This window comes from Emys orbicularis, chromosome 14, assembly GCF_028017835.1.
Source record: "Emys orbicularis isolate rEmyOrb1 chromosome 14, rEmyOrb1.hap1, whole genome shotgun sequence".
Classification (NCBI taxonomy): Eukaryota; Metazoa; Chordata; order Testudines; family Emydidae; genus Emys; species Emys orbicularis.
This window is the reverse complement of record NC_088696.1, coordinates 25,208,320-25,278,280: the sequence shown is the minus strand read 5'-3', so window position 1 is coordinate 25,278,280 and position 69,961 is coordinate 25,208,320. Positions and strand designations below refer to the sequence as shown.

At 41.7% G+C, this 69,961-nt stretch overlaps 1 protein-coding gene across 1 annotated transcript; it reads left to right on the top strand.

Moving 5' to 3' along the window:
• The first annotated feature begins 9,490 nt into the window (after positions 1 to 9,490).
• NETO2 (neuropilin and tolloid like 2) lies at positions 9,491 to 36,263 on the top strand. Its single transcript, XM_065416676.1, has 8 exons — positions 9,491 to 9,668; positions 11,311 to 11,451; positions 14,667 to 14,915; positions 18,739 to 18,783; positions 18,873 to 19,000; positions 23,907 to 24,135; positions 33,711 to 33,824; positions 35,683 to 36,263. The coding sequence occupies exons 1-8, from the start codon at positions 9,491 to 9,493 to the stop codon at positions 36,261 to 36,263; spliced, it is 1,665 nt and encodes a 554-aa protein (XP_065272748.1).
• The last annotated feature ends 33,698 nt before the right edge of the window (positions 36,264 to 69,961 follow it).

The following is a 69,961-nucleotide window of genomic DNA, read 5'->3' as shown; positions in this document are numbered from 1 at the left end:
TTACATGTTCTTGAGTTTCACAATTTAAAAAGATATCAAAAAAAGACCCAAGGAATATGAAAATAGAATGGAATTTGTCCTGTACAAGAGATCATAAATATCATTAAATCAACAACTTAGACTCTGAAAACAAAGATGTCAAAAATATAGCTTTTTTTGTGAGAGAGTTTAATTTTTTTTAAATAATTAACTAGTGGAAAAACTTGGCTCTGGGGACCAGTAATGGGCTCTAGACTCTTTCTTCCCTGTAATGCCTCTTCCAAGTCTAAGGCAGATGAGTTGTGATCAAGGGCTGTTACCATCTGTAACAGATGGGATACCGTCTGTTGGGAAATTATATTTGTTATAGATTCGTATTAATGAAAATATGGTATCACTGTACACATGGGGATTTGAAGGCTATGGACGAGTCTGTCCTGTTGTCTGAACTAATCCAGGGGAGGCAGAGATGCCTCTAGGAATGTTACCCTCGTTTGAAAGATTCATAAATCAATTGGGACACAAAAGGCTACACAGTAACGATCCAGCCCAGCAGGGGAGAAAACTGTTGTCTGTGAGGAAAGGCAGATACCTGTATATGTAAGTTATTATGGGAAGTGAAAGGAGATGGAGAGCAGAGATGCATATAACCCTGAATAAAGTCAGAACCTATAATCAGGCTTGGGGACAGATTACAGTGATGCCCAAGATAATGCACCTCTGCAAACATTATAGTGGTATCTGTGTGAATACGATCTAGGACCCCCTAGCTCACATGCCAATGCAAGCCCACCCCTGACCATGTCTAAGAGCTCAAAGCTTATAACTGGCAGCTGTGTAGAAAACAATGTGGGGGGAATCACAAAGGGGGAAAAGGCTGATTCAGTGTGAGCCACTGAGCTGCTGGTATGCTGACAGGAAGGTGGTGGGGAGAGCCTCATGAAAGATGACAGACTTCGGAGTAAATGCAATTCACTGTTCTTCAATGGCGAGATTATGCCTCGGTTGGCTGAGCTACTACACAGGGTTAGGACTGAGGCCTGGTCTGTGCTACAAAGGTAGTTTGACATAAGCTGCTTTGCGTCGACCTAGTTGTGCACATGTCTGTGCTTAAATTTGTCTCCCACTGATGTAAGTGCCCCATTACAGCGACACAGTAACACCACCTCTTCAAGCGGCATTGAGCCATGGTTGATGTACTGAGGTTGATGTAGCGCAAGGGTAGACTCTGCGTTACCTACTTTGACCCTAACAGTCCTCCAGCAGCTGTCCCACAGTGCTTGACTCTGACTGCTCTGGTCACAGTTGTGAACTCTACTGCCGAGGGGTCATGGATACTGGAAGCCCTCCTCTCCCCCCTTTAAAACCCTGTGAATTTTTGAAATGCCTTTTCCAGATTGCCAAGCTTGGAGAGCACATCTTAGAAGCCTTCCATTGTTGCGCAAAACTGCCCAGCTGACCATGCCAGCTACATGCGCCAGACGTGCTCTGGTCTGGAGTAGATATTAGATCTCCTGGGCCTGTGGGGAGAAGAGGCTGTGCCGGCACGGCTACGGGCCAGCCACAGAAATGTGGATATCTACGAGCAAATTGCATAGGGGATACGGGGAAGGATGCAACGCATGGAAGTGAAGGAACTGTGGCATGCATATCAGAAGGCCAGGGACACCAAGTAGATATGGTGCCGAGCTGCTGACTTGTCACTTTTTACAAAGATCTGCATGCCATATTCAGTGTGTGGATACCTCTGAGGAGCCCGAGTCACAGGCCCCTGCTGTGAACAGTGAGCACGAAGATGGGGGTGCATGAAACGGGGGTCCAAGTATGCTGCAAGCCAGGAGTCAGTCCCAGCAGTTGAGCCATGGGTGAGCCTGATGTAGGTAAGCATGTAAAGGTATTTCCTGTTACAATGATACTGATGGAACCCCCAACTTAACAGGACACAGCTATCGACTTTTCATTAATTTACTCATACTAGAAGAGGTAGCAGCACAACAAAGAGAGAGAGAGGCTTTTATCTGCTTCTCAATCCCCTCTACAGTTAGAGGGGAGAGCCATGCGGAGCTGTTTGTTTATGTACACAGGGATGTCTCTTGAATCCTCCTGAGAGATCTCGATGAAACTTTCATGGAGGTACTCTGCAATCCTCTCCCTTAGGCTTCTATGGATGGCTACCTTATTCTCTCTCCACAGTGGGATGCTTTCCCATGCCAGTTGGTGATAAGTTTGGCGGGCAACATTGCAGTAAACAGGCTAGCAATGTATGGACCCAAGTGCCTTCTGGAAGCCAGTAGTAGCTGTGCTCTCTGTGCCTTTGTCATCCTCGAGTAAGATATCAGCTAAAATCTCTATCGCCTGTGGAAAATGGTGCCAGTATTCAGTACCATTGCCCTATAGTCATAGAAGTGTCGATGAACATGTCTTATTTAAAACTTTAGGGAGCAAGGGAATGAAGTTCTAAATCTTAAGTTTTACTTTTTGTTGTGACTATACTGACTTCACATACCACAACCATGGCTCTCACAGATCTGTGTGTATGTGTCTAAAATGGACATGAATGTTCCTTCACCACCTTTAGCTCTGTTCCATACATTTATTATTAAGTGTTTTTTTTAATGTATTTGCTTTTAACTTGCACAGAATATTTTTGCAGTGTTTTTGTTACTCAATAAAATTGTATTGTTTGGAAAATAATTAATCTTTATTCATTCCCAACATATGCTGCAGAATGCCTAGCAGTACTGAAAGCACCCTCTGATTAATTATTATAGGATCTGTAACAAATACAATATAAATGTACATAATAAAAATTAATAGATGCCTTGATACTGTTATATTCATAGATATGCACCACGAACCACACAATTCCTAACAAGTCATCAAACCGCAGGGACAGGTAGAGCACAATCCACCACAATGAATTACTGTAACTCACTGTTAAAGGGCTCTTTCAAAGCCTCCCCAACCAAATATAGCTCTCCTAGTAGCCCTTGTATCTGGCTGCTCAAACTCAGCAGACAGCCACTCCACCTCCACCCAGGTGGCACTTTTCCCCTTTGCGTCACAGATATTATGCAGGACACAGCAGGCAGCTAGAACCATTGGGATGTTTTTTTTCACTGAGATTCAATCTTAAACAATGTAAGGATTTCTTCAGTTTGCTGAAAGTGCATTTAACTGTCATTCTGCATTTGCTGAGCCAGTAGTTAAATCTTTACTTGATGCTGTCAGGGTGGCTGTGGTACTGCTTCGTGAGCCAGGGCACCGAGGGGTAGGCTGGCTCCCCCAGGTTTGCTATTAACATTTCAACATTGCCAATGGTAATCCACTGGTCGGGAAAGCGAGTCCTTGCTTGGTAGCTTTCTGAGCAGTCCTGTGTTCTTAAACATGTGAGCGTCATGCACCATCCCATACCGACCAATATTGATGCTGGTGAAGCATCCCTGGTGATCCACCAGCGCTTGCATAACCATAGAAAAGTAGCCCTTCCTGTTGATGGCACTCTGTGGCAAGGTGGTGTGGTGTCAAAATAAGGATATGAGTGCCATTTATTGCCCTGTTGCAATTCAGGAACTCCACTGCTGCAAAGCCATCCACTCTGTCCTGCATGTTGCTGAGAATCTCAATCCTATGGATCAGGAGACGAATTCTGGCCCTGCACACTTGCATGACACTGACCCCCATGTGGATTTTCCAACTCCAAAACGATTTCCCACTGACTGGTAGCAATCCAGTGTTGCGAGTTTCAACAGTGGGATTTTCAGTCGCTTCTCCACTGTCACTCTCATTCTGATGTCCTTGTGCGGGAGGGCTGGAGTGAGCTTGGCACATGCATCCAGGAGTGTGGCTTTACACATCGGAAAGTTCAAAGCCTGTATTATGATGCAATCCCACCAGTCAGTGCTTGCTTCTTGGGCCCAGAAGCAGCACTCTACCACCTGCTGTTGCTCCAGAAACACCACTGCCAACTTTGAATTGATTGGTTCTCCCTATGTCCCACAGCCATCTGTCTTCCATGAAATTGTCATGTTCCCCCCCCCACCCCCCAGTTCTGTTGTTCTTGCAGCTCTGCAAATACTAGAGGATCATGCATCTTGTGCTTGCAATGCTCGTGACATTAACGCAGAGCTGTGCAGGCTCTACGCTTCCATCATAGATGGCCAACAGCAAGCATGGTCATGCAGGTGTTTGGGATTTTTAAAAAAGAGGGAAAAATCATGAGATATAGATGACGTTTTGGGATGGTGAAAGTTACATGCTGTGAAACTGACCCCTTGCTCCCGGTCACCGTGTGACTCGTTTCTGCCCCACCATGCATTGCCAAAACTTCCCAAAAGACAGTGTGCTGAATTGCATGCTTAGATACGTATCCATGCACTGCACTGTTCATCGACACAAGCACTCCTGGTGAGTGCGCACAGTGCTGACACGAGGAGTTAAGTATGCACATGCACAAGTGATATACTAACGGCAGCGATTTTAAGCTGATGTAACTTGTGATGGCAAAAATTTCTATTGTATGCATGCCCAAAGATTATTCTACTTTTTTTTTAAACATTTTAATTGGTTGGCATAGTTTCCCCTCACTTTTTCTAATATACTTGGTTTTACTTAAGGTTCTTGCGGCCCATGAATATGTTTCGGAATATTCCACTATGAGTTGTCCCAGGTGAGGTAAATGATCATTAAGCTCCAGACCGCCCCCCAACTCTGAGGCCAAAGCCCCATTCAGGCCTCAGTCAGAGGCCTGGATTAGAATCCTTTCTCCATAGGTGCTGTTGATGCTCATACTGCAACTCACATGATGCATGGGAAAAGCCTAAAGACCACAGGCAAGCAATTTGAGGAGCAAAGGTGACCTCATCTGATAGTTGTATTTGTGGGAGGGGGCTATACAAATAGAGAACATCGAACAAGCCTATACTTGAAAAGGCTGATGGTGCAAGCATCTGCCACACTAGTAACACAACTTATTAGCATACATGAGTGCTTGCAGTGGCGCATAAAGGTTGGGAGCTCTAGCAATTGCACCCATCCAGAGTAAGATTCTGTACCACTGTATTGTGCATCATTACTGTAATGCTAGTTTAGACAGAAATGGCTGCCCTTATAGTGGCATCATTGCAATCAGTCCTCCAAACACAGTGACACAATGCTGCTCGAGTCCCTTCAGTTACCAGTCTGTGCAATTTCTTGTACATTGCTGATTACTTTCTTGGGAGCTACTGCTGTCTCTTAATTGTCCATACATGGAGTTTTCTGATGTACAAAGTGCAATGCTGAAATAGTAAGGCTCCTGTTTCAGAAACAAAAATGTCATGCAATGCAAAGACCATTTAATTTTACAAAATATCTCTTGTACATTAAAAACGTATACTGTTCCCATTTTCAAAAAGAAATTGGTAGGGCACTACTCCAGAGGTGATTGCTGCTCCCATAAAGACCTGTTCAAGGACCTGTGGTATTAGTATCAGCAATGCAATAGTACTGCAGTGACTAGAGAGAGAAATGTATGTGGGCATGTTAAATAGGTTTATATAAACCAGGTCAGTAAGTATCAGAGGGGTAGCCGTGTTAGTCTGAATCTGTAAAAAGCAACAGAGGGTCCTGTGGCACCTTTAAGACTAAGGGAAGTATTGGGAGCATAAGCTTTCGTGGGTAAGAACCTCACTTCTTCAGATGCAAGTAATGGAAATCTCCAGAGGCAGGTATAAATCAGTATGGAGATAACGAGGTTAGTTCAATCAGGGAGGGTGAGGTGCTCTGCTAGCAGTTGAGGTGTGAACACCAAGGGAGGAGAAACTGCTTCTGTAGTTGGATAGCCATTCACAGTCTTTGTTTAATCCTGATCTGATGGTGTCAAATTTGCAAATGAACTGGAGCTCAGCAGTTTCTCTTTGGAGTCTGGTCCTGAAGTTTTTTTGCTGTAATATGGCTACCTTTACATCTGCTATCCACCCAGCAATATCGTCAATTTATCCAGCTACACACTCAACCCAGCAGAAGAGTCTGTCCTATCTTGGGGACTCTCTTTTTGCCCCAGCACCCCCACGAACATGATACAGTTCTGCGGTGATCTGGAAGCCTACTTTCGCCGCCTCCGACTCAAAGAATACTTTCAAGATAACACTGAACAGCGCACTGATACACAGATACCCTCCCACCAACAACACAGGAAGAAGAACTCCACATGGACTCCTCCTGAGGGTCGAAATGACAGTCTGGACCTATACATAGAATGCTTCCGCCGACGTGCACAGGCAGAAATTGTGGAAAAACAACATCACTTGCCTCATAACCTAAGTCGTGCAGAACGCAATGCCATCCACAGCCTCAGAAACCACCCTGACATTATCATCAAAGAGGCTGATAAAGGAGGTGCTGTTGTCATCATGAACAGGTCTGACTACCAGAAGGAGGCGGCCAGACAACTCTCCAATACCAAATTCTACAGGCCACTTTCCTCAGATCCCACTGAGGAATACACTAAGAAACTGCACCATCTACTCAGGACACTCCCTACACTAACACAGGAACAAATCAACACACCCTTAGAGCCCCGACCGGGGTTATTCTATCTACTACCCAAGATCCACAATCCTGGACGCCCCATCATCTCGGGCATTGGCACTCTCACTGAAGGACTGTCTGGATATGTGGACTCCCTACTCAGACCCTACGCCACCAGCACTCCCAGCTATCTCCGTGACACCACAGATTTCCTGAGAAAACTACAATGCATTGGTGACCTCCCAGAAAACACCATCCTAGCCACCATGGATGTAGAGGCTCTCTACACAAACATCCCACACACAGATGGAATACAAGCTGTCAGGAACAGTATCGCTGATGATGACACAGCACAACTTATTGCTGAGCTCTGTGACTTTATCCTCACGCACAATTATTTCAAATTGGGTGACAATATATACCTCCAGACCAGTGGCACCGCTATGGGCACCCGCATGGCCCCACAATATGCCAACATTTTTATGGCTGACCTGGAACAACGCTTCCTCAGCTCTCGTCCACTCACGCCCCTTCTCTACCTACGCTACATTGATGACATCTTAATCATCTGGACCCATGGGAAGGAGACCCTGGAAGAATTCCACCATGATTTCAACAGCTTCCACCCCACCATCAACCTCAGCCTGGACCAATCTACACGGGAGGTCCACTTCCTAGACACCACTGTACAAATAAGCGATGGCCACGTTAACACCACCCTATACCGAAAACCCACCGACCGCTACGCCTACCTTCATGCCTCCAGCTTCCACCCCAGACACACCACACGATCCATTGTCTACAGCCAAGCACTGAGGTACAATCGCATCTGCTCCAACCCCTCAGACAGAGACCAACACCTACAAGATCTTCACCAAGCATTCTCAAAACTACGATACCCACACAAGGAAATAAAGAACCAAATCAACAGAGCCAGACGTGTACCCAGAAGCCTCCTGCTACAAGACAGGCCCCAAAAAGAAACCAACAGAACTCCACTGGCCATCACCTACAGTCCTCAGCTTAAACCTCTCCAACGCATCGTCAGTGATCTACAACCCATCCTGGACAATGATCCCTCACTTTCACAGACCTTGGGAGGCAGGCCAGTCCTCGCCCACAGACAACCCGCCAACCTTAAGCATATTCTCACCAGCAACCACGCACCGCACCATAACAACTCTAACTCAGGAACCAACCCATGCAACAAACCTCGATGCCAACTCTGCCCACATATCTACACCAGCAACACCATCACAGGACCTAACCAGATCAGCTACAACATCACCGGCTCATTCACCTGCATGTCCACCAATGTTATATATGCCAGCAATGCCCCTCTGCTATGTACATTGGCCAAACTGGACAGTCACTACGCAAGAGGATAAATGGACACAAATCAGATATCAGGAATGGCAATATACAAAAACCTGTAGGAGAACACTTCAATCTCCCTGGCCACACAATAGCAGATGTAAAGGTAGCCATATTACAGCAAAAAAACTTCAGGACCAGACTCCAAAGAGAAACTGCTGAGCTCCAGTTCATTTGCAAATTTGACACCATCAGATCAGGATTAAACAAAGACTCTGAATGGCTATCCAACTACAGAAGCAGTTTCTCCTCCCTTGGTGTTCACACCTCAACTGCTAGCAGAGCACCTCACCCTCCCTGATTGAACTAACCTCGTTATCTCCATACTGATTTATACCTGCCTCTGGAGATTTCCATTACTTGCATCTGAAGAAGTGAGGTTCTTACCCACGAAAGCTTATGCTCCCAATACTTCCCTTAGTCTTAAAGGTGCCACAGGACCCTCTGTTGCTTTTTACAGGTCAGTAAGTGTGTATCTGAGGCACTGCTGCGAGTTACAATAATTCCTTGTAAAAGTACAATTCTGTAACACAATCAGGATGTACGATTTGATAGGCTTTGTCCAATTCCTAAAGGACTCGTCAGTCTGCCACCACAACTGATACCCGTATTGGAAGTCTCAGCAAGAAGTGAGGTTTGAATGGACATAGAAACTAAGCTACCCTCTCGCTCCTAAAGGTGGTTCTCTAGCTTCGTAATGAGATACATTGGCAAAGCCACATGGAGAAGCCTAAACTACTGTTAGCTGGGCTGTAACTATTGTTATGAACTGTGTAAAACCTTGTTCAAACTGTGAATGAGCAAATGAGCACTTAATTTAAGATAATTGTAAGAGACAGGTAGGGGGCCACATCTGAAAAAAGGCCTATTAGGCTATGTGTACACATCAAAGAAAAACTGGGGCACTGAATCTTGGAGCCAGGGTCAATTGACTTGGGCTCATGAGCTGCAGGGCTAAAAAAAGCAATGTAGACGTTCCCACTCAGGCTGAAGCCTGGGCTCTGAAATCTGCTGAGGGTGATGGGTGTCTGAGCCCAAGCGCCAACCTGAGTGGGAATATCTACATGGCTGTGGGGCTAAAAACAGCAAAGCCCAGTTCAATTGAGCTGGGCTCTGAGAGTTGGTGCTACAGGTTTTTCTTTGCAATGTAGACATGCCCTTAGAGTCTGCCCGGAAACTCGCCCATAGCCACAGGGCATTGTGAATAGCGGGCGTGTGGAGGGGCAGGGTTTGAGAAAACACAAACTCAGAACAGAGATAGGCAAGAAGGCCAAGCAGTAGCCTGTATGCACAGTGACCCTGGGAAAGCTAGACAGCACTTTGGGTCTGATGTTGGCAACAGAGGCTTGGGGTTTGTGAGCTAAGAAACTGCTTCTTTTGTTCTTGATTCCTCCTGCATTCGGAGGAGCAGGATTTTTTTGCATTCCTTGTAAATAAGATTTTGTCAAAGAAAATACCAGATGCTTTCAATTTCTACTTCTATCTAGAACATACCTAGGGCCCTGAATGTTGAGTAGCTTCTTTGGGTCAAAAAGTCCTCTATCTTCAGGACTGTAAATCCAGCACTTTTCACAAGCACTAAGTATCCTAGGAATTAAAATAACTGATTTGCTTTTAATATACCGGTATGTGTATTTTGACTGGTGATTTGGATTCATTTAGGTGTTGCCTGAGTAAGGGCTGCAGAAAAAGACCTCTGGTTTCTGCTTCCATTATTGATGTCTTACCTGTTCTGTTTCTCTCACCAGTGTTGTTAATAACAATACTTGTAGTGGAAGGGATTGCTGTGGCACAGAAGACACAAGGTACAGTATTGACAAGATTTTCTTTAAAAGAAATTTGGTTTTTTGTAATTTTAAATAAAGTAAGCTGGGTAGATATGGTAAATCAGAAATGCTTTCTTGTTAGGATATTTCACTTACACTAATAGTACTTTGTAAGATTTACTTCTGTTTTTATATATATTTTTCCTTATTTATTGCATTTCATTTTGCCAAATGAATACAATTCTTATTGCAAATAAAAAATAGTTAACTGTAAATAACCAACTGTCTTTTTCATATCCAGATCAGTTCAGTCCTTATAGGTAGAACAAAACAGTAGAGAGCCCTCCATTTTCTGTGTATGTCAGCAAGCCTTTCAAATTTTTTTAATATGCCAGCATTCCCCCAGAATGTTAGGAGACAGTCCCCATTTGGGGATAGGGAAGAGGCAAATGGCTTTACAAGCCAGTTTCTCCCTTAGGTTGGAATAACCTGCATAGGAGAGAGAGAATTCCTTGAGTTGACACTTGCAGAATTTCTTTTGACTTCTTCTGCAGATGAGACTAAGGGTCCCAACCTTCAGGCTCCAGAATTCTCCCAAGATTCTTGTGTATTTTGGAGGGACCCATTAGAGGCTGCTAGGAACTCCTTTCACCATGGAATCCCTCAAAAGCCCAGTTCTCCAGTGTATAAGGGAAAGTTGCATAAGTACATTATGGTTGCTTCCCCTGTGAGAATGGGAGAATCTAGCAGAAACCCAGTTGTCCTGCACTCCCCTTTCAAAGCCTGCAGATCTTAAACTCCACCAAGGGATATCCAGTGTTAAGATGGTAGAGAGGTGGCAGGGAAATCTGTGCCTGGAGGGGCCCCCTCTGCATAGCTCCAGGGAGTGATCTGGTATGGTATCTTAATTTATCAAACCAATTAACCTCAGGGCAGGGATCATAGTTTTCTCTGTCTATACAGATCCCTGTTCCAGACTAGGGCCTCTCGACACTAGTGCAATATTACTTCTTCTTGTAATTATTAATTTATTATTAACACTGCCATGTTTAGCAATAACTATTTTCGACATTGTAAATATTGTAATGAACCACATACTATAAATGAAGGTCTTAATTCAAGTGAATGTGCTTGAGTGCATTCCTGAATCAGGCCAACAGCAGTAACGTGAACAGAGAAATCAAGTGTCCAGTCCTGCCAAGCCTTGCCCTTGAACTTCAATGGGTCAAACTTGCATATGAATGGGGAAGAAAACTGAGCGGTAATGTTGAGTGGTTTTTTTTTGTTGTTTTTTTCTGTAGCAGTTTAGTGCACTGTAAAGGGGTATAGCAGTATTGCATGCCACAATGACTGACTTGAAAAGAACAACGTACTCAAGATTCTAACTCGCATCACAGGTTCCCTGCTACTCCTCAGTAGTAACTATGCAGATTTGAATTTCCAAAATAGTGGGCAGGATATGTCATGCTATTAAACTATAATGTGCTTTTTACAGAAATAAAATCCCTTTGCTAAATAGGGACAGCTGGCTAGTATGATAAGAGGATCTGCAGGTAGCACCAGCTGTCTCTTCCGTCTGACAGTTAGTGCCACACCCTAAGATATACTGTTCCAAGTGGATGGTTTTTGTTGTTAAATTCTCTCTACTTGTAGTATACAAGTGTGATTTTTCTTTTTAAAGGTGGTCAGAATATTGGAGTGAACCACGTACCATCTACCCAGTGTGACAACTGGGTTCGGACAAGCAATGGAGGCCATTTTGCTTCACCAAACTATCCTAATTTGTACCCACCAAACCAGGAGTGTATCTACATTTTAGAAGGTACTAACATCCTCTTTCTCCTTTGGTGTATTGTATTCTTACTGTTGACAGTGTAGGAAGTGGAACTGTTCTGCCATTCTGTTTATATTAAGTAAAGTCACTTGGGCGATATTGGTAATATATTGATTCGCTTCTGCAGATGTTAGGCTGAGTAAGGAGGGGACACGTTTGGGCTGCAAAACAGTAACTACAAATTCCTGGAATACTTAAACATTTATGAATTAACACAAAAAAAACCTTATTTAGTGACCGTTAGGGATATATCAGGTCCCACCCGAATCCTTGAAAGCATAGAAATAACAAGTTTAAAGAAGTCTTCAGCTTTCCTCACCACTGTCCCATCATTTACAGTACTAATGCACTCCAAAAGGGGGACACTGCCATCTCCACCACTTCAAAAAGATCGTATCTATCCCCATCTTCGTCCAACTCCATGTCACACAGAACCTCAGAGATGACCTCATGCTCGCCTGTATCAGCAGGTAGACACGCATCTGACTGTCATGTAGCCTGTTCATTTGCAAACGTAGGGTGCTTCAGCGTGGCTGAGCTCACCATTAAGGTTATGTGTGACGGGCAAAAAAATCCCATTAACTAAAAAAATTTACTGCAGTAAGAGTTTGCTGAGTAAGGACTGCAGGACTTTAGCCACACTGAACACATTCCTCTCCTAGGGATTCATATAAAACCAGTTAAGTCCATAGAAGGACCCCCACACACCCTCACACTGACTTCAGTGGGATTGTCCTCAGGCCTCCAGTGATGAAACTAAGTATTCAGGTGTCACTGCAAGTCTCCTTTACAATATCCTGTGGTGAGTTTTCAGTTTCAGTGGTGTCTTATCCGTGTATGCTTGCTATATAGTGTTTGGTTTTCTCTTGTATGCATTTATGGTCCTTTGTGTCTTATTTATGACTGAATATACTTTGAGGCAGATATTCTGCCATGCTCTGATCCCTTTGCCCTGTGCAGGCCACGTGGAATGTGCTGAGACTGGCCACACACTCCTACCTGGAAATTTCCCTGGCATGAGGTAGTTCCCAACAGGCAGGGAGCTGGTTCCTCTGCCTCCCTCCCTACAGCCCCCAGTGCAAGGATGTGGAGGGGGCATGGCCGAGTACAATGCCCTCTAGCAATTTCCAGATGGTATATAGTCCCTTAGGTGTCACTGCGAGCTGGTAGATGTTAGAGCAGCTCCATGCTTCTCTACTCCACAAGTCAAAGTCCAAAAGATTAATTTGGTACAGTATATACCTGGTGTGACTTGAGGTGCCTAGGGTAGTTCACAATGAAAATGCCCAGGGCAGGCTGCAAAAAGGAGAGTAGATTCTCCCAAAATTGGTGAATCTAACTACAATGTTAACCACCAACCAGTGTCACACTGTGCTCTTGATAACCAGCGTGATGGATCAGGAAGCTTTAATAAAAAAAAAAAAGGAAATCACACAACCACCTTTATTGCATCCCAGTCTCTGGCTTCCAGCCAGCAAATAGGTCCGGTAAACTGAGAAGTTATTTAAAACTCTACTTACTATACAGAATGTTCTTCAGATCCCCAAAGGATCAGCCACAGTGCCAGGTCACTACTAGTTTGGATCTTATCCAAAATACCACACTGCTAGCCAGTCCTTTACTATCTAAAACTAAAGGTTTATTATAAAAGAAAGGAAAGAGGAGAGTTGTTAAATGATGATGAAAGCAATCAGATACATACATATGACTTCAGAGTCCATATATAAGGTTTTTAGCAGCATTGGTGAGTTGGCTGGCTTGTGAAGTCCCTCTGGAACACATCCAAAGCTTGGATGGGTCATTCAGTCTCTTCTTCAAAGTTTCAGTTTGTAGAGAAGTTACTCCAGAGGTGAGAAGCAGGATTGAAGACAAAAAGACAGCTGCATCTTCTCCATTTTATGTCCTTTGCCATGTGGCTTGTACATCCTTTGTCCCAAACACAAGCTCACAGCACGTGGGTATGGAAAAGAACTTGTCCCCTGTCCACAGGCATGTTCTTACATGTCCTGCTGACTCATAGGTGTAGCCACCTCCCCCCCACTTCTTTCAGTGGGCTCATTGCACAGTTGATTGCCCTCGATGAGCCATGAAGCAGGCTGGATACTGCTGATTCCAAACTGTTTGGGGGTGTCACCCAGAAACATAGCACAAGTTTGAGATTCAAATATATCTCACATATTAATAAGTTATAACTCAAGATACAAAGATGATACATACATATAAACAAGATGATCATATTTAGCAAATAACTTTTCCACTGATACCTTACATGGTGTAAGATTCATTGCAACTTTGTAATATTGGCATCAATAATTTTATAAATGGTCACCCATATTCCATACAGTGTTGTTGCTAGAACAAAGAATTTTCAAACTATACACAGAGTAGGTGAGTGCCACAAGAAAGGCACAAAAAAGAACATTGGGTACTTGCACTTCATGCCTGATGAAGGGCCTGATTCAAAGTCCACTGAAGTCAGAGACTCCCATTGCCTCCAGTGGGGTTTAGATCAAGTTCCTGGGTGTCAAACTTTAGACACCCATGTTTGAATAATGAATATGTATATGCATCTTGGTGTATATTGTAGGTGCTATTTAAACTCTCAGTTAAGATTCAGTTATGAAAAGCCTATTGAGAGTTACCTTCCACTCGTATAGTTGAAGAGTTTGAAAAACAGTGAATTTGAAGAAATCTGGACTTCATTTTTAGAAACATTTGACTAATGAACACCAAGAACTCAGCCATCAGTCAAGACCTCCTTTCTCTCCCCCCCCATCTTTTTCCCCTTTCTCTCCCTGCCTTGTCTGTGTTATCTCCCCATTAGTTGTAAAGTACTGACTTGTTTGATTTTTGTAGCTTAATACTAAGGCTGTTACATATGCAAAAACATTTTATGTTAGAGGTGGTAATTTTAAGCTTTTTTGGGGGGTAGAGGTCTTTGTGATGTTTGTATTCAAATAAATTAATAAAAACCTTACAGCCTACTGAAAAATGCAAAGGTTACCTGATTATGCAGAAGGCATTCTAATTATACAGGGTGTCTGAGTTACTGCAGTAAGCTTACTAGACTTCTTTTGAGAAGTGTCACATGCCTCTGAGTTTTACACTTTTCGGGTTTTGTTGCTTCATTATTTCACTGCCTAGTGTCAGTGTTTTACACATCTATTAACTTATACCATGTTGAAACTTTTATTGTGTTGTAGCTGCTCCACGCCAAAGAATTGAGTTGACCTTTGATGAACCTTATTACATAGAGCCCTCATTTGAATGTCGATTTGATCACCTTGAAGTTCGAGATGGACCTTTTGGTTTTTCCCCTCTCATCGATCGTTACTGTGGTCTGAAAAGTCCTGCACTAATTAGATCAACAGGGAGGTTTATGTGGATAAAGTTTACTTCGGATGAGGAGCTAGAAGGAGAGGGATTTCAAGCAAAATACTCATTTATACCAGGTAAAGATACTTTATTAAAAAGCTTCTTACATTGTCTAGTTGTTGTTTTGCTCATACAGAATTTCAAACTAATATAAAGGTACAAATTCAAGATTTGAAAATATCATTTTGCAAACAGTTAGGGCTCAGTTCTGTGAGAGGCACAGTTCGTTCCCTCTACTCCCATGAACTCAGTAGCTGTGTCTATACTGGCAATTTGGAGCTGCATTTCATGATTAGTATAGTTGTGAGCAGGGTTAGATAACATGGTGGCTAAAAAATCTGAGCACTGTCAACCCTACAGCTTCCTCTGTTGCTAAAGCTGGGGGAGCTAAACTGGTGGAAAATTACAGGCCCTAATTTTCAGAGTAAAGAGGTCAATGCTGAAGATTTTAGGGAATTCTCCCACAGTTGTTCTACAACAGCACAGCTCTGTGGGTGCTGTAGTAGGAATGTTAGTGAAAACTAGCCGCTGGCAATTTCCCCAACATATTGTCTATGTTAGCGTGACATGATGTCAAAAATGTTAGCAGCCAGTCTACACTACCATTCCAACCTTTTTAGCACTGGTGCTAGAATAGCACTGAAGGAATGCGGAAGAATCCTCAGCACAGCCAGTCTGGGGGTGGAGGGTGCTCAACAACTCAGAGTGGTTGCACAGCACCTGACGGTTTTAGTCCTTTAGTCTGTGATGTGGACTACGCCTGTCTCGTGTCTTCTTTTTTAAAGCGATACTAAATTGACTGAACTACTACTGTTTGAAAACTGGTTACTGAGAATATGTGGTAACTCTTTAAACATATTAAAATTGGCATCCATCAAATCACTATTGATTATTTCAGAGCTTCATAATAAGGACTGACACATTTTCATATTGACTCGAGTTATTAATATTTATTTGATCAAAAATCCGCATTTATAAGGATGCCTAAGTCGGTCCATTCGTGGTCCTTTCCAGAGCCGCCTTAATCTGTGAAGAAGAGCATATATGTATAATAGTGTAAATATGTATTTTTTTCCAAAGAGGGCAACATGCCTGAGGAAGGCATTAGTCTGTAGCCCTGTCTACACAAGCAATTGTAAATCATGGTAAGAACCTGGAAACAACAGAGCATAATTGCTGATTCACAGCTTGTACAGAGCCTATACTAACAACTCTAAGAATGGTAAGAGTTTTATTTACCACACAATCACTTTCCATACTAGCATAAAGCTAACCCAGTCTTGAGAACAGCCTCACAAACGTAGTTTAAGAAACTGAACACGATAAAGACATTTAAGATGGCTTAAAAGAGGGTAGCAAGGCTTGTATTTAAACTGGGTTGCTTTCTCCAATATGCATCGTATTAGTCAAAAGCTAGGCTTCTAAGCCAACATTTACATGGGGCGGGAATAGCAGGGAGGATATCGCATGGAAGGGCTGCCTCAGCAGCTGTAATGAGGCAGACAGACCATCTCTGAAGGTGCTAGGAGAAGCATGTTCCTACTTGTTGCCTCCTTTAATGTGTAGCATATATTCCCTCTGCAGGCATCAGACCAGTAGCTCAATCTGTGTGCAGTGGGCCATAGTCCCCTCCCCTTCCCTACGTATGTAAAGTGATAGGATCAGTGCAGCTTGCACTCAAGGAGCTCAAGGATATGGATTCTGCCGTCTCCCTGTGCCAATGCATTTTCCCTACACCCTCTTTGATTCTGAGCTGTGTGCCCCTGACTAGAGGCAAACAGAATCTGGTTCTAAATGTATCAACTAGGGTATAATCTCAAGCATGCAAAGCTGGAGGAAATGGCTTAATGGGCTTAAGCATCAGCTTTTGAAATACCTAGATTCTCTGGAACCATGGTTTCAAATCCTAAGAGTGTTGACTCAGCTCTTTGTGACGCTGAGGCAGATTGAACACTGAGCAAGTTATGAAGCAGGGGAGGAATATTTTGGTTGCAAGCTCATTTAAAAAAAAAAAAAAACTGAGGTTATGTCTGCTCTGTGTGGATATTCAAAGTTCCTATGGCACTTTTGGTGAGAGAGGATTTGATCCAATGTCCTTGTGCAGAATGTTCTGCTCCAGGTGGCTGTATTTTAGATACTGCACATATATAGTTATAAACACTTTAGAATCCTTTGGGACCAAAAGCAATATATAAATGTCAGCTATTACTATAAATGTTGTATACACAGGTATAACTGCTTTATGTTCCCTCTCTTTCCCAGACATGCCCTTCATCTCCAGAATCATAGGAAAATATTGTACATTAGTACAAGTGTTTTAACAGAACTGTTTTCACTCTGCTATGGATTTGGTTTCTCATGCTGTTCCGATTCGCATGGGTCACTAACCCTTTGGGAACCATGTGGGATGTGCTAAAATGTTCCCGCAGGGGTTATATGGATGTGTGCGCCAAGCTACATTCCAAAGCAATTTAACCAATATGTCATTCTCAAAACCAAGTTAGCTTAGTGCTAGCAAGGCTCGGGCTTGTATTCTAAATCTGCCACGCATACATTTATTTTTGTGGTGGACTGTACTGACTGTGGAAGAACCATTATATTTTGTCGTCATTCTTTTACATTTTCACAAGATGTTTAAATATTTTTAAGTACCAGTGACAATGAACAAAAATCAGAAAAAGAAATTAAGCCTCACAGAACACTTAAATGACACTAAGTACTTGACTTAAATTCAAAAGGAAGAGCAAATTCAGAAAGGAGGTTGAAACTCTGACTTGCAGAGGTTTCCGTACAGTGAACATGTGTGCCAGACTATATAGCTCAATGGGAGTGGGCTAAGGATGCAATTTTCTGAACTGTCTTGAGTATTTAAGTCAATCAGGATTTATGCATTTTTTTTGTTTAACTGTAAATCCCTTTTATAGATAAAGGCCCACACAAATTCTGCGCCTTGAGCTCAGTGGGACTAGGATTTGGTCCAAAATGGACATGCAGCCATTGGTGTTTGTGTATTGGAACACTGGTGTACAAAAAATCAGGTTTTGCCTGTGTAACACATGCACATGTAACTTGCAAGGCTCACTTGTTGAGTTGTGTGTGGGGAAAAATACTAAACTGCTCATGAAAATGTGAGTGCTTGCGCATGCAATGGCTGCATGCTCACTTTGGACCAAATGCTGGAGCTTTCTGTTGCTCCTCTGCTGTGGACCTCTTCAGAAAAATCTGCTCTGAACTCATTAGCAGTACCATTTCCAGACATGTACGATAGAACACCGTTCAAGAGAAAACTAGAGCTAAATTATGCCTTTAGATGCATGTCTGTGGCTATCAGTGACATCAATGGGAGGCATGTGTGTATCCAAGGGAAAATCTTGGTCCTTGTTGCTTGTTTACCCTTTATTGTAATGTTCATGAGTACTCTACTAATTCCAAAACTCTGATCTTGCTGCATCAAATTGCACTAGTAAACCTCTTCCACCTGATGCAGTACAGAGCTACTTATATACCCCTTGATCCTGCAATCTGATGTGCACTGGTTGATCTCTGTGCCCTTGTGGAGTTCTGTTGATTTTAGTGCAAGCCAGCACAGGTGCAGGGAACCATCAGTGCAGATCAGGTTGCAGGATTAGGTGGGAATAAAAAACTGAAAGGAAATTCTAGTGTGGTGGTAACCACCTCCATTATATTACAAATATTCAACCATCTTAGTGAGGTACAGTCACTTATCATGGAATCAAGCATCAGGGTAACAAAAGGATCACCTCTCTCCCATTGATTCAATATCTGTTCTAGCACTTCGTATTTTGTGGTGTGTTAGGAAATAGATTGTCTCTAGATTGTGTTAAACCTTGAAGTGACTCAACTGCCAGTCCCAATGATTTGTGATTTCTTCTGTTGCAGATCCAGACTTCACTTACCTAGGAGGTATTTTAAATCCCATCCCAGGTCTAGTATTACAATACCAATTTATTTGTACATGAAATTTTTAATCAATCTCATCTTGCATTTGACAGCGAGTTGTATGTTCTTTCCAGACTGCCAATTTGAGCTTTCAGGAGCTGATGGAATAGTACGTTCCAGTCAAGTAGAACAAGAAGAGAAAACAAAACCTGGACAAGCAATTGACTGCATATGGACAATTAAGGCTACTCCAAATGCTAAGGCAAGTCCATTTGTATCATTCAATATATAATGGGCTTCTAGCCCATTAGTAATAGGGAATGGTCATTAGTAATTATTTACAAAATGTCTCACTTTCATTTAAATTAATTAGCTATTGGCAGTTGAGGAAATTAAGATACATTTATTTTAGAAACAAGTATCTAACTGCAGGTCCCTGGTGATGCAGCTATTTTTCCCTGACCTGAAATTTATAATGTTTAGGCACTTTGATAATTTTATGGGCCACATGTTTAAATGGCCTGCAACTTGGCCTCAAGTTTAATGAGTACAGTTAGCTGCAGACAAAGGGTAGTCTTAGGTAATGTCTGTTACCTGATACGTGAGCAAAATATAGATTACTACATATGAGTCTGTCACTGAAGTTTTACCATCTTATGCATTGACCAAGTAACTGTGTTTCTGAGATTCTTCTTGGAGTATGTGTCAGTGTAGGTGTATTTGTGCCTAATGCACACAAGACTGGATTCTTTCAATAGCCTTGGCAGTCAGGGTCGAGCACATCCCCTGTGCCTCCTTGTCCTCCCATAAGAGGGCATAAAGAGTGGAGTGGCTGTGACCCTCCCTCAGCTCTCGAAGTCAACATGGCAGCGAGACAGAAGTGTCCAAGCTGCAATTCTCTAAAGAAGAAATCTTACCTTCACACTTTCCAAACATGGAAGGAGATTTATATAAATAAAAATGCTAATCCTCCTGTGCAGTGGGGCAAAGTGCGTTGCACCATGGTGGACTTCAAACCCTGGATCCTACGACTGACTGATCTCCGTCAAGGTCGATGTCTCTTTTGCATAGAGGTGATCCACCTTTTCTTCCAGAGCTTATAAATGCAGGCACACTTGGCTCAAGCTACAGCTGCTAGATCAGTCCATGAGGGTCATTTTGAGCCCACAGAGTGCTCCTCTCATCACCTCACTCAGAAGACTGTCTGTCTTCCTTGTGGCTATTGCTTCAGCCAGCAGAGTAAGTGAGCTTCAGGCTGCAATATTTCAGAGAGAAATAGTGCTACTAATTCATTCAAACCAAATCAACCAGCCTACCTCTCTTCCCAAAACCACACTCCACGCGCTAGATGTATCCAGGACTTTGCTTTAGTCCTGTCAATGTAATGAAGCAGTCAGACTGTTGTCCTATCTGTCTTTCTGGCTATAGCCAAGGTAATCTCATCAAAATGACTTTCACCGAATTAACTATTTTGAATCTCACTGTTACACAGTTGGTGTACCTCACCCACCAAACATCAGGGCTCACTCCTCCTGCTTCAGAAATGTATCAGTATCAGAAATTTATCTGCAAAGCAGTGATGTGGAGTAAACCACTGACCTTTGTGAAATGTTAGAGCTGGGATTTAGCTGCTAGGTCAGATGCCAAGTTCAGGAGAGTAGTACACAATTTACTGTTCAATAGATGCAACAGGAACTCCATCCCGAGGGGAATGGGGATACTGCTTACTAGTCACTTACAGTGGGGTCCAAGCTCTCACATACTCTAAGAAGAAAGAACAGTTACTTACCCTACAGTAACTATGGTTCTTCGAGATAATGTAGGCAGTGTGGATCCCATGACTCTCCCTCCATCCTCACTTCTAAAGAATCCCATCTCAAGCACACCTACTGTGGGATCTACACTGACTACATCTTGAAGAACTACAGTTCCTACAGGGTAAGTAATGGCTGTTTATGCTGCATGTCTACGTATGATAGGATAAAAATAGCATGATGCACGAAAAAAAAAGTAGGGAAGAAGTAAATATTCTTCAGTAGAGCTGATCAGAAAATGGGTACGGTCTCCCCCCCCCCCCCCCCCAACAAAAAAAATTGACTTGGTATTTCAACAAACTTTTTTTTTGGCTGAAACCTTTAGCAAAACCTCAATTTTCCACAGAAAGCAGACACTTTAATTTAGTTGAAAAATCAGTTTAGACAGAAAACTTTCCAACAGCTCTGGTTCTCCAGCTTCCCAAATAGTACCAAAAATAACTACCTAAACCATGAGAATAATAGGGGACAAAAGAGTAAGGTAACTACAGCAGAATAAAATAACTTTATTACATGTTTTGAGGAAGTAACTCATAACTCCCAAGAGCTCTATCCTAGAGTGAGTTATAGAAATTGTCTTTCTAGAAATGATTTGCAAAAATCATTTTTTCTCTCTTGTTTTCTATTTGAAGTACTCCATGCCTAAATTATTTTAATAAATATTATTGAATGTTGCTTAAAGCGAGTTCTGTACTTGAGTGGCTCTTGAGATTAGATTATCTTCCTAAATGATTTGAGGTTTACACTTATTTTTAAACTGTCATGCTAAAGTTGGTCTCCTGAGTTCTGGTTTTGACAGGATTATGACATTGAACGGTTGTATGGAGCAGCCTCAGGTGTTTTGTCCTTTTATGAGAAAGAAAGAGAAAAGTTTTCCATTTCCCAAATTTGATTTTTTTGTAATAAAAATAAATCTGAAAATTGACAGTCATTGAAAACTTAAAAAAAAGCCTGTGCATCATTGAAATTCTGATAACCTTCAGGGATTCAGAAAAGTTCTATAATATATTAATATTCTAATGAGGAAGCCTCTGATACTATTACCTTCTTTGTGGGCAGCAGAAATCCTAAAAATTCTTTTCAGTAGGCATAGAAACCAGATGCATCTTTTACTGAGCAGAAACTTTTTGGAAAAATTGTGCCCTTGATTTGTGTACACAGCATAGAGTAAGCGTGCACTATGAGTGCTAGATTGAATATTAATGTTTTATTCTTTCCATTATAGTTCCACAGCAGGAATAAAAATCCAATTAAGCAATAGTTAGGAGAGTTCTATATTTCAGGCTAAATGCTGAGCACCTGCAGCTCTCTCTGACTTCAGGGGAATATGAAGTCAACAAAAGCTACTGCTGCTGTAATAATGGGGGACAGTGAGGAGAGACAAAAAACACTCACCTAAATGGTACTTTACAATTTGCAATAATCACAGACTGACGCAGGTTACAGTGAAAAAGTTTTATATCCACTACTAGAGGAAGTATTTTCTCAGCTGAAGGGGAAAAAATAATATGGGACTGGCTTTCAAGTATGGTGCGTAAGGGGCATAGTATCAGCATCTTGCCTGTGGAGAACATTAGGAAGTGCAATGGCTTGGGAGTACTAACGGTGCTAGGGGGAATATGGACTACCCTGCCACCCATTAAGTTGCCTGTGGGCCTTGCTACTGTGTAGACATACCCTAGTGCACTGCAATAAGACATCTGCAGCTGGCCGGTGTCAGCTGACTCAGGTTGTAGGGCTAGAAAATTGCAGCGAAGACAGCAGAGACCCAGAGCCCAGGCTGCAGCCCAAGCCTGGACATCTGCATTGCAATTTTATAGCTCCAAACCCAAGTCAGCAGACACAGGCCAGCCGCTGGTGCTTTATTGTAGTGTAGACACACCCTAAAAGTTTCGTAGTGCACTTTGTTTTGACATACTGCTGTTTCAAACAAACAGCAGTATGTGAAAGCATGCTACAGAACTTTTAGTGCCCAGTGGCAGGGTCTACACAACAACTTAGTGCATGGCAAGCTAGTGTCCTGTACATTCATACCCTGGTTTGCTGCTCACTAGGTCTCTGTGCAGATAAGTGCTTAGTATGGTATAAGGATGAAGTTTTTAAAAGCTCTAAATAACTAAGGAGCACAAGTCCCACTGACTCTTACTAGTCCCTTAAGTTCTTTTGAAAATTCCCCCCCACCTTCCAGTATTGTCATTCTGATGTGAAAATTTAAAACATTTGTATAAAAATATAAACCAGATTTCCCCCCCCCCTTTTTTTTTTTTTACTTACAAAATCATGTCACATTCATTTCAGGAAAAATAAGAATTGTTCTACCAGATCAAAGCATTGATCTGAGTCTAGTAATTTGTCACAGTAGCCGGTGACAACCTCGAGTGGGCAGTTCTGGAATAGCTTGCCCATATGAGCAGCTTATTTCTAACCCTGCATCAATTAGAAGTTAGCTCATGCCCAGAAATCTCCTTAGTTGTTCCCTTTATTCCTTGCAAGTTCAGCAAATCTACAAGGTCTCACAGGTGTCTGCTGCAGATGCATCTGAAGGCAAATAGTTTAAATTTGTCTATTTGCACTTCAAATTCCACCTTAGTCTTCCTAAATTCCTTATTATGTATGGTCTGCTGTAATATATGGTCCTCAGTCTTGTCTTTGTTTGAGCTAGATTTCCAGCCTCTGAGGGATACCAGTTTGACTCACATAACCTCTTGAATCTTACCCTTTAATTCTGTTTGTTTTTTACATTCCTGCTTCTATTTAGGTTGTTTGCGCCTTCTGTGACTGATTCATTTAATAGCCTCCATGCAGAGTTAAAGGACTTTGGTTTCCTTATTTTTGACTTTAAGACTCAAATAGATTTCTCTGGTTGTTTTTTTGAAATCCATCTTTCTAAAGTTCAGAAACCTGCTACAGGAAAAAGCTTTTTCCCAAAATTCTGAAAAATAAATCCTTGCATTCTTCCTGTATATTCCTTACATCTGTTCTAGAATGTGCTTAAGAGCAGCTCTCTTCAGCCTGCACCATTTTGTATTACGAGCTTTGCTTTTCTTGTAAGCTTAGGGAGAGAACAAGTTAGTCAATTTTCATTGGAAAGTTCTTGTCATTTATTGATACTTAGGATAAAAGTAATTGCAAATAATAATCCATAATGTCATTTTGTGAAGGAATCACTGGTTATGAAACTGTAAGCATACAACACAAGAGTTTGTGAACTGGGAGTTCCATGCCTATATAAGGACGACAGAATACTGTAATCCGGGTCCACTGGGAGGTCTAAGAGAGAAACTCTGTCCTGTTTTATTACTAAGGCATTCTGTTTTACTTTTCTTAGAGGTTGTGGGGTTTTGTTTTAAACAGATTTATTTGAGATTCCTGGACTACCAAATGGAGCACTCAAACGAATGCAAGAGAAACTTTGTAGCTGTATATGATGGAAGCAGTTCCATTGAAAACCTGAAGGCAAAGTTTTGCAGCACAGTAGCAAACGATGTGATGCTGCAGACTGGAACAGGAGTGGTACGGATGTGGGCAGATGAGGGTAGCAGACTCAGCAGATTCAGAATGCTGTTCACTTCATTTGTTGATCGTAAGTACATCCTCAGTTATCTTCTTCGTAGCCAAGCGCTGAATGTATTTAAGAAAAAGCATCAGCTTTGTGTTATATGAGCACCAGGCATAACAAAAAATGTTGATTCTCAATTCACACCGAGGGAAACACAGTACTCACTTTATTATTGTTCATGGGTACTGTTCCTGGGGGAAGATTCTCTCATAAAGGCCTGTCTTACATTTGAACCAAGTAATAGCCAGTCTCAGACACTAAGCCTTTTCTTGCAAGGCGTTCCATAGCCAGGGTCCTGCTCTTCCCCAGCATCTGTTAATTTAAATCTAGATTCCCCCTGCTGTGTTGCCTGTGAAGCAAAGTTCTCTTGGATGGGGAGGCAGCCTTTGAGTGAGTTAGGTCCCAATCTGTTAAGGACTCCATAGGTTAAGACCAGGACTGTGAATGCTGTTCTGAGATTCCGTATGGATTGCATATAAAAGATTTAATGATGATGCTCGCAAGGCTTATGATTTAAGGTGTTTTAAAAGGATGTTTTAGGTGGGACTACATTTAATAGTAGGTTAATATACTACCCTGCATACTTATTCTGCATACTTTACTCCTAATCTGGCTGAGTTTCATAGCCTCAATCTGTTCCCATGTGGACACACATCCATATCACACCAGATAATTTGAAACAGTTGTCAGGCTCACTACAAGAGAAGCCAGAACTTGGAACTGGAGAGCAGGCATGAGGTATGTTGGAAGAGCAGTATAGGAAACCTAGCGCAGAGTTTGCTTATTGCATACCTGCCATCTGACTCTAGTACAATCATTCTTGCGCTTTTCTTAATGTTAAGTTTCCAATGAATGTGACCTGAATAATAGATATTGTATAGGTTTGGTTGTAAAAAGAGCAAAACTAATTGGCAATGCTGCTGTTTCTTTGCCTCATCCTGGAAGTGATACTACTCAACACCTTGCAGGGTTGGACTTTTTTTAAAGTCCAAATTATCTCTTTTATAGTGTATTTTATTGTTGTTTCATAAAACAGAGTTCAAGATATACTCAGATAAAAATGTACTTGCTATGAAATAATCCTTCTGTTGTGATGGTGATTTTTAAGAGGAATATGATATTGCTACTTTATGGATATGACATTAAGAAACCACTACAGATATTCAACGTTCCTTTTCTGCAACTACCACTTTTAGGTACTGGTCGCTAACCAAAATTACAAAAGCTGTTTTGCTTTCTTCAGTTCACTTCCTCAGCTACAATGATGAATAATAATGGTTGTTCTGGTGAGGCTAGGCTCTAGCTTTGAATTTAGAAGATTCGTTTCGACGGGTCAAACGATCAGTTAATATTATAAATATTGATTTTTTTTTTCCATTCTTGTTTCTCCAACAAGCTGAAGTGATGAACAGGTATAAAGATATCTGCTTTTTCAAAGAAAGGAGTCTAACTAATCAAAAAATCATTGCCAAAAGCAAGTCTGTAAAGATATGTACAGTTGTTCTTGCCTATCTCCCGGTTTGATACCTAAGGAAAAGGAGAAAGATAATGAGTTGATTTTAAAAAAAAGCCAATGAAACAGAGCATTTCATGTACACCTTTACCCCGACATAACACTAATTCGGATACAACGCGGTTTCACCTATAACGCAGTAAGATTTTTTTTTGGCTCCCGAGGACAGCGTTATATGGGGGTAGAGGTGTATATTAAAATATCCTTGTTATAAGCAAACTTCAGTGCTCAGAATAGTGAAATTATGTGCTTATTCTTTTTTCAGATCATTGAGCACTTTTTTCTCTTCTACTTTGTTACTGATTTGTAATTGTATGAATCCATCCCTGAAAACAATCAATATTTCTGAAGAGGTTTACATAAATGAACTAATTCTGCATGACATATTCAGTTCACGCATACCCATTGCAGACTGCAGATGTGACTGAAATAGCATAACTCAGCTAAAGGGGATGAGATAATAGAATGTGTTTTGGTTTTTCCCCCGATACAATATATGAACACAACTACCTATATTAAAAGAACCTTATTAAGTTTGCAAAGTCAAGCACTCAAAAATAAGGAAATGCCAGAATTAAGGTTGCCTTAATTTAGCCTTGTTGTGCATATGTGTTATGATCTTAAGTGATTACATACTATTTTTTTTCCACAGGTGCCCTGAGTTATTCAGGGCACTGAATGGATGGTGCTCACTTAATGATCATATTTCAATGTGTGGCCCTAAGCCTTATTACTGTAGTTTATTTCCTCATGGACTCTTCCAAAGTGCTCACCACTCTAGTGTCTGAGTACTTCAAATATTGATCTTCATAACACCTCTGTGAAGTGAAGATATACCATGATTCACATTTTACAGATTGGGAGCTGAGGTACTAAGAGATTAAGGTCAAAAGTATCCACTAAGTCTGGGTGCCTAATGTGAAATGCCTAGGACCAGAGTACTAAGCACTTTGTATTCAGGTACAGCTCCCATTGACTTCAGGTGCAGTTGTGAATGAGCACCACTTCTGTAAATCAGGCCCCAGGGTCCCAAGTGGGACATCCAGCAAATGAGGAATTCTTAATCCGTGACCCCCCTGTGAACAATTCTGGCTTACATGACATGTACAACATCACATAGGAACTTTGTGTGACAGAGGCAGGGATCAAATCACAGTCCACCAGAGTGGCATTCAGTTGCCTTAACCATGACACCCTCCTTTCTTTTCCAGCAATTCCCTCTCATTCACTACATACCTTCCAACTTCTTGAACAAATGAGAAAGAGGGTCCTACAGAAAAAAAGCTTTTACAACACAACCCTGATTCAACCCCAGAGCAGGGGTCCTGTGGGGGAAAAGAGTAGGTGATCATTTAGTGAAAGACTGTATTGTGTCCAGGAAACCTTAAATCTGGCATTTCCTAACTTTTGAGTGTTTTGCTTTTGCAACCTGAATAACATTCTTCAATGTAGTTTTGAGTAGGAGTATTCTTATGGCTCTCTGCTCTCAGTTCCAGTGCCTGGCTGCTTCCAAGCCTGGAGCAGCGATTACCAGGAAAGTCTAGCTTTACCCCTGTAGCCTTGGACTGAAGCATCCTCAGTCATTCTTGTGGGGATGGTGCATATGCAGTCCAATCAGCCACTAGGAGCTGGGAGCATGCTCAGTAGGGACAGAACAGTTAGAAACTTCAGCTGCTAACAATCTACGGCTCTACTGAGCATGTAGGAAGTGGGTTTGTTCTTTTTTTGTTTTTCAAAAACTAATCAGTTGGCCAGATTTTCCCAGGGATTGCAAAAGTCACATCCCTGACACAAGGCCACCACCAAAAAACTTCAGGACCCTGTTCCAAAGCATTTGAATGCTGGAGCATTTCAAAGGAAAAAAACCTCAATAATTTAACAGACAAATTATATTTTTTACTTAGTCATCTTCTTGGAAACGGCTGAACCATTTTGGCTGACATTTCAAAAAATTCAGCTTGAGGCAGACACCCAGCATGGAAAATTTCAGCTCAGATGGTTGGGTTTTGCACAGTTACATGCTACTGAAAAGAGTCCTATAATGGGAAATGTTGAGCAACCTGAATAGGTGGCATTAGCAGTATCACGTATAATACTTGGCTATTAGAAGGAGAGAATACTGTATATTGATGGGGCCAGTTGGTCCTTGCCCCTTGTGCAGCAAAGAGAGGTTGCAAGGAGCCTTCTAATCCCTGCCCCCTCCTTGACAAGTTTCCAAATATGGGGCGGGGGGGAGTGCAGCCCATGTGTTCCATCCAGGCAGATGTGAGACTACAAACCTTCTCCTTTTGGAATGGAAGAGGCAACAGAGAGAAGTCAAGGCCTTGCTCCTTCTCCGTACCAGTCCACGAAGCTGGGTGGGTGCAGAAAAACTCCCCTAAACATCAGGTAGCTAAGGGAGAGACTGTGATTTCGGGGGCATAATTCTTTTAGTTCCCCAAGAGGTGGGATGGCTGTATACCACCCCAGTCACTAAATAGCACAATCTGGGCTTAAGTTTGTGAAAGGAACAGAAGGCATTTTCATTAGAATATTCAGCGCACAAGCAACTATACAGAGAGACGACATCCTCTCTTAGTAAAGCACAGTTAAACTACCTGAAGACAGATGAACACTGAATAGCATTTAGTTATGCTCGTTATCTACGGTAGACAACATTCTGACACAAGAATCAATGTACCATTGTACCAAGTATTAACACTCCGTGTACATGGAGATAATGATACTAACCTCCTTTGTAAAGCCCTTTAAGATCTTCAGATAAAAAATGCTATGTAAGAGCCAGGTTTTGTTATGATGATGGTGTATTACAGCTAGACCATGGGTTCTCAAACTGAGTCATGACCCCTCAGGGGGTTGTGAGGTTATTACATGGGATGTCGCTGAAGTGGGGCTGTCAGACTACACCCCAAGCCCGGCTTCACCTCCAGCATTTATAATAGTGCTAAATATTTAAATAAGTGTTTTTAATGTATAAGGGTGGGGGGTTGCACTCAGAGGCTTGCTGTGTGAAAGGGGTCACCAATACAAAGTTTGAGAACTAGAAAGCTAGACCTAGGGCTCCTAGTTGATTCATAGCTACTTAAAAACTGAACATGTCATGAAACATCAATTTCATTTACAGGATGACCAGGACTTGGGGGGATAAAGCAGACTCTTAGTTGCCCAATAGCATTAGCAGAGTCTCCAGAAATTTTGGCCAAGTACATTAGGGCAGCTCTCTACTGTTGAGGAAAACGCCAAGGTCTTCAATGTCCACACCACCTCAGTTTTTAAATTCTCATTCAAAAGACTCTTTTCCCCCCCCCCCCCTTCTCCATTTGCAGTAAACTACATGGTATTCAACTGATCTTCCTTGGAAGAATAAAGAGTTTAGTTTCTTTTGCCAGGAATCAAACTCTGTTCTTCGTAATGTACATATTTCAAAACCAAAATGCTTTTAAAAAAAATCTAGGGATGGAAAAAGGAAAGAATGTTTGTTTAAAATTCATCATCCAGGTATATGTCAAATTTCATACCTTACAGTGAACCTCAAAATGACATGGCTGAGAGAAAGTATTACCAAAAAAAGTTCAGTTTTCATCAAATTCCTGGTCTGATGCTATATCCCATAGTTATTCTTCCCTCAAAAAGCACTCAGTTCTATCCAACAACTACTCTGTTTCTTTGGTGTTCCAGAAATTACATCTTGCAGGAGTAGGCTATCAATTTTATCTCTCTTCTAAATTTAAAAAAAATCTAGTCAGTTTTTCCATCCACATGTGGTCTCAGTCCAAGAAGCTTAATAGTGATCTGGATCTCCAACATTTCCACTCTAAGTGGCAGATTTTTTTCTCTTTATATATGCTACTTGAAATGCTGGATACGCACCCATTTCTCAGTCTGAATCACTTAAGGTCTTTTTCTGTTTGCGCTATTCAGTGCTTGGTGCTATCCAGTCTAACCTCCATGTTTCCAACCAGAACAGTAGCTGATCCAGTTTCATATTCATAAGTACTATAGCTGCATGAGTTTTATCCTCTGTCATTCCAGATGAAGGGCATGTAAGGTTGTGACTTGGACACCAGCATGAGAACAGGTTCTCTTTCCAATAAAGGAGCAACTAGTTAAGTACAGTAGAACCTCAGAGTTACAAACCCCTTGGGAATGGAGGTTGTTCTTTCAAAAGTTTACAGTGACTTAAGACAGCTTTGAAACTTAACTTTGCAGAAGTAAAGTGCTGCTTTTAACCATCTTAGTTTAAATGAAACAAGCATGGAAACCGTTTCCTTACCTTGTCAAATCTTTTTTTAAACTTTCCCTTTATATTTTTTTCAGTAGCTTATGTTTTAACACAGTACTGTACTGGCTTTTCGGGGGGGCGGGGAGGGTCTCTGCTGCTGCCTGATTGCATACTTCCAGTTCCAAATGAGGTGTGTGGTTGATTGGTCAGTTCATAACTCTGGTGCTCATAACTCTGAGGTTCTACTGTAGTTAAAGAAGCAGCCAGAGTTTGAGCAGGCAAAAACTTTGGGACCTTATTCTTCACTATTGGCACTTAAAATAAATGAAGGGCCAGATTTTCAAAAGAGCTCAGGATCCAGCATCTCCCATTGAGAACAAATTGGCCCTTATTTATGCACCTAAACGGGAACAGAGCTTTCTGGAAAATTTGGCCACTTATTTGGATGCTTAACTGTTGGGTGCTCAGCTCTTTTGCATATCTAGCTCAAAATCACTATACATTCAAACTCAATAGTAAAAAGAAATTAAATGGATAAATGGAAGTTGCTTTGAAAAGGCAATGCCTCAAATATTACCTTCCTCCTCTACTGCCTTAAGCTTCTCATTGTTAATTCATACAGTGCCTCTTCTCCACAACTTCCCATGAATTAATAATACTATAAAGCACTGTTCTTCAAAGCACTTTCCAAGTATTAAAATTTTTGCAACACCCAGTCAAGGAAGGTGTGTAAAACAATCAATGATATTTAGAAGTATTGAAATTACTAAGATAAAAATTGGGTAACATGCATCTTCTAAGAAGTTCCTAAATTACATATGACAAAAGCTTTGATTCAAAGAGTTGAGACTACAAACAGGATCCTCTATGGATCTATTTCTTTCCAATATAGAGGAACCAATTGATAACATGAAAATAAAGCTCAGAAGCAGTGCACATGAGCTTGTGGAATTCAGCACAGTAAGAAATGGAGCAGCAGCAGTACAAAGACATTAGTTTTAAGGAAGGCAAATTTAGAGGGTTAAGAAATATAGGCTTAAAACCTCCATTAATTCTGCAGGCAAAACTCCAACTGAAGCAATTAGGGCCCAGGGGTTTAACTGAGGGGAAGACATGGTAGAACTCTATCCCTTTCCCACTTGCCATCCTCTCCGTCACTCACCCCTTGGATTCACGTCTGCATTTGTGAACCCCAGATGCTCAAGCATGAGTTATCTGGGAAATATGTAATAAACGGACATGTGAGCAAGACAAGCCACTACCTTCTCCTGGACAGAATTAGAACTTCTGAACTGTACACCACTGTCCTTACATTAAAATCAGTGCTGATATGGAACTGACTTCGAGCAATACAGAAAAATGGAACACAAACTGTATATTGGGTAGAATATCAAAAGCAATGTCCTAAAGCAGAAATAATATGCTATATATACTGAAAATGGATGCTTTGATACTGTTCTAATGTCAAGGGCATGAAATATGATAGAAATTTAAAATCCTCTTTAGAGAGAATGTATAGTTATTTTATTTCTTCAAATTTCTTACAAACAGCTGCCAGCTAAAGGCTGGTCTCCCTTGGACCCTCTATTATCTGCAATAAAAAGGGCCCATTCACGAGCAGGAGTTCACCTCTTTCACCATGAAGGTCCAAGTGACCACTATACAGTATAGCAATAACCATCAAGTCACAGGTGGCAGGTTTGTTACAGTGTTTACACTACTGTTGCCTACCTGACAGGCATTTCTAAATGTTTATAAAGCACTTTGAGATCATCAGAGGGAAGGCACTATAGAAGTGCGGAATGCTACTATTTATTATTATTACCACTGAATCTCCACTTTAGCTATATAATGTATTTTTTTGTACTAGCTTCCCAGTTGCTTTTGGATTCTGTTCATTTAATCTACAAAGCCCTACAGGGCTTGAGGCCAAGCGACATCTCTCTTCATATGGACTGTCTCAATGGCTGGTAGCAGCAGGGATGTTCTGTTTGAAAATGCCAAGATTTGAATTCCTGAGAAGAGAGTTCTTAGGAAAGGGACCTCGAGTGGGGAACTCATTCCCTCCCAGTCTGCAGGAACTGGAATTTGACCTTCACTTAACAGCCTAGGTCTGGAAGTGCAGGAAGAAGGGTAGGAACTTCAGCTGCCTCAGACCTACACAGCATCTCCCTTTGATTTTTCATGTTTCAGAGCAGAAATTTGTCATGTCTCATTCATCTGTAAAGCATGATGCACCTATGGTATTCTGTACAGGTAGGAAGTATACTCTTCAGGGAATAGGGTGACCAGATGTCCCAATTTTATAGGGACTAGGGTTACCATTCGTCCGGATTCCCCCAGACATGTCTGGATTTTTGAGCTAAAAATAGCGTCCGGGGGGAATTTGTAAATGTCCGGACTTCTCCCCCCCATGCAGAGCGCGCGCGGCTAACAGGGCAGCCGGACGGATGGTGCCACTTACATGAGGCTCCGACAGCCAGAGAGAGCCCCTCCTCCTCTCCCTTGCAGCAGAGATCACTCCCTCCCTCCCTGCATTTGCAGATCGCCTCCGGCAGTCTGGAGCTCCTCCCCCGCTCCTCCTCCCCTGCCAGCCAGCCTGCCGGGACGAGCGTGCCGGGACGAACGGCTCAGGCTGTTCCTGAGCAAGTTCACAGAGACATTAGGCGAAGGCCAACAACAAGGGGGCCAGGGGGTCGGAGAAGGGGCAGGGAGGTTTTGGATGGGGCAGTCAAGAGATGGGGGGGGCTTTCTGAGGGAGGGTGTGGATAAGGTTTTGGGCAGTCAGGGTACAGGTAGGGGGTAGGGTCCTGGGGGGCAGTTAGGAGCAGGGGTCCCAGGAGGGGGCAGTCAGGGGACAAGGAGTGAGGGGGGGGTTGGGAGTTCTGGGGGGGGCTGTCAGGGGGCAGGAGTGGTGAGAGGGATCGGAGCAGTCAATGGGACAGGGAGCAGAGGGGTTTAGATGGGTCGGGAGTTCTGGGGGGAACTGTCAGGGGGTGTGGAGTGGTTGGATGGGGCGTGGGAGTCCCAGGGGTGTGTCTGGGGGTGGGGGTGTGGATAAGGGTTGGAGCAGTCAGGGTACAGGTAGGGGGTAGGGTCCTAGGGGGCCAGTTAGGATGGGGGGAGGGTCTCAGGAGGGGGCAGTCAGGGGACAAGAGGCAGGGAGGCTTAGGTAGGGGGTGGAGTCCTGGGGGGCAGTCAGGGGACAAGGAGCAGGGGGGAGGGTTGGGGGTTCTGAGGGGGGCGGGAAGTGGGAGGGGCAGGGGCGGGGCTAGGACAGGACGGGGGCAGGGCTAGGGCAGAGCTCCTCCCGTCCTCTTTTTTGCTTGCTGAAATATGGTAACCCTAATAGGGACAGTCCTGATTTTGGGGTCTTTTTCTTATATAAGCTCCTATTACCCTCCACCCACTGTCTGGATTTTTCACACTTGCTGTCTGGTCACCCTATCAGGGAACAAACTGACTTCCTGTGAGTTTGGAAAGCCTATGGCATATTTTGGGCACTACTGCAATCTAAATAATCAACAAGTAATTCAGAATGCAATATAATGCTATAAGATAGGAATTTAAGACAATAGAAGCTTTTTCCATCACGTGCATTGGGTGGCCAACCAATGTATGGCTCTTTTTGCTAACCAGTTTGATCAGTACTGTTTTGTTCATAGTATCTGTTGTGCATCCAGAAGCGACCCCAAATGGGCGTATACTAAGCTACTTAATAAGGAATATGCGGGGAAAACTCATGTAATGTGAAATCTTAGATCAGTCAGTGAAAGAATGAATATGCATACTGAGAAATATAAGGTTTCTTCACAGACTTTGTGCACTCTGAGCTCTTAACTTGTTTTTTCTTCTCTCCTGCAGCTCCATGTTCAGGCAGCACTTACTTTTGCCATAGCAACATGTGCATCAATAATTCTTTGGTCTGCAATGGCATTCAAAACTGTGCATACCCTTGGGATGAAAATCATTGCAAAGGTGAATATAGTGTAAAGCATAACCTTGGTGATCCAGGATTGTCAGTTAGCCTTTCATTTAAGAAAGTCATAAAACATCTTTTCCTGCAAATGTGATGAAGACAGCTATTCTACTAAACTCAGGGAGATGTTCCAAATTTTTAATTTAAAACCAGGAGGCCTATGAGCAGGGTTGAAGAATGTACCTGCCCTATAATTGAACATTACATGCCCTTCACAAAGTATACTTTAAACTTTACACAGAACATTGGGCTTACTAAGTATATGCTTCTGTATTTGCCTGATTTGTACCACTACCATCTATTCCTAAACCTTGTTGCTTTTGCAGGGAAAAATCCTTGTTTTTCAAAGGAGGCCCCTTTATGTTACAGTGTGAAAATAATATAAATGTAGTTACTAAGCTAAAATGTATCATGTCACAGCAAGTATTATACACATTCCTAATCAGAAATGGTTTTCTGAGAGGTTTGCCTTAACTACAGGTGCTTTTCTGAAATATACACCTTTCCTAGAATGCTTCACAAACCCACTGCAATATGTGAGATTTATTTATTAAATATATAGCAACAAAGCAATACCATCTTGCCCAGCATTTTTAACTACTGTGTGCTGAACTAAAGTACCCACTATATTTTGGATTCAGATGTGAACAGAATTGCAAAAACAACAACAACAACAAAACCCAAAACCCAGAAAGCAGTAAATATTTTTACTGTTTTCTAATGAATATTCTGTTGCATTCATACATGTTTCTTTTAGTCATCCAGGACAAATACTTTTTCCAGAGCAAAAAATTGCTAGAAATTTGTCTCCAAGGGTGGGAAACCTGCTGTAATCAAATACTGCCATCTTGTGTACTTTCATAGGAAGTGCTATCAAGTAACTTTTTTTTTTTAAACTGATCTTATGATGTGGACTGTTAAATAACTTGCAACGCAATACGCAGGTACAGTTCAGTCATGAAGCCATCCAGTGAAGTCAAGATAAATAGTATGATTGGATTTTTTTATATTGTTGTTGTTTTTTAAAGGACAAGATAATTTTGGGGCCTGGTTTTTCCTCCATTCAAATCAATACGAGTTTTGCCATGGGCACCAATGGGAGCAGGATTGGGCCCTTTGTGTATGAGCATTTGTAGCTATGCAAGCTAAAGTAATGATATGCTGTTTAATCAAATTTTAGTTTTCAGAATGTAAACTGATTATCACAGGGGTCAGGAAGTAACCCACACCCCAACTAAATAGGTTTGTTGGATTAGGGGAGGGTCCCACCAGCCTCTGAAGTATCATGTGTTTGTCACTGCTGAAGGCAGGGTACTGGATTTAATGAACCACTGCATTGATTCAATATGGCAAATCCCACAAATCTACAAGTTCATTACATTTCTAAGGTTGTTCTAATGTAACTTCTCTTTCCCGCAAAACTATGGGCCATATTCTGCTCTTGAATGTTTGTGTGAACCTCAGGGAAAATAGCCCCACTTATGAGAGCAGAGCATGGTCCTCGCCTGAAATTGCACGCTGTTCAGTGGGCCCAGTCCTGCAGTCCTTGCTGATCCCGTATGAGACGAAACTCCATTGTAATCAGTGAGTTTTGTCTGAGTCAGGACTAATGCTTAAAACATACAGGGCCAAATTCTGCTCTCACTCACAGGGATGCAGTGCCCATTAATGGAGCCAATGCTAATTAATAGACATTTGTACCCATATGAATGACCTCAGCATATGACCTCCTCTGTCATTTACACTTTTCATTATCTTAAATCTTTGCATATGAAGTCCAACCTCAAATTTTACTGAATTATTTCTGATTAGACATTTTAAACCGACTCTCAAGCCAACCCTTTCTCTTTTTTGCAGAGAAGAAAAAAACTGGACTGTTTGAACAAATCACCAAAACTCATGGAACCATCATTGGAATTACTTCAGGGATAGTTTTGGTTCTTCTCATAATTTCAATTCTGGTGCAAGTAAAGCAGCCTCGCAAAAAGGTTATGGCCTGCAAAACTGCTTTTAATAAAACCGGCTTCCAAGAAGTATTTGATCCGCCACATTATGAACTGTTCTCATTAAGGGATAAAGAGATTTCTACAGACTTGGCTGACTTATCAGAAGAACTGGAGAACTATCAGAAAATGAGACGCTCCTCTACTGCTTCAAGATGTATTCATGACCATCACTGTGGCTCTCAAACTTCCAGTATAAAACAAAGCAGGACCAACCTCAGTTCCATGGAACTTCCTTTCCGCAATGATTTTGCACAACCTCAGCCGATGAAAACATTTAATAGCACCTTCAAGAAAAGTAGTTACACATTTAAACAGGCCCATGACTGCCCTGAGCAGGTCATAGAAGACAGAGTGATGGAGGAGATTCCTTGTGAAATTTATGTGAGAGGACGAGAGGATGCTGCACAAGGCTCATTATCTATTGACTTTTAATCTCCTGCTAAAGGTGAAATTGGTATGTGTGGGTGTGTATCTGACACACTCTGTGTATATATAAAAATATACCCTATGTAGTGTGTATAGGTATACACACTTTTTAGCTTACTGTATCCAATTCCATTTTTTTTTTTAAAAAGGAAAGATCTTCGTACCCAATAATTGTTGCAGTGGTGGACTTTGCCCTCATCCCCTGCAAGCTGTCACTTCGGTTGAGCAACAAAACAGAAGGTTTTGCATGGGAACTATTAGTTAAGAATATTTTTAACTAAATCTGAAAATGACTAGATTATTTTTCTGCCCTCCCTTTCATATTATTTCTTTTCCTTTGTTAAATAGTTAGTTTTCAGACCAATTTTAACTAGTTTAAGTAAATAAAAGTGGTTAAAGGCACCACCTATTTTGACACAGATGTCTGTTATCATATTTATCAAATTACAGCTAGAGTTACTGTGGTAAGTGCCAATTAATATGTTATGTTGCATCCACCTGTTGCATCTTGACTAGTTTTTAATATTGCTGCCTTTAATTATTGGCTCCTTAGTCTCTGTGTTCTGTGAGAAATATGTGAAATGGTCTATTGCCTTTTAACAGTATTATCTTAGCTATATTCATTTTAGTATCTTTGGGAATATATGGCCTTTGTAGATGAGAATTGGGTTAAATCCTAAGTATGTCTTTTTAGACACAGACTTTACACAATGGCTTCTTTCAGGAAGATGTAGATTTTCAAAAGCATAGGAGTGGGCCAATTTCTGCTATGTGTTACAGCCATGCAACTCTGGCTCTCTGATTTTTCCTATTACTTGCATAAAGAAACTCCATTGACTGTTTTATATATTTCTGTCTCCTGTAGTGATCCTAGTACTATATTCCTTATGCAGCGCACCCCTCCACCCCCATTGAAATCCAGGCTTGATACTCAATTGGTGTCTTAATTGCACAAAAAGTACAGGATGAAGCCTGCTACATGTTACACTTTGAGATCTATGTGATAACTAAGGTGTATGAAATTGTTGAGGACAAAGAAATCTGAAAGTAGCTGAATGAGCCTTTTAGCACTTAAGACTATCACATTTTTCTAGCACTTGTGTCCATGCTGCAAAAATGCACATTTCATATTTTGTTTAAAAGTGCAGCTTAGACCTTGTTTTTTTTTTACAGCACAAGACAATTTGTAAAATAACAATTCTCATGGATTTTTTTTAGACTTTTGATATAATTTGATACTAATACAAACTGTTTATTAAATCAAGATTTAACACCTGTTCAGTAAGCCTCTTTCAGTGTCCCCATTAGCAGCATTGAATAACATTGATTGGTGTGTACATTGTAACTTGTAAAGAATACTTAATGACATACAGTAGCCTTTTTACTCCCTGATTTGTTTGGATTTTTTTGTTTACACAGGAACTGTTACTCTTTCACTAAAGGTGACCTTACAGTTCTCAGTTACTGGACATATCCTGTATTAAGAAATGTACATAAAGACAAAATTATCTTTTTTTGTTGTTGTTCTGACTGCAGACTGCAATGAAATTTAATTTAGTTACTGGAGGTTTCTGCACTGCAAGGACATATCAGTTGCTGGGAATGTGTGTAAAACAGACTATTTTTCCTGTTTAAGATTAAAACAAATGAGACTTAATTGCTGGTTTCCTGACAAGGTATGATTTGATGGTGGCAAACAAAACTATTATTTCTGTCCCCTTATAGCAATGGTGTTTATTTAAAGTTAGGAACACTCATTCTCTGTTTGCTTTATTACAAGCAAGTTGAAATTGATACTGAATCCAAGAATCAGAACATCTGTTAGACTGACGCATACTATTTCTATCAAAGCAATGCAATCAGGCTTAGTTTACCTAATATAGATGGACAGTAAATGAAAGTGTGCAGACATTCATTGAAATGTTATCCATAAGATTTTCAGCTGTCTTAAGAAAATAACAGTAATTATCTCAGCCTGAATTCCATTTCCCATGAAACAAAACACTGGCCCCAAAGAGAAATGCTAAGTGGGTATCCATCAGAATGCTGAGAACTGCCATTTGAAAAGAAAATCCAGCAGCTTGGGTTAGGATTTTAGACCCAGAGTTGGTGATAAGTCTTTTTTGGCTTTAATCAAAAAACACAACCTGTCGGGTGCTTACAACTTAAAGGATCACATAGCACTGTTCCCACCCTTTCTCCTATCCACTCATTTCTGCAGTATTTTGATTTGTTCTCAGTATATGTTTCATGTGTGTAGACAGGGTCAGAATTTGGCCAGATATGATTGTTTCCCCAGACATTCATCACTAAAACGCCAACATTTACTGAGCAGTGGTACTTGTGATACTGCCATCTATTCCAGGGGTGGCCAAACTTACTGACCCTCTGAGCTGCACACGACAATCTTCAGAAGTTCGAGAGCCAGGGTACGCCTGCCAGAGCTTGGGCCTTCTGCCCCACATGAAGCACCTGCTGAAGCCCCGAGGCCACCCTCCCTGCTGGGCAAAAGCCCCACCCTGCTGCAAGGCAGAGGTCCCAAGCCTGGTAGGTGGAGAATGGAGGTGGTGTGGGCGGGGGGCTCCATGAGCCACACTAACTTTAAAAGCTGTATGTGGCTCATGAGCCACAATTTGGCCACCCCAATCTATACCTTGATACTGAGATAGCTTAAACATCACAATGCTAGTGTCTGCTGCATGATTTACTTCTTGTTAACTGGCCCTACAATTTTTTTACCCTTTAATAAATATATGAGAGGAACAATCCAGGACTCTTGGAAGGGGTACAGGGGGTTATCTAGAGTTGCATATAGCTATGATTCATCATGACACTGAACTGCCACAGGGTTAACTCAAATTTGACACACAGATTGACTCTGAAATGCTGCAGCATTTCAGGGATCACAGGAATCTTAATTTATACAAGAAAAATGACATTTTCTTGCTTAAGAAGAACATAGTCTTCATACTGTGTACTAAGGACAAAGGAGGAGCAGTATACATTCAACACACAATTAAAAGGAAGTGACAGAAGAGCTAACAAATTTTCTTTGAGAACACCCGTGCTAAAATTCACATTTTTATGTACTGAAAACCCCACCATATCCATCTGTTAGTGACTTTCCTAACTGTGCAAAGACCTATGTATCAGCAGGGACATAGGGAAAAGACACTTTTAATAAATCATACATCATCGCATGGGTGGATTACTCAACTTTCCTATTTAGCTAAAGTGCTGCAAACATCACATGCTCTACTGCCTATATGCTCCACCAACAATGTCCAAGTAGTACTTGTCACTGGTGCCTGAAAAGCCAGAATGAAGTTGGGACTAGAGCAGTGTGAAATTGAGAGGCTTCAATTCAGAAGGGCTCATGCGAACATTTTATTCAACTTTAATCCTCCTCTATTTTCAACTCTGCTTTTCAGATTCAAATATACTCATGCCAAAATTCAGACAAAGCCACTTACTCTCATCTGGTTTCAACACAAATCCATGTATCACCCCAGTGCTTGCTCCTTTCATCAAATGAAAGGTTCCAATCGCTAACAAAGCCAAACGTACACAAGTTACACTGAGAAATGTTAAAGACTATTCTAACGGTAACCCATTGGAGCAGTTAAGTAATTTACATGTTAATACTATATACATTTCTCTATAAAAAAAATCTATTTCAGCATCTGTCTATTCCTGCTTTGAATGTGATTGTTTGTGTTATCAGTTTGTGAGCTAGCTGTGTGATGCAAAGAGTGATATCTGCAAGGTTTTTGCTTTTCTGATGATCTTTTCTCTCCTCCTAACCGTTCCTGTAGAGGATAAATGCTGATAAAAATGGACTCCAGTACACTATGTATTTTGTCTCCAATCTGAGATGAGTGTAGCCATGAAAGTGAAAGGCTATTTTCATTCAGTTTCTTTTGCTACACTCCATTTTGCAGAATCAGCTTAACTAAATCTGTTTTCCATCTGCTTCATAGATCAGCACTAATAACAATCATTTTTGAATTCTCAACTTGTTCTCCCTTATCCAGCCATTGTTGATAATCCAAAATACAGCAGATAAAACAGCTTAATTTCTATAAGCCTATTTGATCCTATAGAGTCAAGCCTAGAGACAAACAAAGTGAAGACCTCATGTCTTTGTATGTCTTTTTATTATCAAGGTGCCATTTCTACCAGTGGGTTTTAATCAAAGAAATGAATATTGTTTGAGTCAGATCTGACCAGGGAGAGAAAAGTGCTGTGACAAACCAACAAACAGGTACATAGCACATACACACTGCAAGATAAATGTTAAAAGTCACTGGGTTTTGGCTGGTAGCTGCCCCACACACAGTCACCTGCAGCTCTTCCATAACTGTAAGGGTGGTTGTGTCTAGGAGCTGCTGCTGGGTATTGGGTATAGTAGGTACATAAATGCATGAGGCCAGATTCTCTTTTCTGTTCCAACCCCTTTGCACGGCACTTCTGGTGCAAAGGGAGAAGGGAGCAGCAAGCATTGTCCCCCATCCCCTAAGAACACCCACTCAGAGGGGCTGGAGACCTGCTCCAATTTGAAGAGATTAGAGTGTAGACACATGGAATTTCCCTCTGCCACCTCTCCTGTTACAGCCCAGGTTATTTGCCCTCAGTTCCTCAAAGCTCACAGTCTGGCCCAAAAGGTTTGTTTCTGAAAACCACTTCAATTGGGTCACATTTTAGAAGCAATCCTCTCTGATTTTACCTGAACTTTAGAACTGCTGTGTGCTAGCTGGGTCAGTTGTCAAAAGGCCAGAAAATAGCCTCACTCTCTACCCCACAACAAGCCAGAAAGTCACAGAGGGGAACACGGGACGCAAAGAGGAATGTGAGGGGTAGTATACTGGAAAAGGAGGAAAAACATGGCCGGTGAATGCAGAGGATGGACTAGGGACAAGACACTGTGGGGGAACATAGAAGAAGAATTAAGTGTAGCAGAAGAGTAGGTGAGAAAGGGAGAGAGACATGACTGTGACAAGGGGGAGGAAAGGGATAGAATGACAGCTCCCCCTCCTCTAGGGCTAGGAGAGGGTTAGTGTATTCCCCCATGGAGCAGTTACCAAGAAGGCCCACATTCTTGTGTATGGTTTTTCTGGTTGAATTTGAATCTTAAATGCTCATGTACAATTTGAAGGTAGGCAGCTTCTCCTTAAAAGACTCTGAAAACCTAAAGTTAATTTAAAAAATAAAACATTATTTTTATAATATTCATCATTTTTAAACCATTCTTGTATTTTTGGAGTCTGACATAAATTTTGAACAGTTGAGACTGACAATGCTGCCAGCAGTTAGAAAGATAATGAGCAACATGCAGGCTCTCTGCACTTCCACTCCCCTGACTCGAAAACATAGGTTCTGGTGGTTGCTTTAAGTCCAAAGCATTAGATTGTACCTTATTCTGACCAGACAGGGGCACCTGCACAACACCAGTCCCCTATGCCCATCTCCATTAATATGAGCTGGAAGGAGTTGAAGACAGATCAAGATATATTTGCTAAAAAGTCATGGACTGCACTCATGGGCCCTAAACCCCATACTGGTACACCCTTCCCGCATAGGTATTTGGGGAGGGAGAATGGAGGTGCAACAGTTGAAGCATGTGATTGGCACCACAGTTTTTCAGGTGTTTGTCAGTGTTTAAAAGCACTGTGCTAAAATTCTGGTTTCGGAAAACAAAATCACCTTCCCAGCCGAGATGTCAGATAAAGAGCAGGTGAGCCCCACAGATGTCAGAGCTCCCAGGGTTACTTCCTATTAAAATGTTTTGCTTTCTTAAAGAAAGGAAGCTGAGACACAAGAATGTGTCTCCCCTTAATCTAACATGAATATAGTAAGATTAGAATAAATTAATCAATTCTTTGGCAGTTAATGTCTGGAATTGTATTATGGAGAAATAGTTTTATCATAAATTATGCAAGTGCTTTTTTATTTTAGGAGCATACTATGTCCATGTTCTGTGCTACCAGGCTCATCTGAACAAGTCAAAAAGAAAGAGCAGACAATTTGCACATAAACACTTGTATTCAATTTCTACAGCACTAGACTGTGGAAACTACAACAATCCAAAGCATGAACCTTCTTTCAGGTCTATTGGCAAAGCCAGCCACCAGCCTGAACCTCTAAGAAGGTTAAATCCCAAGGAGGTGTGAAACTACATTATGCTTCATTCTAAATGCAAACTAGGTGACAATTAAATCATAACCACTGGATATTGTCCTTTCTGAGGTAATGGCCAATTCTCCCTCGAATCTAATGACATTACTTTGAAGGTGGTAAAGCATGCAATTCTATTTAATCAATATGTTAGGTTCCCTCACTTCATTAAACACCCTCAATACATCCCTAATGTTGAGGCTGCCAACTGTTTACTGGATAGTCTCAGTTACTGCTGGATTAGTACCTGAAAAGATGGTTCAGAGACTGATTTGTGGGGAGAAGAAAGACTCGTGAAAACATTTAGCAGGGTAAAAGAAATTCTTAGAAATAAAATGAAAAATAAATAAATGCCAGGTCTCTTAAACATGGTAGTGAAACTTCTAGTTAGAGTGAAGAGAGGGGTCATATCCAATAGCACTTGCTGTTTGGGTCTGCTATATGTTTAATAAGCCAATGGAGTAGGTCAGGGCCTGAGGGTGAAGCCAGATCATTTTTATTTTTCCTGTTGTGATGGAAAATAAATTAATCTGGTAGAGCAAAGACATTCTGTTTGTTTTGCCCTTACCAGAGGGAGCAGAACCTATGCAGGCTTTTTATTAATCTTCTCTAGTCCTTAACATTTACTATTGATTGTGAATGGAACTCCACAAGCTACAGTGACAATACAGGAGGTCTATGTAAAAATCAAACACATCATAAATTAATTAAAAAGTATTTCAGGTTTGAAATAATTTTGTGTAGGGCTTTAAAAAAAATCCAATTTCTATCACAGAGGTTGTGACTCTCCCAGCCACTTCTCCATTTAGGTCAGGCTGTCACACTTGTATGCTAATAATCAAGATTTTAAACTGGTTAGAATAATGCAGTGATAACAGAAAGCTGAGTTATACTCTTTCTTGAAAGACCCAGGAGCAGTGATCAATCCTGCAAGCTTAGAAAGCCTGCACAGCTTTGCTCATCACAGTGGAAATGGAGACAGATAGTCATGTTTGGGGGGAAACAGTCTTTTATTAAACTAGTAAAGTGAAAATTCCAGTTTTTTTTTTTAATAACACATACAAGAATTTATTCTACATGTTGACATCTCAAAGTGATTTTGCTTAAGGTCTTGACATCAGCTTAAATAAAAGGGGAAAGCCTTTTGTTAAAGCAAATGTACTTCGTACACATTTCTCAGTCACAAAACCTCTAAACTAAAAGGTCAGGTTGATTTAAAATCCTGTGCACTGTTTATGATTGTATTTATATAAACCCTATTTTTGAATGTTGATTTATATAGCTAGTTTGTCACTGAAGTCTGCACTTCCATACATTGCTGCATTTAGGCAGAATGCCAGATGTGTAACACCAGGAGGAATTAATGACAACATTTCAGCAGCACCCACAGAGCTAATGCTGTACAGTAGGTGAATGCTAATGCCCAACAACAAGAGAAACAAGAACACAAACACTTCCTTTTCTTCCCTAAGGAAACACAACTAAAGGCAAATAACTATTCCATGGCAACATCACTAGACACAGGAGCTGAAGTTAAAAAGCAGCTCGCAAGCTTTTGCTTCTTCTTTTGTGAAGAATTAATGAGGAGTAGAATTTTTAAAAATATTTCCAGATTAATTGTCTTCTTTCTAAGAAGATTACATATATGAATTTAGAGAGACACAGCCTGATCATACAAGCTTCACTCTGGGAAAATTCCTCACTTAAGTCAATGGAGAATTTTACCTGACTAAGACCCACAGGTATGTCTTTAGACCCATCCTTGTATGTCTAAAGATATGAATTATTCAGGAGGTCTGAAATACAAAAAAGATACATGCTGCAATCAGTTAACTGATTGACAGCCCTGCCTGTAGGCCTTGAGCAGCCAAAGCAGAATAACCAAAACCATAATTCTATTAAACAAAAGCATGGATTCTACTCCTTTCTCCTTCCCCCATCTCTTCGAAGGGGGCACTAAAGCCGAATACAAAGCCCACTGAAGTCCATGGCTAGTAGCCACAGACCAAGGGTCACCAGCACCCTGGAAGTAGAGTCAGCTATAGTAGCAGAGAAGGGCAGAGCAGTAAACTCTATGGTAGGGTTACCATACGTCCGGATTTCCCCGGACATGTCCGGCTTTTTGGTACTCAAATCCCCGTCCGGGGGGAATTGCCAAAAAGCCGGACATGTCCGGGGAAATAGGGAGGCAGCATAAGCCAGGGTCCGCCTGGCCCCAGCACGACCCGCCGGGTCCGCAGCGCAGCCCAGCCGCCCAGCTACATTGTAGCGAGCTCGGGCAGGGGAAGGGGGGGGCGCAGCCGCAGAAGGCGGCGAAGGGGCCGCTGCTGCCCCCGGAGGCTGGGCAGACCGCGCGCCCCAGCCAAGCCCACAAGACCACGGGGAGGCCGGGCCCAGACAACGGCTCAGGCTTCCCTCATGGGCGGGGACTCCCCGGCCACTGGGGGACCCTTCCTGCGGCCCCATCACCCCGCGCGGCAGGAAGGAGGCTGCGGCGCGGGGCAGGGAGTGCGGCGTGTGCCGGGGCTGCAGGGATCCGCGCTGCCCCGGTCGCCGCTGAGCATCCGAAGCCCCCACCAGGCAGAGGCTGCCGGGGGAGCAGGGCAGGCGGGGGGGTGCAGAGGCTGCAGGGCGAGGAGCAGCAGGGCAGGCAGGGGCATAGAGGCTGCAGGAGCAGGGGGGCGCAGGGGCAGGGCAGACGGGGGCACAGAGGCTGCAGGGGCGGGGGGGTGCAGGGGCTGCAAGGTGAGTTGGGAGCAGGGGGCACAGAGGCTGCAGGGGCGGGGGGGTGCAGGGGCTGCAGGGCGAGGAGGAGCAGGGCAGGCAGGGGAGTGCAGGGGCAGGGCAGGCGGTGGGGTGCAGAGGCTGCAGGGCGAGGAGGAGCAGGGCAGGCAGGGGCATAGAGGCCGCAGGGGCAGGGCAGATGGGGGGCGCAGAGGCTGCAGGGGCGGGGGGGTGCAGGGGATGCAGGGCCAGTGGGGAGCAGGGGGCACAGAGGCTGCAGGAGTGGGGGGGTGGTGCAGGGGCTGCAGGGCGAGTGGGGAGCAGGGAAGCACTTAGCAACCCCCAACCAAGATCAGAGCCGGAGGGAGAAGGGGGAATGTGGGGTGCTCAGAGGAGGGGGCAGAGTTGGGGCAGGGACTTTGGGGAAAGGGTTGGAATGGGGGTGGGGAAGGGGCGGAGTTGGGGCGGGGCTGGGGGCAGGACCAGGGCCCCGTGGAGTGTCCTCTTTTTTAAATGTTTGAATATGGTAACCCTACTCTATGGGCTTGTCTACACTTAAGGCGTGACAGTGGCGAAGCTATAGTGCTTCAGTGTAGGTACAACCTTTGCCAACGGGAGGGATTCTTCCATCCGCGTAAGTACTCCACCTCCTTGAGAGGCGGTAGCTAGTTGAAGGAAGAGTGCTTCCATTGCCCTAGTGCTGTCCACATGGAGACTTAGGTCAGCTTAACTACCCCACTCAAGGACTTGGAGCTAGGATTCCTCACAGATCCTTTGGGCTTCACACAATTAGAAGTCCACACTCCCTGTGCCCCTTTGTGTGGCCATCAAACCCATCTAGGATGGGAGAGTGCATCAGAATGCCACACAAAAACTGGTATTAGTTCTTCTTCCTTTCTTCCCCCTACTTTTCCTGTTTTTTCCAACAGCGTGGTATGTTAGAGCTGCTTCATGGGTTGCATAATATGTTTATGCACCTTGGGATCTTTGAATGGAAAGACTTACACCAGCGTCAGCTCTTTCTGTGTTTTTATTTTATCGGAGAGGAGCTCAATCTTCAAAATTTCTGATGCTGAGCTAAATTTCAAGTCCTCACAAAGCTGAAGGGTGGAAGGGGTGTATAATTTATTTATTATTATTAATATTTCCTCTTACTTATGATTTTTTAAAAATCTGACTATCTGCTGATCATTTGAGAAGCATTTACCAAAATACTTAAGTGGCTTCAGTTACTTAGAAGATTGCATAGGGATATCTGACACCACAACACAACAGACACAGAAAGGCAATGCCTAGTCCTGTGAGGTGTGTGTTGTTTCCAGTGAGATACAGGTCACTCTCAGCTCCCAACTGAAAGATCAAGCCCCTAGTCCAGGGGTGGCCAACCTGAGCCTGAGAAGGAGCCAGAATTTGTCAAGGAGCCACAGTAATATGTCAGCAGCCCCCCCATCAGCTCCCCCACCCGCTCCCAGCGCCTCCCATCTACCGGCAGCCCTGCCAATCAGCACCTCCCCCTCCCTCCCCACATCTCCCCATCAGCTGTTTCGTGGCATGCAGGAGGCTCGGGGGTGGGGGGAGGGAGAAGCAAGGGCACAGCAGGCTCAGGGGAAGGGGTGGAGTGGGGGCAGGGCCTGTGGCAGAGCCAGGGGCTGAGCAGTGAGCACCCCCTGGCACATTGGAAAGTTGGTGCCTGTAGCTCCAGCCCCAGAGTTGGTGCCTATACAAGGAGCCGTATATTAACTTCTGAAGAGCCACAAGTTTGCCATCCCTGGTCTAGTCAAATGGTTCTCAACCTGCGGCCCAATTAGCACAGAGCTGAGGCCCATGTGACATCCTCAGGCCCATACAGGTAGTATTGGCTGAGGCCCACAATGGTAAATAGACTCAGAACCACTGCCCTAGTCTGTGAACTAAACAGGTTTTAAAAGAGCTGTCACTAGCAGAGGCAGCTCGGAAAAAAGAAGCAGGGTCTTCTTGGTGAAAAGTGTTAGCTGCTAATGTGTTACTTTTAAACAATGAGTTGTGGCTCAAAACAGATTAGGACTTGGAAATAGTAGGACAACAGCCTTCACTAAACTGCGGCTATGGACACTTTTTACATTTAATGTGAACCAACCATTTTTCTTTTTTTGGATGGCCTTTGGGGCTTAACTGAGCCAGAACATGATGGGTATGTGTTCACTACCAACGTTAAAGCGCTGCCAGAGCAGCGCTTTAACGTGGCTGTGTAGTTGTGGCACCAGTGCTGGAAGAGAGCTCTCCCAGCACTATAAAAAAACCACCCCCACGAGGGGCGTGGCTCCCAGCACTGGCGCACTGTCTACACTGCCACTTTACAGCGCTGAAACTTGCATCGCTCAGGGGGGTGTTTTTTCACACCCTGGAGCGAGAAAGTTTCAGCACTGTAAAGTGGCAGTGTAGACAAGGCCTAAGATATCACAGGCATTGCTCCCAGCTATGTACTTTGACATCTTGTTCTAAGTTATTTGTTTTAATCACAAAGATTTAGATAAAAAAATACCAGACCCTAAAAAAACCACTTCTATCTTATTACCATAAAAATTACCCACCAAGATAAAAATGTAAAAGGAAAAGCTTCATGTCATTAAAGGTGCACTACTTAAGTATGGAACAAGATAATTAAAAGACACTCCCTAGCAAGAGCTCTGTTCTGACTTTTGTCCTTTGCACCTGTACTATTTTGCCTCATGCCTCTTCTGCATAGCAGGAATGGATGGTTTGTTGCAGCATGCAGCCAAAGGTACATCCAACACAGATAACTGTACACTGCAAGCCAGACACAGCTACATTATTTCTGAAAGCAGTTCAAACCTGTGCAAAAGGAATGCCTCTTTCACCATAGACAAGAATAAACCTAACCTGAATGCCAGTCAAGGATGGAGAATTCATCAATAGACTCTACTCAGACCGGTAACATTAATTTTATATTTTTGTCTCTGCAAATACAGAGTGTCCTTTGAACAATTTCAACTGACCTGGCAATACTTCTATCCAGAAGAGAGTAACTAATGCACAATTAAAAAACAAAACTATCTGATATTGTTAACTTTCTTATACTTCCCAACTGCATCATACCAGAGAGGGGAGAGAGGAGAGTCCTTAGCCATTGCTGCTTTCTATAATTTTGTTGGCGCTAGATAATGAAGAGCTCATTAGATAGGACAGATTAATATGGCAGTTAAAATATTAAATATTAAGGAGACTTACTTGCTGCAGGGACAGGAGTAACTCCCACTGAAGTCAGAGGGACCTGCTGGGTAGTGATGCACTTTGAAAATCCGTCCCCTGCTTCAGTCTTAGAAGCCTAACTTTAGGCACCCGTTTTGGAAAATCCTGGCCTAGCGCTTTAGAGCCAAAAATGATATGAGATTAGCAAGTACCAGGGAAAGGTGACCCAAGTTAGACCTCATTAAAGCCAAGGATTGATTCAGACTATAATAAACTTGGATCTACCAAAAACCTGACTCTCTAGGCATCCTGGCTGACTCGCCGCCTCCCCTTCTCTTGGTCATATCATGACACAATTGGAGAGACTGAAAAAGATGCCATGGCTCTAGTGTGTTCTGCCTCCTCCCTGGGACCTATGGTGGCAGCCAACAGTGTGGGACATGTTGCCTCCTACTGCTGACTCTCTCCAGTGGGGTCCTGAGCACAAGAATACTATCTTAACCCTTGCCTGGCTGATAAAGAACTAACCTCAGGAAAGGAACTGTGTTTTTGTTCTGTGTTTGTACAGCACCTAGCACAATGAGGTCCTGGTCCATGACTGGGGCTCCCATGTGCTACTACAAAACAAATATCATCAAGCAAGTCTTTTTTTTTAAACTCAGTGCACAACAACTGGGATTTACAGGCAAATGGCAAGATCAATTCGTTCCCAGGTCCGCACACCAATTGCAGAGTGGAGAAATATGACAAAGAACCATGAGGAAATATGGTGTGTGTGTGTGTATATATATATTTTTTTTTTAAACACGGAAATATAGCCAATTTCTTTTCAGAAGTACAAGATATCACTTCACCACACACACCATGTGCTGCTAAAATATTTTAACACCTGTGGTTTTTTTTTTTTTTTTTAAGTGGAACAGTTACTGCAACATACACAATTATGTTCACAGCATGTCTACCAAAATGACACTACATGCTTGCAGAAAATTAATAAAAAAATAGATAACATTACTAAAAGAAAAAAAAAATATTTTAGGAAAGAGCCACAAACCATTTATTTTACAGCTACTAAGATAAATATAGTACGGACTTGGCCAGTCGACACTAATAAAAGCTCTCATCCCAAGATATAGAAAACTATTCAAATGTTTAAATGGCCGTATGGTGCCATCAAATCTTCTCTGACAAATACGGTCACATACAAAATCCTCCTGGTTGCTATTGTTAATCAGGACTATAATCCATTAGTATCAAACCAACAAATTTGAAGTGCTGTTAAAAATTGCCAGCAATAGTCCAGACCTGAACTAAGAAACTATTTACTGAAAACCTCAGCTTCTTCCTCATCATGATTTCCCCTGTTATTTGAACCAAGTTATCTGCATTACTTGTGAGGGACTTTTCCTTTTTAATAACCAAGAGTGTAATTTGATATATAATAAGACCAATGCTTAGCATTTGCATGGTGTTTTTCATCCACAGCTCCCAGAATGCTTTAATAAAGAAGGGTAAACATCATCATATCTGTTTTACTGCTGGGAAAGCTGAAGCTCAGAGAGTTGAAGTGACTTACCCAAAGTCACAGTGCATGCTAATAGCAAAGTTGGGAATAGAACTCCTGGGCCAGATTCTTTTCCCTGCTATGGCCCCTTTGCAATGTTCTGTCATCACAAAGGGACCATATAAAGCCTGCTTACCAAGCACTCGGAAGAGAGCCTAAAATGGCATCTATTGACATGTCACATCATTTCATAAAACAGAGGGTTTTGAGTCACACATTAAGATGATGTAACAGTTGGAAAATATCTTTGACAGCCACAACCATGTAGTTTCCAAGAGGTATAAGGGCAAAGAGATCAGAGATAAGGACAGGGTGAGGAAAATGTGTGTAGGAGGACAGGAAGAGAGACCCCAAAAAAATCAAAAATGTGTCCCTTTCCATTTCACTTAATTCCAAGTGGATTTCAAAATCTGTATGCTACTTTATAGGCAGTAATAAAATAAAGTCACCTAATTGGCATTTGCTTTTATTTTCATTGGCCAAACCCTGAGGTCCTTAACTCAGTTTTCATTCAGTTCTTATTCAGGATAACTCCCCACAGACTCCCAAGGTTTGTCTCACTACAACTCAGCAGACACTTCTGAGGGAATCTTCCTCTCCCCCAGATTCATGAGGGACATATATCCATCCCCAATGAAACATTGTTCTAGTTACTGAGGGACAATAACTTTATCACCATCTCCTTTGATTGTTTGTCAGCTTTAAGGTTCTCCAGTCTCTTCTCCACCCACTCTTCTTACCCTACACTATCCCTGCCCTAGAGCTTCACCTTATTAAAGAAACCAAATCCCGCAAACACTTTCCTCAAAGTCTATTAAAACAATATAGACAAAAAACTATGGTTTTCTTGGCCAAGGGCAGCTTGTAGTATAAGGCAATTTTTATTCCACTGATATCAGTCATCTATTCTCTCATTCCTTTTTCTCCTGTCCTCTAACAGTCTCTAGCTCTCTACCAATGAGAGAGAGGCAGGAATGATCACAGGACTGAGCGTTCAAACCCCAACTCTCCCACTGACATACTGTGTGGGCTTGGGCAGCTCTCTGCATCAATTTCCCCATCTGCAAAATGGGGATAACAACCCCTACACCTGTTAAGGGTGTGGTGAGGCTTTATTAGTTAAATGTCTGTACAATACTTTGAAGCTATAAATTGCTGTAAATTCCAAGTATTTCTATATACATGTTAAACAGGTGTCCAGATCCTGCAGGGTTCATCACAGGACTATAACAAGCAGCTTTTTCACTCCTGAAAAGACTAATTTGTAAACAAAAAGAGTATGTCTACACTACAGTGGCTACAGTAGCACAGCAATGGCACTGCAGCAGTGCCATGTAGCACAGTAGTGTAGATGCTTGCTATGCTGGCAGAAGATGTTTCTCCATCAATATAGTTAATCCACCTCTACAAGAGGTGGTAGCTAAGTCGACTGAAGAATTTTATAGGTGGGGGTTTACGTTCACCTAACTACATCCCAAAGGGCATGACATTTTTCAGAGCCCTGAGTGATGTAGCTTGGTTGATCTAATTCTTAGGTGCAGACCAAGCCAAAATGAAGTTTTAAAACATTCAGTATAGCAAACATCACAATTATCAGTTCAAGTTCTAGCGCTCATTACAAATTCTCCCCCAAAAGTGTTACCTTTTTACCCCATGGGATAGAAAAAGGAAACCTCAAGAGATACTATTTTGGCCATAAAAAATAGTATTCCCTGAAAAGTAGGTGAATTTTCTTTAAAGCTAAGCTTTTTGAAAATGTGAAGACAAGATGTTTTTAAAAGGACATTGGGCCAAATTTTATTCTCAGGTAGACTGGTGTAAAGGATTTATTTTGGATTTACTGGTGCATCTGAAAGCAGAAATTGACCCATTATTTTTATGCAGTTCCTATTTTATATAAACTTTCAGAAATTTCTCTCAGGAATAATCTAGTGAATGTGAAATCCTAGATCAAAGTTCAGAAGGAAGGCAGAGGGGTGTAAATGGGTCCATACAGTGGGAGGAAGGATACCCTGCTGTGAAGCTAACATAAGGCATGCCCAAAATGGCAGCCTTTGTACTAAGGTTTGCATAAGGACTGCTACCAACTTGCTCCCCAGATGAGCAACTTGCCAGAAATGGAGCAAGGAGCAGGTGGCGTAGAACCATGATTCAGTTTCCTTCCTCCCTCACAAGAATCCAGCTAGTGGAACTGGCCAGCCACACAGGGAGGAGAATTCTGTACTCTTTAAAAGCACTGTACCAAATCACTCTCCCCATAGTGAAGCCGGGGAGCTCCAGGATGCATTTTTCCTCTGTGAGGCAGATTGCTTCCCAATGCTCCCCGTGGGAGGGTCTGCGCTGCTGTTTACAATGGCCCATGGTTGAAAGGCATGATCTAATCCTGTATGTCCTTTTCAAACATTCTTTCTCCCACGCACAACAATGTAGCCTTCAAAAAGGTTACAGTATCTCATTTCTAAACATTAAAAACTAACAATACTCCTGTAAGCTAGGGAAGTATTATCATCACCATTTTACAGCTATGCAAAATGAAACAAACAAAAGGTTACCAGATGTGTCCAAGGGCTCACAGTAAGTCAACAGCTAAGTCCAGAATAAAACCTCTGAAGGTCCTGATTTCTTGCCTCTTCTCCAATTGCTCGAGAATGCTACTCCCTTGTATATTGTAAAGTAATATATTATTATTATTTTGCACGTACATAGTGCTTTTCATCAGAGGATCAAGTACATACCAAAAAAAAAAAAAAAGTCAGTCAAGCCCACCACATCTGTAAGAGACTGGATGTTTTCCATCTGAAACCACTTTCCATCTATTCAGGTATAATGAAGTAAAAAGGTCAAGAAGGCCTGGAAGGAAGGATCTCTCCGCTACAGAGAGATGGAAACCAGAACTTTTTAAAAGAAAAAGGAGCATTTACTAAGTAGAACTGTTCCTTTGTTAACTCTTCCTATACCACTGACAGAACATAGATATTTGCTACATTTTATTTGAGGACTGTAACAGCATAAGTTCCATATTTGGGGATGCCTTCTGCCTTCTTGAAATGGCTTATGTCTACACTATTCTGTGATCGTGAACTGAATGTTGTTCACACTTTTGCATGAACAGATGGAGAATCAAGCAGATGATGTGCCCAGTAAATGGAGGACTATGCAGAATAGAATAGTTGCAGTGTTAATTCATATTCAATACATTCTTTTCATCATGGTAAAGTTATTTGGCCAATGCAAAAAGGACTGGGTGTCTGTAAGTGAGGCATACAATCTTTCAAACTTTGAAGCATCCTCCAATTAAGACAAATAGCTGGCAATTGTACCTGTACATGGCAGTTGGGCAGGTTGGTTAATTGTTCATCTGGTTCATAATACATAAATAAATACAGTGGGAAAAGAGTAATGAGGGGCAGAAAAAGGAAAGGTGGTACCAAGACAGGAATGAAGGGCATAGACCTAATCATTTTGCATCATTTACTTGAGTGATGCGAGTCTATACCACAGTCACATAACTTACACAGATATTCTATTCTGTCCTTTAAATAATGGCATATACCCGGGAGAGCTTGGCACACAGCAAACACACATCCAGAAACGCCCTCACTTCACTGCAAAAGATCTGTAAATTCTAGTATAATTATTTGGGAGGAAGAGTGGTCTTGTGGTGAAGAACACAGGACCAGGAGTCAGGAGATTTGAAGTGTTAATGCTATCTCTGACGCTTCTCACGTGACCTTGCGCAAGTCACTTAACCACTATGGTTGGGATATTCTCATTGATTTTCAATGATATTTTGGTTCCTAACTCCCTTAGGCCCCATGAAAATCCCAGCCTCTGTATCTGTTTCTCCAGGTATAAAATAAAGGGGAAGGGAGCAGTACATCCCGAACCTTGGTGATCCCAGGCAACTGAAAAGACCCCCAAGGGGTTGTGAGTAGCTAACATTTATTGGAGAAGCCCTGAGCCTGCTCTAACTTGTACCATACCATGGACCAGCACAGACTGGTCTCAGGATTTAGAGGTCACAAAAGTGACTTAAGATTGTTTTAACCTCCTCCTAGAGTCTTGTGCAGCTCAGTCAGACAAAAGGATCTGGCACTATATTTTGCAGGAAAAGGAGCAGAAATGAAATGTAAAAAAATGAGATTGAAAATAAGCTAAATAAGCTAAATCAAATGGCCCTTTTGCCATTCTTTCTAACAGCTATTGAAATTGAACTATTTGAATTGCAATGTTTTTTGTTATTTTATGTATTCATAAATCAATGATTAAGGAAACAGAGCATTTATAGTTTTTTTACACTTCTTTAGATTTCAATAACCAGAAAACAGACTACTTTTGCTAAGTAGAGTCCTAGAATGAACTCTGTATCATCGTAATTGCTGTCACTTAAGCAATATGGACACAACAGACTGTGCGTGTCATACTGGGATCATGTGATAATACAAGTGAATTCTATCACAAAAGGCAAAGCTAACTATCTTTGGAGACTTAAGAAATGACACTTTCCCAGGACAACAAATGTCCTGTTGAGCATAAGAGCTTTTAGAAGCTATCACTATCCCAGCTAATTTACATCATTGGCATCTCCAAGAGGATAAAGCCTATATGTGCGGCATTTTGGCAATAGCTTCAGGCAGCAGCACTGTGGAAATTAAAAGCATTAGAACCCCGACCGACAAGCAAAGCGTGAGGAGATGGAAAATAAGCAATACAGAGGATCTATACTTGTACATTTTTAGCAAAGGAGGAAAAATAAGTAGTAATAAAGAAGAAAGACTTTCCATAAAGAATATTAATGATTGTGGCAGACTGGTAAGAAAAAGCAGGTCCACAGAGAACTCTGTTTTTCCAGTGAAGGTAAAGATAATGAGCCTGACTTTGACCTCATTCACACCAATGTTAGTCTGAGCTAAGCCCAGATTTAAACCCAGTGAGAGCAGAAATTGGCTCGATTAGTCCAGTGCTGTTGTACACAACTGATGCTCTAGTGGATCCATGTAATTAACAGAGGACGTTTTTGTGAATGGAGAGTGTTATTACAGAGAAGAGTGTACAATATGCTGCCTTTCAACTGGAAGGAAAGTACAAATCTGGCTTGATTTGGTAAACAAGATGCCATCAGTTTTTCAATTAATTTTGAGTGCCATCGTAATATTACAAAATGCTGATGGTAAAAGAACATTAGTGGGGAAGAGCTTGCCTGGAAGCTGAATGGGAGGGTGGTGCAAACGTGACCAAGAAACTGCAAAAGAGTGTGATAGTTCTGAGCTTCAGTCATTCACCCCAAGATGCATTTGGGTATTTGGTATGTATGTGGGTATTTTTCCCTCCCTACTATTTTTTTAGACATTTAAACAGATATATTCACAAAGGTGGCAAGTTTTAAAGAGGCTACTGTGTGACACAGCAAGGATGACAGAGCACAGTCACCACTACTGAAGGAAGCAAACAATGTACAAAATAATAAATGGCTGCAATAGGCATTTTCTAAAAGTTTAGGATGAACTAATCTCTGCGTCTTTCATTCTAGCTTTGTCCTCTCTCTTTTCCTCTAATTCTAAAATGGTTGTTTTCTTTTTATGGTAATTTTATTTAGTATTCACGGTATTGTAGATTACACCCATAACAACAGTACATGGTTCCTGTTCTTATTGAAATCACTGTCAAAACTCCTATTGACTTCAAGAGAAGAATTGGGCCCTTTGTGAGTATTAGGGTCAGAGAATAGCTACACAGAACATAACAAAAAATACTCTCGAACAGGAATCCACACCCACGCTCAGAGATTTCCAGACAAGTTTGGCCATCCGCAGTGCTGTCATGAACAGTAATATATTATGTAAGTGACTGTATTGATTACCAAGCAGTCCCGATTATTAAGGTTAGATGTGTTTATTGATTTCTTAAAGGAAGACCTTGTCCTAGTATTAATAGCTAACGTCTAGCACTGCAGCATTCTTCACTGAAGGGCCATTTAGCAAACCAAATTAAACAAGGTTCCCTTTTTCCCAGCAGCCACAGGAAGGCTATATGAGAAAAAATGCCACTTCTAATCTTGTGGTTTATTTCTACTGTGTAGAACCCTTTCAGACTGAGCGTAGCTGGATAAGAGAGAGAAGGTTAAATTACAAAACTATCAGATACACAATGACACTATGAAAGGGGTGAAAAATTCAATTGTAGTTCTAACCCAAGGCAATACTCATAAGTCTTACTAGCATCAATATAAAGCTGAAAATTGGAAATAACAGGCTTCTTTTGCTATAGCTCAGATAACTTCAGTGTCATTGAAACACTGCACTGTTTTACAGCAATGTTTGCCACATTTGTTACCAGTAGAATTTATCACCCATCTAATGATCTAATTTTCTTATACTGACGCCACTGAAAGGTTTTATTCTGTGACACCAAACTGGAGAATTGATATCACTTGGGATTCTGATGTTATTTAGAAGAGATGAAGGGATGAGAGGCCAGGATCACTTTTATTTTGAAAAGTATTTTCCTTGCAGTCACAGACAAGTCTGCTTCTTCTGTAGATATATTCTTTCCTTTGACTTTCTGTTCTTTAACAGAGATTTAAATAAACAAACAAATAAATAAATAAGTCCCTGTGAACAGGTAGGACGCTGCCTCCAATTAAGTCTACACATGATGTATATGATGAAACTTTTCTCTGCATGGAGTTTGACTTTACAGGTAACTAAAAAAACAGAACAAACTTCAGATTCTACCCAAGCCTGATTGCTCTTAGGGTCCTGCTGTCTCTGGGAACACGTCTGATGTCTTTGCTACCTCTAACAGGGTTTTCCTGTCTCTGCACCTTGTTTTATCTGACCAGAGGCTAACACACTCACTTGTCCTGTATTTGGTGTAATTAACAAGCCCATATAGCTGGAGGGAAGGATCAGGCCATTACCTGCTTCCCACTCCAGTCCCATCCCCAGGGGAGGAGATAGGGCCATTTTGCAGATCCCACACAGCTGCTAGCTTTTCTTCTGCTAAAGTCTGGTCCTGCCCACCAACAGAAGGGAGTAATTATTATGATGAAACTTCATAACTTTTAGGGCTCTGTTTTAAAGAAAAGCAACTAAGTGGTGCCTGCAAAAAATGTGCATTATGGCCTTTAACGGATGGAGGAAGAGAAAGATGATCTCTTTAGCTAACTGGAAGGAAATGTAACCTGGAAGGACTCAGAAATAGCAGCAGACATCGTTTCCATTTGCTCTTGCAGAGCATGGAAGAATTGCAAGTTAAAAACCGACCAACCCTGCATCACATTTTCAAAAGAAGGCTTTTGAAATTCTGCATGCAAAACCTGGATTTGTGCAACAAATTAGGACACACAACCTGGTAAGAGTGTGCCCATAGACCTGTTGAGAAATTTGCACATGCAACTGAAGAGGGCTACTTTCAAAAATGTGGCCCTTTGGGTGTCTGTTCTATCATCTGATTTTTTTAAAGACATTCCCACAGTATTTACAATGCTATTATGTGCTTTCAGAATTATTGAATTCCTATATACAGTATTAAAGCTTTCACTCACCTTTAAATGTATTTTCTAACAGGAATGAAAGTGGGTTCCAAAGCAGGGATCCTTGAAGTGCCTAAACTCCATGGTCACAAGCTATTGCTTGGGGAAGTCAGAAAAAGCATGTTTTCCTAACAGTGAGAAATCTGTCAAAGGAGATACAACTGTCCTCCTGAAGAAAGTGACAATGTTTTGCAAAACATTTATTGTCTATTGTCTGAATTAAAGACTTACATATCTGGATATCCAGGAAATTAATAACCCAACAGATCAGTTTGGATAACCCATCATTTCAAGCATATGGGGAAATGTGACAAATCTGATTAGGTTTACATTATGACTACACGTTCAGGTTTTAATATGTTTCATTTGTAGTTAATTAATTTGAAAGAGTTAGGAATACTAATAAAATAGTTATGTTTTACTAATTTTACACATCACAAAAGTCAACTGACTTTAAAATTAATCTTTGGAAAGGAGTAGCCTTGTATAAATAGACATCTATTGCATCTAACTATGCAAACCAGAAAAATCCTTTACGGTGGGGAAGCAGCATGTGCATAATGGGAAAGTGGACACAACAGACCCTTCCAAGCACTGACCTGTCCTAGAGCCTTACATATGTAAGAGATAAGGAAGTCATGCCTCAAAATAAACATGTCCTTCCAGAACTGCAGCCCTTTGGAGAGAAGTGTGGCAAGCCTAATCAATTCTCACATCCTCTGATTTCTGATGACTTGGTGAGAGGTGCAAAGCAGAAAATAGTCATGGCCTTGGAGAAAGGCACATTGTATTCACTCTCCAGTTATGCGCATGCTATTTCCCACCTAAAAAGGTGAAAATTCTGTATATTTACTGCACATAATGTATTCCTGCTACAAACTGGAGTGAGGCAGTACAGAGTGAGAGGGCCTTCTGTGCCTGGTTCTGACTTTACTTACAAAAGTTGTATGTTTATATACCTCCACTGACTTCACTAGACTTGCTCCTAATTTACACTGGTGTAAGTGAGCAAAATCAGATTCTCCTTTTCTACTCCTTGGTTTGGCATGCTGGTGGAAACAGGAAGTGTATCAAGAGTTCCCCTCTCAGCTCCTGAAAAGCCCTAATTGGCACTGTGACCCAGGAACCCCTGGTGCCAACTGGCAGAAAGCACAGGGGATACAAAGAGTTTTACAGGGATCCCCTGGGTCAGATATATGCATAATAATTTATAAAGGGGGGCATGCAAGTTCTCTACCAAGGGGCAGTAGCCCACAAGTCAGCATCATCATTGCTACGTGTATGTATAAATAATATTTAAGGAGTTGTATCTATACTAAAAATTATGTTCTTAAGGCAAATAACCAGGACGTGACATGTCTAAGACAGGTTCCTTTCACGCAGAGGGTAGCAGATGCTTATCTCCCTGTCTAGTCATTGTGTATTGTGAGCCTCACAACCTAGGCCTATTTACATTCTGAGCCAGAGGCTGATTCAGAGATTGGAAAATCTACAAGAAAAGAATAAACTGGAAAACACAACCGGCAAGGGGGCATTCTGTTTATGAATAAGGACAATGGATTGTTCAGATATAATCTAGAAGAGCAGACAGACACCCAGACATTTAGGGGAGCAAGCAGACACTGAGGAAACAAGCTGACAGTGAGACTTGTCTCTTGAATGGAAAATCACAGCCAAACCTGGCTGTACAATGCTGGAAGGACTTTGGGTGAGCTTTGCTCTAGAAGACATGAAAGTATCTAGTTAAATAAGTCTAGGTTCTAGTATGCATCTTATGATTTTATTTCATATGTAACTCTTTGTTTCTAAGACTTCTACTTGCTATCACTTGTATCTCTATACTTTGTTGAATAAACTTTTACTTGTTTTCCCTACAAACATGTCTAAGTGCTGTGTGGTAAGCAGAGCAGTGATCTCATGTGTAACTGGCAAGCTGGGGTGTACTGCTTCTTTGGGAGCAACAAATCTGTGAATACTGCGAGCGTTAAGGAGAACAGGGGCTGGACACTCCTGGGAGATACTGGGAAGACTCAGGGACTGAAGTGTGCCCTATTGCTAAACTGTAGAGAGTGAGCACAGCCTGTGCAGGCCTGGAGGAGTGCTTGTGTTCCCCATGGCTGGTGGATTTGGGGAGCTGACCCACAGCAGACACAGACAAGGCTTCCTCACACTAATGGCAGGAGGAAGTGAGGTACCCTGGGTTCCCCTGAGAAGCGTCACAGGCACCAAGAGAGGCAATAAGCAGGGGACAGACAGGGACTGATAACATTGTGCAGCATTGTGAAGCTCAGGGAATTACTGGCACCTATCCACAGCACCAAGTAAGTGAATGGGCACTGAGGATGACCCACCAGGGATTTTGTAACATCAATGAATTCCAGAAATCCAAGTCTAGAAGCCCAGCATGTGGGTGCATTTTTTAACAGAGGGCTCAAAAGTTTCAAATTCAGCTCTGAGTGCACAACTGAATTGGTCTATAAAAGCTGTACTGCAATCTAGTCACAAGGTAGCTCTGATTGAACAGAGCTGGATAAAGGCAGCCAAAATCCACTAGATTAGGGCACCAGACTTGCTGTCCAGAGACTTGGGTTTTACTGCCTATTCTGCCATTGACTCATTTGTGACCTTGGGCTAGTAATAATAGTATTTACCGCTCATCTTTGTAAAAGCACTTTGCAGTCTACTGTGCTTACTAGTATCATTTTTCTAGATGAAACAGCAAATGATCTCATTTGTTTTTGTGCATGATTTTCTTCATACTAATTTACTGCAATATAAATAATATCAGACACATTGCTCAGTTTAGATTTCATTGTTATTTTCATTTTGGGCATCTGTAACAACACACTTTATAAATAGCATCAGTAAACAACTCAGTGCGATGAAGCATTTGGTTGCAAAATTTTCATGCAAGGAGAATGTTTTAAAGCCATTTTGTTTGCAGCTTTGGTTCATATTTAAAACCTTAACTCAGAGCGCTAGATTTATTGTTGTGCTGACATTTAAAGCAGATGTTTAGTCCTATAAGAAAAGTCATAATTATGTTTTCAAGATGCAGCGTTAAAATGTTAACTGTCGCTGTGTACATACCCTGTACTCTACAAATAGTTTGACAGTACTTAACATTTCCTGAGCAATGCAGTCCTCCTTTCACACATTACATTAGACACTGAAAAGATTCTAATTGTTCTCTCCAGTTTTAATAGGTATCATGCTCCTGGAAAAGAGCATTCACATCGTTTAAAGAAAAGAAAAGAAAACTTTTGCCCATAAAATTCTCCTCTGAAACACACTGATCTTGACTAGCCAGCACTATTTCCGTAGCAAAGAAAAACATAAGGGGTGAAACAGTGAATTCAGGAGCACATTCAAAATAACTGTCCCTGCTTTACTGATACTAAGGGAAAAGTGGGACAAGAGTATGATTCCCCACGTACATAAGAACAGATCTTTTTCTGGTAACATACCCTCTTCCAACTGTTGAGCACTTGCTTTTGTCACTGGACATGTGCTGTCACTACCTCGCTCCTTTCTACTATGTAGGGAAAGGTGGGGGTGGGGAAAATGGAAAAGAGCCTTTGCTACACACCATCTCTACTGATACTGTGATGGGAGCCTGCAACATGCCACTATCTTAGATGGCGAAGTCACAACTGATAGACTCAAGCAGAGGGCAAAAAATGTAGTATTCAATAACACAAGCTCTTTTATGCATTAGATTGAAGAGGTCCAGCGAAAGACAACCAAAATGGTCAGAAGGATGGTGGGATTTCTTTACATCCAAGGCTGGAAACAGAAAATGATAGAGGGATCCTGAAAGGTCTTCTACCCTATCTAAGCTGATCCTCCTTCGTTCCCCACCTCCCATAATACGAAAAGGGGATATTTGATTAAATGGCAGTAAATTTAGAACCAATACTACAGGGAACTATACATGCACAGGCAAAAAGCCTGCCCAGAGGGAAGTTTCAGTGGCACTCAATTCACAGCCCACAAAGTGTCCCATGGGTGGACAGTGCAGCCTCAAAGATTGGAGGTGCAAACACAGGCTTGTGTTCTGAATGGCCTGATGAGGGATGTGCTGATTCAGCATGTCCATCAGCAGCTTCTGCAAATGGGTCTCTTATGGAGTTCAGATGACAAGTTTAAGTGCCCTTTTGGCAGAAAGAGAACAATGGTGAATTCCTTTTTGAGGCACCACTCCTCACGCTGACAGGTGTGACTGTGAGCATGCCCCTATTGAAAATACTGCTTGTGTGGTGACACAGAAAATAGTAGATGAAATTGTCTGCACACAGAAAGGAGGATGAGAGGGAAATGTGCCCTGGCATGGAGCAGTAGCCTATTAAAAGGTAAATGAATTTCCTTTGTTTTCTAAAGAGAAGGAAGCATAGGCACACAGGCTCCAGAGAGGGAAGGGCTGAGAGTTCTGAAGGAAGCAGGAATTGTTGAAAGATAAAATAAAGGAAAAGAGGAAGGCAAACAAGACACCTTTAGAGCATCAGCATGGCTTTGTATCAATTGTGAATTTTATTTAAGCTGATACAAACACAGAAATGGGAAAAAAAGGCTGGTACCAGTCAAGAGACTGAAGATGCTGGGGACAGATAGTAAATTCTGGTAAACCTGTACATTATTTTTATAGTTATTTTGTGCTTTTTAGCTTGTTTTCAACTTAGAGTGAAATCTGCTTCGGCTGCATAGATCATTGGAACTTTAGAGCAATAACTGAAGTCTGATGACATGTGCAGCAATACTGAGGAAATGTATGTGTGACCATAAACTTGCTTTAATATTTATCATGGATGGATCCCAGCTGGAAAGTTCTGATCTGGATCAGAATTTCCCCAAGACTGGGGATGTTTGAGTCTAAGGTTTTGGTTCAGGACAATCTCTGTTGTTTACTGTATATTAGGACAGTGGTTCCAAACCTTTCCAGGCAACAGCACTAGTTCATAAGAGTAAGACCTCAAGCACTAACAGCTGGTGCCCAACCCCCATTTAATTAGGCAAGCTCTATCCCACGATGGAGGTTGAGCTATTCTAAACCTCAGTCTTGTGATCTCAAGTCTGATTGTGAAATTGGAATTGAGAGCAAGTTCTATATTGAAAGAGGCAGTGCCCAGTTGAACGGAAGGTAGGGTCTCTTAAGAAAGCCCCAGATAAGGAAGTGGAGCTTAGAGCAACTGTCACAAAAGCATGAGGTACCCATCACTGCTACATGTACCAGTGACTGTGAATTAGGTATTATGAACCTAAAACCTGTTGTCTGTATATGACCAGTGACTCATCTACAGGGTGGAAAGTGAAAGGAACAATGCCAGGGAGAAGGCAGTTTGCAAGCCCAGAGTTACTGAGCTATACAAGATAAATGCACAGTCCATTTCTTGAGGAAAACAACCTATGACATGTTTTTAGAAAAAACATCACCAAAATAATGGCTTGTTTAAAGCCTATAGCAGACATCCGCTTTGATGAAAACTAGGCAGAAAATTAGAGAAAATGGAAACAGAGATTTCATTTATACCTGGTGGATACAGAGGCAGGTAAAAAGAGAGAGATCAAAGGCGGCAAGCTCCATTTTTGATCATTCTGAGCCATGACAGAATGGGAAGCTCAAAAGGTTATACATGCATTTTTACTTTAAATGTGAGAAAGAGAGAGACTATAAGTTCTAAAATATATAGCTTCTCTCCCAATCCTTTCAACAAGGGCTTAACAACAGACATATTTTAATAGGTATCAAGAGGACAGATGAACAGGTTAGTATAAAAATGATTTCTAACTGTCTCCCATACCATGTACATTTGAGGAACTAGGTAGTAAGAGAAGAAAGCAGTTCATAGAGCATTATATCACATGTATTGCAAGATGATCCCTTAATAATTCTCCAACCCCTCTGCTGCATCCATTGCAAGTGATGGAAGAACTAAAACCAAAAGACAACTGCAACGTTGAAATGTACAGTACATAATCATAATAATTAATACTTCTATAGCACCTTCCAGTTGAAGATCTCAACGTACTCCACAAATGCTAAGGGCCTTATTGTGACTTTTTTATACTATTGAGCAGTTACGCACATGAGTAGTCCCTCATTGCTTTCAATGAGACTGCACAAGTAATTGATCACTAACTGATTAAGCTTCACAATCCACCCTTAAGGTACGGCTAGTATTATCATCCCCATTTTACAGATGGGGAAACTGAGGCACTGACTTTTCAAAGGTCACACAGCAAGTCCATGTCAGTGCTGGAGTCAGAACTCAGATTTCATTGCCTTTCCATAATATCACACTGCTGCCCCAACACGTATAAAGAAAACAGCAACTGAAAAGGCTATGGGTTTCACCAATGTGCAGCCAAGTCCCAGTGCAATCAATGCAAGGATGGTCCAGTGCACAGAACACTAGATTGGGATTTAAGAGACCCAAGTTCAATTCCCTGCTCCACCACAGACTTCCTGTGTGACCTTGGGTCACTTACCCTCTCTGTGCCTTGGTGCCCCATGTAAAATGGGAATAATTCCCAACCTCACAGACATACAGGGAGGATAAAAACGTTTAAGATTGTGATGCTCTCAGATGCTACAGGAATTGTAGAGACATCATGTAAGTCCCTAAGGCCTGGTCTACACTATGGGGGAGGGGGCGGGATCGATCTACGAGAATAGCGTAGCTGAAGTCTACATATCTTAGATCGAATTAAAATTACTTACTTTACATCCTCGCGGCACGCCGCGGCTCCCCCATCAACTTTGCTTCCGCCTCTCGCCAAGCTAGAGTTGAGCAGTCGACAGGAGAGCGATTGGGGATCGATTTATCGCGTCTACACTGCACACGATAAATCGATTTCTGATAGATCGATCGCTACCCGCCGATCCGGGTCCAAATTCTGCCTTCAGATAGGTGTACAACTCCTAAGGGAGTTGGCAAAAATGTCCTGCATATTTAATTAAATTCTACATCCACATTTCAGCTTTTTATTTTATCAGCAAAAAACAAAATACAAGAAATTCTAGGTGATCTTTTGTACTGAATTTACCTAAAACAGAAAATGCTCCAATTCCAAGAATCGCTCTCATAGCAAACCATGGGAAACACAGCAAGATAGCTCAAAAGATTGAGCTCTGAATTCATCTTACCACTTAGCTAAATTCAGAGATACAACAGGTTAAAGGGGAATTGTGTGGAGATTAATAAATAAATAAACAAACAGAGACCAGTATGGATTAGCACTTCTTTCGGATTACGGTGCCCAAAGGCTCTGTCAACAGAATAAAAAACAAGGGTTGAGGATTAAATAAAGAACAAATTTGCAATAAAGAAGAAACTTCCCTTAAAGTTAGTTATTAAGGTATTATTCTTTCTACTCAAGAGCTTGATCCTGGTAGGTGTTGAACACCCTCAACTTCCACTGAAGTCAATGGAAGTTGAGATTGCTTACTGCCTCTTAAGAGGCATTCAACATCCTGCACAACACAGTCCTCTGTTTTTCCTAGATTTGTGAAGGGGCTGTAATTCAGGGACGCTTGTCCTTCCTATTCTCAATTATCCCAATAAAGGGATCGCTTAGTTTAATATAGCTGCACCTGCACAAAGGAAAACAGCTCAAGCACTTTATGTACAAAAGATAAGCAATATGGACAAGATCACACTGAAAAAATGTCTGTAGATGGAGTTGCAGAAGGATGAATCACTTTTTAGATGTGGTCTTCTGTCAGGAAAGTAAAAAGGGTTCAATAAGTAAGCAAAACCACACAGAAAGATTAACCAATACTGTGGGCCTTGTGTTGAAATGGATAATAATCAGGTATTTCTTTGATGCAATCCTGTGTGTACATTCTTTGTAATAAAAAGTCATGTTTCCCTGAACACAGTGGGACTCAAACAACAGGAAGCCCTTTTCTTGCTCACAATTCTATGCCTCTTTCTAGCCAGCACTCTGCTCAGAACTCTCTCTCTTAAAGTATGTCTACACTACAGGATTAATCCGAATTTATATAATTCGAATTTAGGAAACCGATTTTATAAATTCGAATGTATTCGGCCACACTAGGCACCATTAATTCGGTGGTGTGCGTCCAAGCTACCGTAGTAGCATCGATTTCCAGAGCGTTGCATTGTGGGTAGCCAATAACATCTAATTGCCAATAACATCGAATTGCGGCCACACTAACCTTAATTCGGATTAACAATACCGATTTTGACGCTACTCCTCTCGTCGAGGAGGAGTACAGAAATCGAATTAAAGGGCTCTTTAATTCGAATTAAATGGCTTCGTTGTGTGGACGGGTCAAGCGTTAATTCGAATTAAAGCAGCTAAATCCGAATTAAAGTCGTAGTGTAGACCAGGCCTTAAGGTCACACTACAGAAGCTTCTCTTGTTGTTTCCTTGCCTTTCTGCTTCGTGGTTGTTTCCAGTTCACACAGAAACAGACACACAGCTGCAATCAAATCAATACACAGTCTGCATTAGCACTTGGGCCTGCAGGGAAACTCCTTGGACCACATGGCTCATCCGCTGTCCAACTCTTGCATATGGTCTAGTCTGTGGGAGATCGTTACGTGATAGCTGAAACAATGGAAACTAAGGGACATTTAATTGTTCCCTCATTTAGCCTGAATGGAAGGTGGCTCTCAAGCTCAACAACTTTAGTGAGATGGTGTGATTGCCCATAGATCAAAGACATGCTTGTGGAGGGCCACCCAACTCCCTCACTTTTAAAAAACAGTCAGTGACACATGTCTGATTTACCAGTTATCTTTTTTCCTCCTCATAATTTGTGTCAAGCTGCATTTGGATGGAAACCGGAATGAATTCAATTAAAAATGCATAAAAATATAATTTTAAATTTGTTTTTTAGTCTGTAAATAAAACTACCTTAAACGTGCTGGATACATAAGAAAAAATAAGATTATCAAAACATGACACATTTAAAACTAACTAATTTCTTAAATTAAGGCAGTATTAACTGTAGTTAGTGAACTGACTGACTGTTTTTGATCATTATGGGACAGATTTGCAAAGATATTTAGGTGCTTAAAGATACAAGTAGGTGCCTAATGGGATTTTCAAAAGTGCCTAAACAGGTTAGGGGTCTAATTTCCTTTCCACCTAATCTGCTTAGGCGCTTATGAAAATCTCACTAGATGCCTATCTGCATCTTCAGATGCCTAAATAGTTTTGGAAATCTGACCCCATGTCCGTCAAGTTTTTAGAATTTGTAGGTCTCATACTCTTCCAACTGACTTTTATTCATAGATTGGAGAGGGGGGGGGAAAGCTTTTCTGCTTTTACAACTACCAATCAGTGTCTCAATTTTGAACTTACTAGTCCAAATGAAGAAAATATTGTCTCTGCACGTGCTAACTAAACTGAAACCCAAAATAATTAAGGCAAAAACTTTTCTGCACAAAACAGATTGAAAGTACTTACATTTGGAAAAAATGTAAATACCAGTATTGGCTCTGTTGTAAAGAGTTAATGCAGTATATGATATTGTGACATATTTATAAAGCTTGAGCTGACATCAGAAGATAAAAGACGGTTCTGTATATACTTTAAAAAGCAGCAACCTTTAGCCCATTAAAATTTGGAGGAGGACTCAATGATGCTAAAAAAAATTAATTTATTTAAATTATTTCAATGAAGCATAGTAAGTTTGGGCCTTAACATGGGTTTTCAATTTCAAATTGAATTTTAAAAAATAATACATTTATTTAAATGTTTTTTAAAAATCAGATATTTTAAATCACGGATTTTTATCAATTCTGACATCACTTTATTCAACTGGACTAAATCTGCACATGCTTTTTATTACCTTACATCAAGGCCTTCAAAGAGAGTTAACAGTAAGAAATGCTGTGTGCCTTAGTCTATTTGATAAAACTTAGTATGCTTCCCTATGTGTTGTTCTTCCTACAAGTCTTCTCAGTACTTTTTTTTATACCAAATAGGCAGAAGAACTAGACAGGCTATTCAGCAATTTTATATGGCATAGAAAGAGACTGAGCATCAGCTTACTGAGGTTCCAGAAATAAAAACAAAAGGCCGTACTAGCCACCCCAACCAGAAATTCTATAATTGGGCAACTGCAATTTGTTATGTTTGGAAATGGTAACATTTTATAGACACTCAAAGCCATGGGGGAAAGGCAAGAAGAGCATATTGATCTCTTTTTATTCTTTCCAAACTGATTTGTTGTGAAGACACTTTGCTCCCTCAGGAGATCACATAATAGTCTATTAAAGGCCCACTCTGCAAATATGAAATAAAGGGCAATTGAGAACACTGGCATAGTGCCAGAATTCTCATTGAATACGCAGACTAACAGATTTTCACATAGGATTGGAAGATGCAGGGCCGGCTCCAGGCACCAGCCCACCAAGCTTGTGCTTGGGGCAGCACCTGGAGGGGGGCGGCGCGGCGCTCCGGCCGCCGGGGAGAGCGGGGCCACGGCCGGGCTCGCCGCCCTACCCCCTGCGCTCTGGCCGCCGGGGGGAGAGCGGAGCCCCCGCCGGGGCTCGCCGCCCTCCTCCCAGGGCTCCGGCCGCCCTCCCCCCCGGCACCCTCCCCCCGGCCGACGGGGGGAGAGCGGAGCCCCCGCCGGGACTCGCTGCCCTCCCCCCGGGGCTCCGGCCGCCCCCCCCCCCCCCGGGGGGGGGGGGCGGCTGGAGGCTTTTTTGCCTGGGGCAGCAAAAAAGCCAGAGCCGGCCCTGGGAAGATGCCAGCTTTAAGAAAGGGGATGACAAACATCTGCTGATCTTTGGAGACTTTTTCGAGGGCAAATATCTACTGATATTAAAGCAGCTCAGAATTAAATTGTAATCTACCATCTCTGGATTCCTATTTGTACCTACAAGTCAGACACTTCCCGGACACAGTCTCAAAAAAGAAACTCAACAACTAGGACAGGACCAATTAGTAGAAACATGACAGTGGTCTAACCCAAGTAAGCTCCTATTTCTCTTGCACAGCTTCTTTAAACACTCCCACATGTATATTTAAGGGTTTTACACTTTAGATTTGAGATCTTAAAGATAATCCATGGCACAAAGCACTCAAATATCCTTCTGAAGCCTCTATTTGCAGCAATTACAGATGGAGTAGTTGGTGCTGCACAGACTGCACAATTCTCCTTTAATTTTGACCTAAATGAATCCAGATCTACACTGAAGATGCTCTAAATGTGATTATCAATCATCCTCACTTGTACATTGTTTATGGAGCTGCCATTACAAACACTGATTCACCAGTTCATACGTTCCAAGCTAGCAACTGACTCAGTTTTTAATCCTATATTATATTTGACCCACAGAACTAACTCTCTGGTACTGACCTAAGAGCACAGAACTCTATTGGTTAGGTCCTCCGTTGTGGGAGCATCGGTGGCTTTTGGCCCCACCACCTAGTGCTTGGGTCAGTGATTGCTCCAGTAACCTACGATAGCACACTTCTGCCTTGTCTCCTCTACCACTAAGCTTGCTCCCAGAAAACCACTTACGTTTTGGAATGCTAGGAACATGTAGCACAGAGTTGAGAAGAAGTGAGGTTTTTTACTCACGAAAGCTTATGCCCAAATAAATCTGTTAGTCTTCAAGGTGTCACCGGACTCCTTGTTGTTTTTGTGGATACAGACTAACACGGCTACCCCCTGATACTTGATAGAGTTAGCTAGGCCATCTGGAAAATCCCCTATGCACGATGAATCCCTAGCTGCCCCCATTAGGGCAGCTTTCCAGCTGCTTTGTGTTGCCTACGCAATGTAAAGCCGCCAGAGAGAGTGGGCTGAGAATCTCACCCAGTGACTACACTGGACAAAAAACAACAACGTATTCTTCTTAATCTACTGATTTTACTACCAATGGCCACATAGTTGGCATTGTGAAGTCTAAACCTACCCTAAGCTACTCAACAACAAAGGGAATCAACACATCCAAAGGATGCTTCTATAAACTGCAAGGAGCATATATAAATATCCTAGAACTTCAGAAAGTGATAAACTAATTGACTGCGACTTTAGAATCTAGACATACTTGACACATGTCCATAGTAATCAGTCTAATGCCCAAAATGTTATTATTTGATCTTTACATTTTTAATGAAGATTAGATGGATGTGCAGGAAAATTTATTATTTAAATTTTAATTACTACGTTAAATCATATAACAAAAGACAACTAAAATATCTATCAATACTGAGTATTATATGAGGTAATACAGTTTTCCTATTCAGTGCTCTCAGATTCCTACAGAGCTGCTCCTCTTTTCATTTATTTTGAGTGCAGTCAAAATAAAAATTTGGGAGACGAAAAAAAGTCAACTTAAGAAAAGCAAATGTGACTGTTTCTGGCATCAGACCACACTCCCATTTCTATAGGGCTTTTCATGTGAACAATTGGAAGCACTTTGAACAGAGTCAAACCAAATAATATTTTAAAGCATATATAACCTCAGTGAGGCTAAATCCAGAGGTCTTGATTCAATTTTCACTCAGCAAAACTCCCATTGGCTTTAC

Excerpts from the sequence above, each read along its gene's own strand:
- NETO2 (XM_065416676.1), top strand. The coding sequence starts at position 9,491 with ATGTGTATTTTGACTGGTGATTTGGATTCATTTAGGTGTTGCCTGAGT. Across the intron at positions 19,001-23,906 it reads AGGCTACTCCAAATGCTAAG|ATTTATTTGAGATTCCTGGA; the intron begins GCAAGTCCATTT and ends TGTTTTAAACAG. Across the intron at positions 24,136-33,710 it reads GTTCACTTCATTTGTTGATC|CTCCATGTTCAGGCAGCACT; the intron begins GTAAGTACATCC and ends TCTCTCCTGCAG.